General features: G+C 36.9%; 11 protein-coding genes and 1 non-coding gene across 21 annotated transcripts in view; 8 read left to right on the plus strand and 4 right to left on the minus strand.

Moving 5' to 3' along the window:
• The first annotated feature begins 8,470 nt into the window (after positions 1-8,470).
• Positions 8,471-10,966, plus strand: LOC106375481 (homeobox-leucine zipper protein HAT14). The gene is made up of 4 exons (XM_013815399.3): positions 8,471-8,904; positions 9,256-9,572; positions 9,678-9,757; positions 10,371-10,966. The coding sequence occupies exons 1-4, from the start codon at positions 8,583-8,585 to the stop codon at positions 10,669-10,671; spliced, it is 1,020 nt and encodes a 339-aa protein (XP_013670853.2). The 5' UTR covers positions 8,471-8,582; the 3' UTR covers positions 10,672-10,966.
• Positions 10,967-11,785: 819 nt separating this feature from the next.
• On the minus strand, positions 11,786-14,641 carry LOC106375480 (protein trichome birefringence). The gene is made up of 4 exons (XM_013815398.3): positions 13,386-14,641; positions 13,105-13,297; positions 12,829-13,022; positions 11,786-12,519 (listed from the first exon to the last, which is right to left on the minus strand). Exons 1-4 carry the CDS (start codon positions 14,429-14,431, stop codon positions 12,006-12,008), a joined length of 1,947 nt encoding a protein of 648 aa, XP_013670852.2. The 5' UTR covers positions 14,432-14,641; the 3' UTR covers positions 11,786-12,005.
• Positions 14,642-16,450: 1,809 nt separating this feature from the next.
• Positions 16,451-17,812, plus strand: LOC106375478 (thioredoxin-like 3-1, chloroplastic). Of its 2 annotated transcripts, none has more exons than XM_048767220.1 (5): positions 16,451-16,898; positions 17,121-17,195; positions 17,289-17,355; positions 17,443-17,511; positions 17,578-17,812. In XM_048767220.1, the coding sequence occupies exons 1-4, from the start codon at positions 16,594-16,596 to the stop codon at positions 17,488-17,490; spliced, it is 495 nt and encodes a 164-aa protein (XP_048623177.1). In that variant the 5' UTR covers positions 16,451-16,593; the 3' UTR covers positions 17,491-17,511; positions 17,578-17,812. The 2 variants fall into 2 exon arrangements, with proteins under 2 accessions (XP_048623177.1, XP_048623176.1); XM_048767219.1 differs by having other exon boundaries at positions 17,443-17,460.
• Positions 17,813-17,920: 108 nt separating this feature from the next.
• Positions 17,921-18,002, plus strand: TRNAS-GCU. The gene has a single exon. It is a non-coding gene; the product is annotated as a tRNA-Ser (tRNA).
• A 3-nt stretch (positions 18,003-18,005) lies between these two features.
• On the minus strand, positions 18,006-19,626 carry LOC106374259 (gamma-tubulin complex component 3-like). The gene is made up of 2 exons (XM_013814335.3): positions 18,861-19,626; positions 18,006-18,791 (listed from the first exon to the last, which is right to left on the minus strand). The coding sequence occupies exons 1-2, from the start codon at positions 19,052-19,054 to the stop codon at positions 18,677-18,679; spliced, it is 309 nt and encodes a 102-aa protein (XP_013669789.2). The 5' UTR covers positions 19,055-19,626; the 3' UTR covers positions 18,006-18,676.
• A 12-nt stretch (positions 19,627-19,638) lies between these two features.
• LOC106372865 (nucleolin 1-like) lies at positions 19,639-22,065 on the plus strand. The gene is made up of 5 exons (XM_048767221.1): positions 19,639-19,723; positions 19,828-19,886; positions 19,964-20,107; positions 20,182-21,611; positions 21,685-22,065. The coding sequence occupies exons 1-4, from the start codon at positions 19,703-19,705 to the stop codon at positions 20,309-20,311; spliced, it is 354 nt and encodes a 117-aa protein (XP_048623178.1). The 5' UTR covers positions 19,639-19,702; the 3' UTR covers positions 20,312-21,611; positions 21,685-22,065.
• A 453-nt stretch (positions 22,066-22,518) lies between these two features.
• On the plus strand, positions 22,519-23,746 carry LOC106372864 (nucleolin 2-like). The gene is made up of 6 exons (XM_013813130.3): positions 22,519-22,554; positions 22,638-22,696; positions 22,795-22,935; positions 23,018-23,140; positions 23,229-23,351; positions 23,425-23,746. Exons 1-6 carry the CDS (start codon positions 22,534-22,536, stop codon positions 23,612-23,614), a joined length of 657 nt encoding a protein of 218 aa, XP_013668584.1. The 5' UTR covers positions 22,519-22,533; the 3' UTR covers positions 23,615-23,746.
• Positions 23,747-28,303: 4,557 nt separating this feature from the next.
• LOC106375477 (nucleolin 2) lies at positions 28,304-30,001 on the plus strand. 2 transcript variants are annotated; one of them, XM_013815396.3, is made up of 7 exons: positions 28,304-28,462; positions 28,542-28,606; positions 28,703-28,846; positions 28,921-29,046; positions 29,371-29,490; positions 29,568-29,732; positions 29,811-30,001. In XM_013815396.3, the coding sequence occupies exons 1-7, from the start codon at positions 28,433-28,435 to the stop codon at positions 29,812-29,814; spliced, it is 654 nt and encodes a 217-aa protein (XP_013670850.1). In that variant the 5' UTR covers positions 28,304-28,432; the 3' UTR covers positions 29,815-30,001. The 2 variants fall into 2 exon arrangements, with proteins under 2 accessions (XP_013670850.1, XP_013670851.1); XM_013815397.3 differs by having other exon boundaries at positions 29,571-29,732.
• On the plus strand, positions 29,825-31,103 carry LOC125592786 (polygalacturonase inhibitor 1-like). Its single transcript, XM_048768198.1, has 3 exons — positions 29,825-29,886; positions 30,461-30,631; positions 30,854-31,103. The coding sequence occupies exons 1-3, from the start codon at positions 29,825-29,827 to the stop codon at positions 31,101-31,103; spliced, it is 483 nt and encodes a 160-aa protein (XP_048624155.1).
• Positions 31,104-32,020: 917 nt separating this feature from the next.
• LOC106375476 lies at positions 32,021-36,342 on the minus strand. 5 transcript variants are annotated; one of them, XR_007328160.1, is made up of 9 exons: positions 36,141-36,342; positions 35,848-36,047; positions 35,148-35,528; positions 34,616-35,083; positions 34,390-34,551; positions 34,192-34,291; positions 33,985-34,118; positions 33,806-33,905; positions 32,021-32,519 (listed from the first exon to the last, which is right to left on the minus strand). XR_007328160.1 is itself a non-coding variant. In XM_013815394.3 (8 exons), the coding sequence occupies exons 3-8, from the start codon at positions 35,517-35,519 to the stop codon at positions 33,879-33,881; spliced, it is 1,263 nt and encodes a 420-aa protein (XP_013670848.2). In that variant the 5' UTR covers positions 35,520-35,528; positions 35,848-36,047; positions 36,141-36,342; the 3' UTR covers positions 33,653-33,878. The 5 variants fall into 5 exon arrangements, 2 of the variants coding, with proteins under 2 accessions (XP_013670848.2, XP_013670849.2); XR_001275270.3 differs by having other exon boundaries at positions 32,021-33,326; XR_001275271.3 differs by lacking the exon at positions 32,021-32,519 and adding an exon at positions 33,653-33,698.
• A 19,865-nt stretch (positions 36,343-56,207) lies between these two features.
• On the plus strand, positions 56,208-64,908 carry LOC106375472 (ubiquitin C-terminal hydrolase 12-like). Of its 4 annotated transcripts, none has more exons than XM_013815386.2 (33): positions 56,241-56,395; positions 56,554-56,565; positions 56,671-56,740; positions 56,898-57,051; positions 57,143-57,300; positions 57,658-57,923; positions 58,019-58,237; positions 58,319-58,427; positions 58,520-58,635; positions 58,909-59,007; positions 59,121-59,230; positions 59,485-59,559; positions 59,652-59,730; positions 59,805-59,951; positions 60,028-60,108; positions 60,211-60,330; positions 60,574-60,696; positions 61,079-61,153; positions 61,275-61,363; positions 61,461-61,569; positions 61,655-61,723; positions 61,794-61,901; positions 62,241-62,296; positions 62,371-62,548; positions 62,644-62,745; positions 62,832-62,903; positions 63,165-63,230; positions 63,376-63,441; positions 63,671-63,754; positions 63,833-63,949; positions 64,065-64,139; positions 64,227-64,313; positions 64,413-64,908. In XM_013815386.2, exons 1-33 carry the CDS (start codon positions 56,366-56,368, stop codon positions 64,452-64,454), a joined length of 3,363 nt encoding a protein of 1,120 aa, XP_013670840.2. In that variant the 5' UTR covers positions 56,241-56,365; the 3' UTR covers positions 64,455-64,908. The 4 variants fall into 4 exon arrangements, with proteins under 4 accessions (XP_013670843.2, XP_013670844.2, XP_013670840.2 ...); XM_048767222.1 differs by having other exon boundaries at positions 56,245-56,395; positions 56,674-56,740; XM_013815389.3 differs by lacking the exon at positions 56,554-56,565 and having other exon boundaries at positions 56,208-56,395.
• The window catches only part of BNAC09G48970D, a 2,291-nt gene continuing 346 nt past the window's right edge, over positions 64,442-66,386 (minus strand). Inside the window, exons 2-8 of the mRNA XM_013815393.3 lie at positions 66,231-66,386; positions 66,059-66,155; positions 65,807-65,944; positions 65,667-65,725; positions 65,468-65,580; positions 65,176-65,281; positions 64,442-65,062 (exon numbers count right to left, since the gene is read on the minus strand). The exon at positions 66,231-66,386 is cut by the window's right edge and continues 45 nt beyond it. Coding sequence (XP_013670847.1) covers positions 64,968-65,062; positions 65,176-65,281; positions 65,468-65,580; positions 65,667-65,725; positions 65,807-65,944; positions 66,059-66,155; positions 66,231-66,386 — 764 coding nt within the window. The 3' untranslated portion in view covers positions 64,442-64,967. The remainder of the gene's footprint in view (positions 65,063-65,175; positions 65,282-65,467; positions 65,581-65,666; positions 65,726-65,806; positions 65,945-66,058; positions 66,156-66,230) is intronic.

The following is a 66,386-nucleotide window of genomic DNA, read 5'->3' on the forward strand; positions in this document are numbered from 1 at the left end:
TCCAGATCTACAATTAAATTAAGAAAACTATTCTCTCATTCTCTCTCTTACATTTTGAAATCTACATCTCTCTCATACTTTTTCTTTTTCTCATGTTCTTCGTTCCCCAGAAATAAACTCTCAATAATTCTCTCATTCTAACATGGTACAGAGCATTAAGCTCCTGAACCTCACAAAAGCTTCCGCAAATTTCTTTCTTTCTCAGATTATCTTCAAAATCTGTTGGATACATCATTTTATCCACTGGTCCAAAGGTCTTTCAAAAGAGAAGAACCTCACCAGAACTCAAGATTGAGGAGTACCCTATTCTTTGGAACTCAAGAAAGCTTCAGCCATATTAGGAAAAGCTTCATCAAAGTCCAGTTTATCTCAAAATCAGTAGGAACAATCTATTGTCCACTGGTCCATATCTCTCCATGAGAGAAAACTCCAACATGGTGTTGTTTCCAGAGTACAAGAAGGCTAAGGAACACATAAGAAGCGCAATATGCCAAGAAGAAGTGACTTGAATCAAGCCAAGAATGTAATCAAGGAGTTTGAGCATCCATCGATTCAAGGTCAAACCATGTATTCATTTGTCATTGGTGGTTCAAATGAAGAAGAAACATGGAGAAGTATTGATACTGCAGCCAACACTGATGGTCCAGCAACCGGAGTGACCTACATTCTCTTATCCAAGCCTTTATCTCATCCAAGAAGGCTGGTACACACTCTCTTGACCCTAAACCTATCATTATAGATTCAGGAACAAGCCATCACATGATTAGTGATAGGAACTTGATTAGTGATGTCCAGCCTGCCTCAGGGAATGTTCAAATAGCAAATGGTGATAAGATTAAGGTAGAAGGGATAGGGAACCTTAGGTTGTTTGATAGGGAATCTACTACCTTGTATATGCCTCAGTTTACATCAAACTTGCTATATGTGAGAAAGACTACTGTTGATCTGAGTTGTCAGGTTGTCTTCAGACCAGATGAGGTTGAATTTCAAGACTTAAAGACAGGCCAAGTGATTGGAAAGGGGCACGTTCACAATGAACTCTGTCATCTTCAAAAGACAGAGATATCTAGATCATCTACTTCTCAGTGTTTGGCTAGTACATCCAGCAAGGTTGATAGCACACTATGGCATGTTAGGTTGGGACATCCTCATACAAGAGCCCTAAACTTGATGCTTCCAGGTGTGGTCTTCAAGAATGATGATTGTGAAGCTTGCATATTGGGGAAGCATTGTAGAACAGTCTTCCCACAGTCTAGCACCATCTATGAAAGATGTTTTGACCTAGTTCACTCTGATGTATGGACTGCTCCATGTGTGTCCAGAGAGAACCACAAATACTTTGTCACATTCATTGATGAGAAATCCAAATACACTTGAGTGACAATGATTCTGTCTAAGGACAGGGTGTTGGATGCTTTCAAGATTTCCAGACCCATATCTGCAACCATTTCAATGCCAAGCTGAAAATCCTAAAGTCAGATAATGGTGGAGGGTATACAAGTTATGCATTCAAGCAATATCTTGCTCAACATGGGATTACTCACCAGACAAGTTGTCCTTACACTCCTCAACAGAATGGAGTTGCTGAGAGGAAGAACAAACATTTGATGGAGGTAGCAAGATCAATGATGTTCCACACGAATGTTCCAAAAAGATTCTGGAGTGATGCTGTGATGTCTGCTACTTATCTGATCAATAGAACTCCAACTAAAGTCCTCAACGACATGTCTCCTTTTGAGGTCCTAAACAAGACCAAACCATCTTTGGACCACTTGCGTGTGTTTGGATGCCTCTGTTTTGTGATGATACCTGGGGAGCTGAGGAACAAGCTTGATGCTAAAAGCTCAAAAGCTATGTTCATTGGTTACTCTCCAACTCATAAGGGGTATAAGTGCTATGATCCAGAGTCAAGAAGGGTTCTTGTCTCAAGGGATGTGAAGTTTGTAGAATCTAGAGGCTATTATGATGGAAAGAGTTGGGATGAGCTCAAATATTTTTCTCAATCAGCCTCAGATATAGCAAAAAACCTTAGGAGAGTAATGGAGAACCTGAGAATCAGTATGCCTTCTTTACCAAGGGTGGAACCTGTCCCTGAAAATGTACCATCTACTGCAGTTGATAGTGTTGAGAGCAATCATCCTGATCATGAGGGGGCAGTAAAAATGTTGAGCAGTCTACACAAGCTTAACCTGAAGAGAACTCAGTAGCTCATGATCAAGATGAGATGCCATCAGAATCAGATTTTGAGACTCAAGTAGAATCAGATGTTGAGACTCAAGTAGAGGCGTCAAGTGAAGGAAATGAAGCAGAACCTGAGCAGATACAACCTTTGAGAAAGAGTACAAGGATCAGGAAACCCTCACAGTGGATCAACACAAAAGTTTACTTCAATGCTGAAGCTGTAGCTCACCCAATAAGTGTTGTATGCTCCCTTGCTCAATATCCAAAAGATCATCGAGTCTTCATCAGTGAATTGGATCAGAAATATATTCCAAGAACATATGAAGAAGCTATGCAACACAAGGAGTGGAGAGAATCTGTTGGAGATGAGATGAGAGCCATGATCAAGAATGATACATGGTTTAAGATTGAACTTCCAAAAGGAAAGCAGGCAGTGACAAGCCGGCTTTTCTACACTATCAAGTATGGAGCCAATGGAAAACCAGAAAGAAAGAAGACAAGACTGGTTGCAAGGGGATATACTCAAGTATATGGTGAAGATTATCTAGACACTTTTGCACCAGAGGCCAAGCTTCACACTATAAGGATTCTCTTATCTCTTGATGTCAACCTTGAGTGGGATTTATGGCAGATGGATGAGAAGAATGTCTTTCTTCAAGGAGAATTAGAGGATGAAGTCTACATGAGACCACCTCCTGGTCTTGAGAACATGGTGAAGTCAGGAAATGTTCTCATATTAAAAAAGGCAATTTATGGCTTGAAGCAATCTCCAAGGGCTTGGTACCATAAGTTGAGCACCACCCTCAATGGAAGAGGCTTTGTAAAGTCAGAAGCTGATCACACCCTCTTCACATTAACTAGTAAGCAAGGTATTGTGGTCATCTTAGTCTATGTGGATGACATTATCATCACTGGTAGCAACAAGGAAGGTATTCTCTTAACTAAAACATTTCTTAAAAATGCCTTTGATATCAAAGATTTAGGAGAGTTGAAGTATTTTCTTGGGATTGAGATCTGCCGCTCTAAAGAGGGGTTATTCTTATCTCAAAGGAAGCAGACACTTGATATTTTAAATGAGGCAGGAAATCTTGGGAGTAAAAAGGTCAAGACTCCATTAGAAGAAGGATACAAGGTGCTGAGAGATGGGGAGTATGAGTCTACACCATTTGGAGATATCAAGAAGTATAGAAGAATGGTGGGCAAGCTCATTTATCTAACCATCACCAGACCAGATGTGTGCTTTGATGTGAATCAAGTGAGTCAACACATGGGAGCTCCTAAGGTGCATCATTGGAATATGGTGGAGAGGATCTTAAGGTACCTAAGAGAGGCGCCTGGCCAAGGAGTATGGATGGCATGTAACAAGAGTACTGAAGTTGTTGGGTATTGTGATGTTGATTGGGCTGGAGACAGAGTTGATAGGAGATCAACTACAGGCTACTGCAACTTCATTGGAGGAAACCTAGTCACATGGAAGAGCAAGAAGCAGATGGAGGTGTCTTGTTCAAGTGCTGAAGCAGAGTATAGAGCAATGAGGAAGCTTACTAGTGAGCTCATTTGGATCAGAAACTTACTAAAGGATCTGGGCATAGAGACAACAACACCAATCACAATGCACTGTGACAATCAGGCGGCCATACATATAGCATCAAACTCAGTGTTTCATGAGAGGACAAAACACATTGAAGTTGACTGTCACAAGGTGAGATAAGCTGTGGAGCAGAATATCATTTTACCTTGCTATACTAGAAGTGAAGACCAGTTAGCTGATATCTTCACCAAGGCAGCAAGCACTAAAGTTTGTGAGTTCATTCATCCAAAATTGGGACTCATAGACCTCTCATGTCACTGATATCTCTTTCATGAAGTGTTCTACTCTTTTTCCTTAACTTGGGTTTTCTCCCAAAGGGTTTTACCTAGTTGAGGTTTTAATGAGGGAATACTTCATGGCTTCCAAGCTTGACTTGTTCCATATGGTCAAGCTTGAGGGGGAGTGTTGACATGAAGCAGAAGTAAGCTGCAAGACTTGAGAAGTAAGCTGCAAGACTTGAGAAGTAAGCTGCAAGACTTGAGAAGAAAGCTGTCAGACTTGAGAAGTAAGTTGCCAGACTTGAGAATAAAGCTAGAGACTTATAAGGTTTTATAAGGATTTATAAGGCTTTATAAGGATTACTATACTGGAATATTTTATTGAAGAGAAGAAGAAGAGAGAACAAGATCGTTGAAGATATTTAAAAACAATGAATATTTTATTGTATTGTGTATTGAGATAACTTGCCTTTAAATACTTGTATCCAGATCTACAATTAAATTAAGGAAACTATTCTCTCTTTCTCTCTCTTACATTTTGAAATCTACATCTCTCTCATACTTTCTCTTTCTCTCATGTTCTTCATGTTCTTCGTTCCCCAGAAATAAACTTTCAATAATTCTCTCATTCTAACAGGTTTGAGGTTAACAAGTTGGCTACCACAAATTGGACGGAGTTCTTTGATTAGTGCGTTGGGTGTTGTGAGGTTACTCATTTGGTTTTAGGTTGAACTCATGGTCCATGACCTGAGGTTAATGTTTTTCAAAAAATGATTAATACTAACTTTACTCAGCAAAATAAGAATTGACTACTGTTTACATTAGTCGTTTATCGTATTTTTGTTAGTCGAATGAAATAGACTAGTAGTAAATTTTTAATAGCTAGAGGAACTAATGTTATTCGGCATAAAGCTCCAAGTCTTTTAACTGAGTTAGTTAATTATAATAGTTTCAACATTCGGTTAATAACTTTTTGACACTTAAAAACATGTTTATTGCAGGTCTTTTAGGTTGAGTCTCTTAGGATAATATAAGATACGGCCTCTTAGCTTTTAACTAAAAAAGCTAAGAGACGTCTCTTAAATAAGAAATATAAGAAACGTCTCTTAGCTTTTTTAGTTAAAAGTTAAGAGACCGTATATTATATTACGTTAAAAGACCCAATATAAGAGATATGCAGTAAACATGCTGTAAGTAAGTACGAAACTAACGTTTGCCCTCACGAGAAAGATGAACAACAGTAGAAAAGCATATCGGAAACTTAATTTTCAAGAAAGAAGAAGATGAGAAAAAGGGTCCAATAAAATGATTGCCTGTGTGGAGATTTGCCTCTTCACAAGCAAGACAAAAATGGACCCCATAGCTAGCCACCGGTTTATCGATTCATCACACAATCGCACTGTTGACCCCATCACTCCAGACACCATCATCCATCATTACTTCCTCAGGCGCGTCTTCACGTGACTCTCTCCCTCGTCAGCTCCACTGCTCACGTGCTTCTTGCATAATTTTATTTTTTGGACTAAAGCTTCTTGCATATCCGTTCGTTTGGTAAGTGGATATTCTTAGTAAATGTCAACAACAGTAACAGAGTAAATGTCAACAACAGTAACGTATCCACTGCTCACGTGCTTCTTGCATAATTTTATTTTTTGGACTAAAGCTTCTTGCATATCCGTTCGTTTGGTAAATGGATATTCTTAGTAAATGTCAACAACAGTAACAGAGTAAAAAAAAAGGAGCATGAATCTGATTCATCGAACCTTTTGATTTTTCTTTTCTTTTTGTTAGTCAAGTTAGGTTGGTTACAAAAAACTATTATATTGCAAAAGAAATGGGATTATATTAATATAATAGTGTTAAGGTCATGCTTTACATGCATGCATAAACAAAAATAGAAAAACATGTTCAGTATATATACGATGTAACGTATTCTTGTTTTATAATTAAGTTGGCACGGTTTATAGAGTATCCTTAAACTGATTTAGTCGTTACATAAATATACAAGCGATTAAATTCAATAAAAACTACTTTTTCTCTTTCAAAATAATGATGTTTTAGTTCATTACACAAGAATTAAGACATACACTTTTATCTTAAAAATATCATTAAAAATATAAACAAAAACTAATTCAACCAATCATCAAAAGAAATATAAAACATAATTGTCGTACAGTTTTCAATGACACTAAAATTAATATAAAAATATCAAAAATCATGTATTTTGAAACATCAAAAAACTCTTCAAAATATCATTTATTTTGGAACGGAATGAATATTTAATAAGTTGTACATAGGGAGAGGGACAGTCAAAGAAACATACATCTGTAAATTACAACACTGGGTGTCAAATTGTTTATGAATACACAACCACAAAACATAGGGTACCTCTAAAACACAAAGGAAATTCAAAATATGATGCATCGATAATCTAAAATGAAAGGAAGATAGAATCTTTCCATAATGAATTTAGTAGGGTAGAGAGGAGATATAATTGAGAGAAAGATTGAGATGCCACAAAAATACTTGACATGGTAATAATAATAACAATAATGCGAGTATGCATGCATGACTTCAATTATTATTGTAAGGAGCCTAAAAGCATGGCACCCAAAATCTTTTGGTGAGGATATCATCCGCGTCCCACGCGTGTGGGTCCTCTCACTCTCTATTCATGTTTAGCCATAACTCTACTTTCAAATCAAACTTTGTTAATAGTAAATTCTAACAAATAACAACAAGATACATGCGTAGAAGACTAAAAGGAATAATAGTATGGATTTTTTTCGCCATTGGTTAATCATGTTACGGAATAGTGAAGAGGAAACTTGTCGCTCTATAGTGAGATTTTAAAAAGTCAAAACTAGTTTATGTAGCAATAAGCGGCAGATATTGCTCCTTCAATTTTGTTTGTACAGTTACTAATCTGACAACTCCTAACAAGTATATGTATAGCTTAAAATAGTGCTGAAGTCGCATATTAGTCACGTTATGTTATAATGTTTGGGTGGTGATAGAACTCATGAGTTCTGTAAACAGAACAGTATATACAAACACGTGTATTTGTATTAGAAACAAAATTCGTACATATACGTTATCAGATATTGTTAAAATTCAAATATTAAATACTGACATTCTGACTCTCGTATATATGGTTGGTGAAATGAAGTTATTCGACTATTAATCCATGAATTATCAGTCAGACCCTACAATTTTTAGTAATTGATAACACAGTACTATTTTGAAACCAACTATCATGTCCATCACATGTTACCATTCATTTACATAATAATGAAGCTATTTAATGTCTAGAACTTTTCTTGAAAGCAACTTGCAAAAAAGTTTTTAAAGAAGTTACAAATAATGGGAATTGTATTCATGATGTTGGGTAAGAATACATTAATCAAGTTTTTCTAGGACCATCCGCTGTGGTGATAAGTTTTGAGCCCATAAAAATGTTTGGCCAAACTTTTTATAACGAGAAAAAAAAAAACAATTTTGGTCAAACTAAAAGGAAAGTTAATTTGATTGAGTGTTTTCGTGACCGTTTGATGGGTCATCGTTTTCACATTTTAATTCCTCTTATCATTATGTGTCATCGGTAATCATTATGTCTTGCTCGCCCTTTTATTAGGTAAATATGACGGTATTTTTTTCATGGAAACATTCCCTTCTATGTAGTTTTTTTTGTTTTAAACATTCCCTTCTATGTAGTTTTTACATGTTCAAACTTAATCATGAGTCCCTAATGCTGAGTTCTAATTTATAGCTCTGATTCTAGGAGTGAAGAAAATAAATCTGATTTGGATGCAATATTAACAGTAACTACGATGTCAACCGTCGTTATGATCTGTTTTTCACTTCCAATTATTATTTTTCTTGTTTTTCCTCAACAACTTCAGCTTTTCTTTTAAATCTCTTAAAAGTTACTAAAACCTAAATTCAAAAACGCCATCATTGACGTGTGACCAAGAATTACGCTGGCCGGTCAAACTAATTATGGTCTTCAATGATTTTCAACAAACAGTCTAATTCTTCAAGAAACTCAATAACATCTCAATGGTTTAGTATTAGTTCAACGGAATACCTAAGATCTGGTAAAAATACTAACAAGTAACTCTTTCAAAATTATCCTATATTACACTTCAATGACTGCATGCGCCAAATTTTAGCAAAAAAAAAAAAATTACTGCATCCGTAGTGAATATGTTAACATAAACACACAAGGCGCTAGTCTCGTATAAGAATGAGGTATATATTTATATGCATTCACGTGCGTATGGTATGTGAATCGGCAGTTGTCGGTCAATTTCCTAAACTCCATCTCAACCCCAAAATACCACATTACGTATGCATACATATTCATATCCAATATATTAAATGGAGGTGATTAAATTCAAAACTATATTCTTTGGTAAAAAGTAAACCATAAGATTGTTTTTTGTGCGAGGGGAAATATATAATATTATTTAATTAGATTGAACTTGTAAATAAATAAGTGGGGCTTCACTTCACTACATGAATCCATAAGGCCAAAGCAGATCTTCTAGTTCTCTCTTTCTCTCTCTCAAACTATATTCCCTTCGCAAGAGATGGAACTAGCCTTGTGTCTAGGTGACAATACTAACAAGTTCTCTTTTATGGAGAAGCCCTCGAAGACTAATAATAATCCCTCTGCCTCATCGACCTCAACTTCCGACAAGGATCTTGGGTTCAACATGGGTTTAAATGTACTTGGTTTTGGTGGCCACAGATCGTTGTCATCCTCTTCGTCTCCCTCGATGGAAGACGAGAAGGATAAGAACAAGAGGAAACTAGCGCCGAAAGCAATTGATTCTGATGGATTTAGGGTTTCGTCTTCCGTAGATCCGTCACTACAGCTTCAGCTTCACTTCCCTTGGCTCCCTGAGAATAGTAAGGGTTTTAGTTTATAAACTAAAAATTTGGCTTACATACTTTCCTTTCTTATACTAGTATTTATTAAGAATATGATTAATTATAGGTTAATACTGTCATATTTAATTATTATGATTAAGGTGTTGATGGGATGTTGAAATCATTTTCCAAATATGCTTTGACTGATTTGTGACAAGAAAGAAGACCTAGGTTCTGTAGAAAACAAACTCAGTTGTGGATGTTTAAAAATTACAAAATTATTCGGTTATATATTCCACATAACCTGATGATTAGCTTTGGTTTCAGCTTCAGTTCCATGTTTGTTTTTAAATATAATTTTCTTTTAATAAAGAGTTTCAAAATTTATAGGTCGGCAAGGAGGAAGGATCTCAGGGGCAGCTACGGTTCCTGAGGAGGAAGAGGAGGCAGCGCTTAGTATGTCAGTGTCCCCACCGGATAGTGTAACGTCGTCGTTTCGGTTAGACTTTGGGATTAAAAGTTATGGTTATGAGAGAAGAAATAATAAGAGAGATATCGAAAACGATGAGGTTGAGAGGTCTACTTCAAGAGCCAGCAACGAAGACAACGATGACGACAACGGAGCAACCAGGAAGAAACTAAGGCTCTCTAAGGACCAATCTGCTTTTCTTGAAGATAGCTTCAAAGAACACAGCACCCTTAATCCTGTTCGTTTTCCATAATTTTTAACATTCTTGAATTTCTTGAGATTTTTGTGTGTTTCAAATCAAATCTTACCCTTTTTACTGTTTATTTTATGTAAAACATTGCAGAAGCAAAAGATAGCGTTGGCAAAGCAGTTGAATCTTCGTCCTCGTCAGGTTGAAGTTTGGTTTCAAAACAGACGAGCCAGGTTAGCTTATGTCATTATAGCTTCATTTTTCTTTTTATGAAACAGCCTTTTTGTGATGATTAATTTCTGAAAAAAGGAATGAGGCCGACATGCATCACGAGTAATAATAACACATTGTCGCATGTCTATTCTTGTCAGTTTTCGTGCAAAAGTAGCATATCACTTCTGCTCATCATTTCCACAGATAATTGCTCATACTGACTTATTTACAAAAAAAAAACAAATCAAAACTCTTTCACAATTTAACCAAATGTCATCACTACTCTATTTATATTAATATACAAAATTGCTTATACTGACTTATTTATAAAAAGAAAACAAATCCTAACTCTTTCTCACAGTTTAACAAATATCATAACTACTTTTTTTATATAAATATACAAAAATGGTCTAACATACATCAAACTTATTTTATCACTAGGTGAGCTTTTGATCTTTCACAAAAGTTTTCTTGATTATGTTCTTAAAATTGGTATCTGTTCAAAGTTCCCTTAGAGTTGCTCATTTGCGTGAACCTTTTATATATACACAATATATCAAGAAGCAACATGAGTTTATATGTGACTTTGTCTGGATGCTTATTTATCCAGGGTTATGTTTATGTAATTGACAGGACAAAGCTGAAGCAAACGGAAGTGGACTGTGAATACCTAAAGAGATGCTGTGAGTCACTAACCGAAGAAAACCGGAGGCTTCAGAAAGAGGTTAAAGAATTGAGAGCCTTGAAGACTTCTTCTCCTTTCTGCATGCAACTTCCGGCCACCACTCTGACTATGTGCCCTTCTTGTGAACGCGTTGCCACCTCAGTATCACATCCCTCCTCGTCAGCTACACACAACATTGACTTGTCCAAGTCATCATTTCACAGTCCTTTGATTTCGGTTAAGCCTGGACCGGGAAAACAAGTTTCATGAAAGCGCGTGCGGAATAAATGGTCACAGTTTGAGGAAATGGCTGAGTGGTTTAAATTGGGTCTTCAACTGTGTATATATTAAGATTTATATTCCATAGTAGTTGAGACCGTCTCCTATTTTAAAAGACGTCTAGAAGAACGATAATCCGGTTAGTGTTTGGTTTTCTTTTGGATTTTTTTTTTTGGCATTGTTTTTGTTTGGGTAGGACCGGTTAAAACAGATGGAGGAAAAGGGTTTGGCATGTTTATTGAGTGAAAGACAAAAAAAACAAATTATATGGTTTGATCTTTTCATATTTTGCAAAGCTGTATAATTCTTTTTAAGCAAAATGGTGTCTCGTCCATAGAAAACTCACAAAGTGTGTCCTCCAACATCAAGACATAGTCAAGGCCGTTCTCAGATGTGAAGTACGGAATAGGTAAATTAAGTTGCATGTTGTAGTATTTCAGAGTTATTTTTACTCTCGGTTTGGAGAACTGATGAGTCAACTGAGCTTAGGGTTCGGGAAGTTGGCTTGAGCCTGAGCAATACAACTGGAAATGCCGAATGGTACTTATGGAGAATTAGCCAAGAGGAAAAAAAGCTCAAAGGTTCTTTGGGTGCTTTTTCAAGCTTTTTTCAATTTAAGCATCCATAATCTTAGTTTCTTCACAACATAAACGCATATAGTACATCTGCTTTTTCCCAATCTCTAAACCAAATAGTCACACGTCCTATTAATTCTTACATTAAAATAATTAAGCAGATAAGAGTAACGTGGAAAAATAACTGCACCAGGTTGGAACCGATCGCACTGAACTCATAAAAGTAAGTTGACCTAACGGACATTTTAAGACCTTCCTAGTAAAAAAAATCCAAACATCCCATGTGAACGTCGTTACCAAACCCGTTTGTCTTCAGCTCCTCCTCCTATATTTTATTTTCCCGAAACTGGACAAATCCTATAATCTAGTATAATTTAACTGTCGGTGGTCGACAATCTGTCACATCCGTAGACTATAGTTCCAACTTCCAAATGCAAATTCGTGCGTTTACATTACATCTTTTTCTTAAGACTAAAAACCTTAATCCAACAACAAAAAGAAGAAAAGTCGCAAACCATGCTCTACACAGATCATCAACAGCGATTAATATAAAAAATATTAATATGTAACTTCTCTTTGGAGGTATAAAGCATTTACAACAAAATAGTGGAAAATATATCCGAGAGTAAATCATATTTTTCATCTTTCTTTTTTACTCTACACATTCTATACTCAAACTAAAAACAATCAAACAGAAGAAACCAAAGTATTGAGAGATCAAACAAATGTTCTGAGATGGAAAAACACCTCTTAAGGATCCCGTCTTGCTTTGCCAAGCTGACTGAGTTTAACGAGCAGCTCAGCGTATAGTATCTCGTTCCAAGAGTCAGGAACTCCCGGGAGGCACCAGTGGCTACAGTCTTGGTACAGCAACGGCGTTTTCTTTTCTCTATCCGATAAGCTATGTTTCCTGTACACCGACGGGTGACCATCCTTCCTGTAGTCCGTTAATCTGGTGATGTTTAGATACGTGACGGGCGTTCTCATCCCTCGTAACACTCTCTCCAGCACCTTCATTTTAGACGGGTACGGTGTTAGGTACGTCTCGTTCTTGATCGGTTCCGTTTCGCTGTCGCATGCTCCTCCCGAGTTCCATTGCCCACCGCTGAAATGCGAAGCGGAGTAGCCTCGGAAGAAAACAAGAGACTTGTTAGGATTCACGTTCTTCTCAACCCATCGACCCCATGTGGTTAACGCTTTACGGAAAGCTTCAAGTACTGCGAGTTCGTGATACACATTGCTCCCTTCTTGATAATAATCCTCCCTTTTAAAACCAATAAACCAATACATCAGTCCTACAATAAATCGCTAGACGGTAACTAGACGCTCTATGTCTAGACCGATTTTTAGAACATTTGTCATACACAATGTTCAATAAATCGCTAAACGGTAACTAGACGCTCTATAAAAGACTAGCGCCTAAATTGCTAGACGGTAACTACTCGCTGTATAAAAGACTAGTGTCTAGACCGATTTTTAGTCGTAGACCGATTTTTCGAACATTGGTCCTACATTACACAACACAAAGATAGAGAAGTTCCCATTATAGATTAAGAGATGTTTTTTTAATTACCCTTTGGATGTTTTCTCATGAGTCCACCAATGTCCGGTATTAAAGACAATAATATCAGCTCCTTTGTACTGCTCTGAGGACTTCCCAACCAAATCAAGCCTTAGAGTCTCCTTCTTCGTTCCCTTCTTGTCAACAATCTCAGTTTCTTGAACCAAGAAGGGTGAAACAAAGAACTCCACCGTGCAATTATAATCCTATACAAACCGAAAAAAAAACAATGAACTAGTATTCTAACAAACTAAATTAGTTGGTTTAGACAGAACAAGAAGACTTTACTTGGAAGACAAAAGAGTACTCAGCCTCCCCACGAAAATGATGTCTCCCTCTAGCTTCATAGACTTTACTCTCATCTTTCACCGATCCTTTGAGTATACAAACCAAAGACTCCCACATGTTTCTATTCAAAGAATCACCCACGAACACTAGCCTTCTTCCTCTAAGCATCTCCAGCAATATACCTCCATTTAACCTTCAATTATTCATTCTATATAAATTTATTAATCTTATTATTAGAAATGAAAGTGTTGGTTTTTTAAAGATTCTTAAGACTGAAGTACCTTGGTAAACTACATTTCTTAGGCTTCCACTTGAGTTTCTGAAAGTCTTTGTCGGGTCTTCCGTTTGATATACAGTTGAACTGCTCGTCGATGAGCTTACACGAACCTGGTTTGTAAAGCGGATACGTTTCATCTCTGATCCATTCACCGTCGAAGAACTCACAGTTCTTTAGAGATTCGCTCCATTTCTCGATCTCTTGCTTCACTAAAGAAACTGAATCACCTTTGCTTGATGAACTGGAATTGGCTGTCAGATCTACCGACACGGGTGGAGCTGATGTCTGGTTTCGAACATCATCGGTGGCGGTTCGTGTCTGATTACTCGATCCTGTCGGAGACTTATCTGGAAGCAGAGGTTGAGAAGCTGGGTTGGTTCCGTTTACGACCGGAGATTCAAAGGTTGCGTTTTTAGCAGCCGGAGTTCGTTTTTCCGGCGCCGGTGCTTGTAAAGTATTGTTTTTGGCAACTGGGTTGGTTCTGTTTCCGACCGGAGATTCAAAGGTTGGGTTTTTAGCGATCGGAGTTCGATTTTCCGGCGCCGGTGCTTGTAAAGTACTGTTTTTGGCAACTGGGTTGGTTCCGTTTATGGTCGGAGATCCAAAGGTTGTGTTTTTAGCAACCGGAGTTCGATTTTCCGGCGCCGGTGATTGCAAAGTACTGTTTTTGGCGACGTCGGGGACAGGGACGGTGGTGTTAGAGGTGGCGTCGCTAGATCTATTGGTGGGGGTCGTTGAAGTGGCGTTGGGGATGATGTAGGAGAAGATCGAAGAGAAGTGAGATCCGTCTGATGAAGGAGCGGTGGTGGTGGAGGAGAAGGAAGAGAAGATGTTGGAGAACCAAGGGGAAGACGAGTTTGTAGAAGGGCTAAAGGCGAAGAAGAGAGTGACAGCGACGAAGGTGATTACGAAGGCGTAAGCGAAAGTTGAGGTTTTTCTCGGTTTCACGGCGGAGAAGAAGCTTTTGATTTCGGCTGCGACGGCGGTTGTTGTTGTAGTTGTTGATGTTCCGTTGTGAATCGGCGTATACTTGACGGCGTCTGACGCCATAGACGGAGAGGGGAGAGAGACAGTGATAAGTGGGGGAATGTGGAGGGAGTTCGTGGCGCGTGACGAGTGTTTTGGTGGTTCGGTAAGAGAAAATAATGCTGTTGTTTAGGGTTAGAGAGAGAAAGAAGTGCAGAGATGTGTGTACGAAACCAGAAGTGGAGATGACTTTTTTAGAAACAGGGGGAATCGTTAAGACGACACCGTTAAAAGGATGACTTAAAGTAGAGAGTTTTCATTTAAATGCCCCTTGTTTTGAAGTTAATTACGGGAACATCACTCTCAAAGCGCGTGTCGGTGGTTCCAGATTCGAATTTTTGTGTTACAGTATATGCTTGTATAGTTGTATATATAGATATCCATAGGGTTTTGGATCTGGATCCGAGTAATAAGCGTCGCACAGATCCGGGTGATAAGTTTCTTCCTTGATGGTTAACTAGTGTAATCTGTTCTTTAATGTTAAAGGTATAACATTCTAGTCAAACTTATATGAACTAGTCATTAAATAAAATAGGGAAAGAAAATCTACGAGGCAAATGATCAAAGTCAAAATCAAATACGATTGTACATTTTTAGCCATAAGTAGAATAAACAATTTGGTGGGCTTATAGATGATACACTTCTAGTTAAGAGGAATCCAGATAGAGGGCTTCCCTTGTTTATCTTGCCAAAACTGTAAATCTATGGAATGCAAGTTCATAAGGCCAATACGTTGTCGCATATTTCCCTTCATCAATTAAACATCCTACCCCATCAGTTAGATGTAGCAATATAACTGACTGAATTATCTCAAAGGTTTATTGACAGCAAATGGTTCCAACTATATTACCACTAATCTTATATTGATATTTATCTTTAAATATGTTATATGTTTAGAGATATGTGATCTATGCGTAATCTTTATAATAATGTTTTATCATTGTTGATCCAAGAGTGTTTCATACACGCACCCTCGATTGATTTCCCTTCCCGTCGGAGATGTGAAGATCCACGCCAGGCCCGCTTCTCTGGTTTCCTTACACCACACGGCATCAGTGTTACAGATAATGGTCGATGGTGATGAGATCTGTAGAGGTAGCTGAGGCGCTGTGTGATAGCTTGGTGGTTGAGTGGTTTGTGCTGATTCCCATTCTAGTAGAAGCGCAATAGCTTTGGAGATAACTTCCGGCGGTGTGATCTGTTTGTTTTCGAAAGTGTGGAGGTTTCTGTTGATCCAAAGTCCCCAACATATCCAGGGGAAGAGGATGTGTATTAAGCTATTAGTAGGTATTGAACTTTTTCGATGGAGATATATATTGTGACCCATGTTTATCTTTACAGTGTTGAAATGGTCGAGTTGAATGTCAGATATTGGCAGAACCCCAAATGAAAGTAGTCCGTGACTTTTTTTTTTTTTTTTTTTTTGCATGAGAGTCTGTGACTTGAGTCTTATTATTGAATCATGATTTCGTAGTTAATTAAGATGATGTGTTTAGTAAATCAAGAGGAAAGTGCTCGGAGGGATGGTGGTACCCTTGCGTTGCGTCTATAAAAGTCTTTAGCGCGTGGGACCGTTTCCTCCATCTACTGTATCGAGTCTCAACTGACCTTCTGCAATTTTTCTTCAAAACGCATTTTACCAGCTATTGGAGAATCTTTTAGCAATGACATCTTTTAATATTGTACTTATCTACCCTCAGAAAGTACTAGATAGAGTTATCTGTGTTTTGGATTCCATTAATGGATACGGCCATACGGAAAGCCGCCCCCCTGACTAAACCCTGAGAATGTATTTCTTTTCTCACCTTTTACACTTCATAATACATCATTTTTTTTATTCGAATAAAATTTTATTTTTTTGGGGTATAATATGTGCATGTCATTCACATATTAACATGGTTCTAATCCTTTTTAAAACGAGGCAATTAAATTTGTTTTATAAAGCTAAACTTACATGTGATTTCTCTAGTTTTTTTTAATTATTGAAGAGAGGGGGCCCCCACCGGCTACTTGCTCATCGGTGACACTTTTCCAACTCATCCAGCTTCTGGATAAGCCTCTCTCCATCTCCTCACATCTCTTCTCAAAACAAAAAAAAAATATCTTAAAATTATGTCATTTGAAAAGTTTAGAATATTTCATCAGATATCTCTTCCTTCGAAAAGATTAAAAGAACACACAAAAGAATGGCAGCGCTAGCATCAAACCCTCAGATGTTAACGAGACAAGGTCACAGTAGTTACAAGAAGGAACAATTCTGGAAGAAAGAGAGTTTGAGTTTGGAGAAGAAGTGTGGGTTTTGTTGTGTGAAGGTTTACAATTATGAAAAGCTTGGGAGGTCACAAGTAGAGAAAGAGTGGAGGTTAGAAGCCTTTTGGTCAAACGTATCACAGCCTGAGACTGTGGAGATGGTACCCATTAACGATGTTGATGAGCTTGAAGCTGTTCTCTCTGAGGCACGCAACCTCTCTCAGCCTATCATCATCGAATGGTAAACAACACACCAAAAATATATCTCTCTATAATCTTGGTTAGAGATGGAATCCATTATATAGTAAAAAAATTGGAACAATAGGTTATTTTCTTGTTACTTGTTAGATTACATTTTTGCTCGCTAGATCATTTTCCACCTTCATTTCACTGTTTTTTTTTTAACTTATCAATTTTCACAACTCAGTCACTAACCAGTCAAAGCCTCTATATATGTGAACAGGATGGCTTCTTGGTGTAGGAAATGTATTTACTTGAAGCCTAAGTTGGAGAAATTAGCAGCGGAATATAATAACCGGTAAGCTAATAACAAATTTACAATAATGTTACTGCAACAGTCTGAATCTTATGTTGAACTGAAATGAATATTACAACAACAACAAAAAAACAGAACAAAGTTTTACTACGTGGATGTGAACAAGGTGCCTCAAACCTTGGTCAAGCGTGGCAACATTTCTGTAAGAAAATTCTTAAAACAATCAAACATGATTAATCATTCTTTTTGTGAAATCTAAATCATTTTTCCATATTCATGTATAATGCAGAAAATGCCCACCATTCAGGTATGTTTTCTTGATAACAAATTGTTTTAACAGCAAGAAACGTTATGAATGGTAAATGAAAGTATTAATGATAATATTTATGTAACTAAGAGAGAATTGAGTGGGGGTTATATGCAGTTGTGGAAGGAAGGGGAGATGCAAGAGGAAGTGATAGGAGGTCACAAAGGATGGCTTGTTATTGAAGAAGTCAGAGAACTGATCAACAAATATGTTTGATTCTCTTTTTTTCTCTTCCTCATCTTTTCTGTTAATTTGTACAGTAACTTTTAAATTTTGCCTTTTTGATATCTGAGACATAGAGAATGGGGAGACAGAAAAGTAAAATTGATAAGCTTTGTTTTTACTTTTCAAACAATTTGTTGACAAATAGATGACATACATGAAAGTATACCTAGGTGAAGTACAAAAGTAAATAAGAAACTCATAAAATTAAGTGTGATCTGTTGCTTTTAACATAACTGTCGCTTTGGCCGAGTGGTTAAGGCGTGTGCCTGCTAAGTACATGGGGTTTCCCCGCGAGAGTTCGAATCTCTCAGGCGACGTATTTTCTCTTTTGTATTTTTTTTTTTGTGTGGTAAGCCACGCCTCCAACCTGTTGCTGTCTGATTGTCTCTGACTTGCCAAATGAACGCTGATGCTTTTCTAACAGAGATCAGTAGTACTTAAGTTCATGCCGTATGTGTGATTTCTTTTCATCAAATAAATCACAAATTCAAATCAGCGAAAGCTCAAATAGAGCTTACAGAAACTACATGGAGAAACCACAAAAAATAAACTAAAGCTGCAGATTATCAGACTGATGGCACACATTCATACACAAACCTTCCCCATTTTACCAACAAAGAATCTGTTTCCGAATCACAAACAATGAAACAAGCCATTCAAAACACAGAAGATCTATGAGACTGTCTCATAAATAAGAAACAGATTTTTCTATGCACCTAAATTCAAGAAAAGATCCTCTGCAAGCCCATGCTGCAGTCAGCGATTAGTCAAAGTAGAGCATGTCTTCTTCCCTTGCTATTGTGGAATATGCTTTTCAACTAAACTCGATACTCTTTCAACTTTCTTTTCCTTTCGCATGCAACCGGCTGTAGAACTCAGTGAAGACAAGCCGGAAGAAGAGGAACTTGAGATCTACAGTTTGTTGGAGCGGCAGTAAAGACAGGAACGAATCTAATGAGGTTGTGGATTCCTTTGCAATACTGTCCATATCTTAACTCATGCTTTGAAGAAATTCTCCAGCACGCTGTGTTATAGCCTTCCTACCTTCACTGATCCATGAACTTGACTCCTGCGTTTTGTTTCTTCCTCGTCCTGACTCTTTAGTTCTGCAGGCAATCATTGATATCACAGATCAGATTATGACCCTTAATATAGGTAAATATGTTCAAGTCTACCTTATTTGCATCTCGTAGATTCCTTCATACAAACGATCTGCATGACTCCTGAACCGTAATATAAGCTCAAAGAGAACAAAGAGTGATTTGCGGATGGTCTGCGACTGTTCTCCCAGAAGAGACTTCCCAACGATGGAGCTGAGGTACTTCTCATGTGCTGGCAAAAGATCATCCAAGTCTTTAGCAGCCTCCATCTCTTTTGAGAAGTTACACCACGACACCTCCAACACCTCAAAATTAATAAAAACTAAATATACTTATGCTTTATTTTTCATAAGTCTCTTCTCCTAATTAGTTTATTTAGGTAAACTAGGTTATGGCAAAAATAGAGTAATACATTGATATAGAGAGGTTACACATAATGAGAAAATCTGTTAAAATATCCAAAAATCAACCTTTTTGTCATCTTTATTAAAGCATTAATAAAGCCCATGATGCAAAAAAATTACAAAGAGGCTCAATAGGCCCAGATACAAATCAACCTTTATCGACAATAAAATACAAAGAAAGACCAAAAATTAGAAGTCCCACGACGTTTTTTTTTGGGTTCAAAAATCTCTAATCACCAATGCAATAAAACGTGGTATCAAAATCAAGTCGTATCCTTAAATAGAGTGGTACGATTTAGAGCAACGTGGGCTTAGTCCAGGCCCGATATAAATTTTAGGCTCAAGGGTTTGTTCGGAAAATATACTAAGCCCAAGGAGTATAAAGTAGTTAACGACAAACACAAAAGTAAAAAAAAAAACAATTATAATTACTTTCTTGGAAACCAAGAAAAAGCTCTAAGATATCGCCGCCTCTCGAAAACCTAACTAAGCTATCTTCTCAACTTGTCTCCAATGGAGGGATCCACGATCAAAGTAATATCCTTCTTACTCTTATAGCTTTCTTATTACTCTATCTTTTAACCTCTGTTTGTTTCTCTAAGGATGGTTTCTGATTAATTAGATCTTTTGTACCATAGGGGGTGAGTCTGCTGACATTGAACGAAAGTGATTCTAAGAAAACCAGACCAAGAAAACGGTAAAATAATTGATTGCCTTATGTCTGTTAGATTGTGTAGGTTCTTGTCACGTTGGTAATAATCTTGTCTCGTGCAGCGACATTGGGAGGATTCGCGTAATGGGATATAGCACTGAGCTTCCCGGTGATGATGTGGAAAGCTCGTTGAGAAAACATTTCTCTTCATGTGGAGAGATCACAGATGTTTGTGTGCTCGTACTCGATAATAATATTCTCAACAGGTTTGTGACTACTTCCTCCAGTAACTCAACTCAAGTTTTATATATCCTAACATTGGTTTTCTTTTGTTTCACAGTTTTGGATTTATTTATTTTCTGGGAGGACAAGGCACAGTTGACAAGGCGATGCAACTTAGTGGAACTGACGTTGGAGGATGGAATGTGATTGTTGAGCCTTATCCTTTTGGGGAAGATGCTGACTGGTAACACATATAGTTTTATTTTTGGTATTTTTTTTCTTTCAATAGCTGAGAGCCATGGTGAGCCATTGGCTTGAAAGGCGCCTTGTTTTTTTCTGGTTAAAAACACTACTTTGACCGAACCCTTCAAACGTCTTTGAACCCTATCACCTACTTTGACTACCATTTAAATATCTTTTAAAACATTTACGACTTTGATCCTTAAAGCTTTAGTTGTTGTTGGATTTGAACAATTGGATTTAGTTTTTCAAGTTCTTTGTATTGGTGTTTTGGATTTTATCAATGTATATATAGCTAACTATATATACTAGTGTGTATAAGACTAGTCATGCATTTCTAAGTTACAGCTCTGTATTACTAACCCACGTTTGATGCATCTTAATATAAAACGTAACTTTCAAGATGTGTTTGATTATATATTTATCCATATTATTGCAGGGACCCTATTGCCATTGTTCAAGGATATGACACTTGTCTTGGGAAAACTGATATCAAGAGAATGTTGTTTGATCACTTCTCTTCATGTGGACAGATCAAGGATATCAAGTTTCACAAGAGGTTTGTGCATTGCTTGCTTCATCCCTTTTATTGAAGCAAATGCCTAACTTGTCTTTGTTTTGATTGTTTACAGCAGCATTGGTGTAGCTTCTGTGTCTCTTTATGGAGAAGGTGCAGAAGACAAGGTGTAAGCTCAGAGATCTGGAGCTTGACATGCTGGTGCATTGACACAGAGAGAGTGTTGATTGACATGGTTCTTTGGAGTATGGCTTGGACATATTCAAAGATTGTTGAAGTTTGGCGTGTTGCTGTTGTGTTACACATGGACGATAATGCGTAACACATCGACGTGGACAGAAGAAACTAAGACGTGATGACGTGGAGAGTTCCCATTGGCTGATCTTGTTTGGACGTGATTTACAACTAGAAGATCTTCAGATCACAAATTGGAAGACTTGGTGATGCTGATTTTTAGGAAAAGAGATATTGCACAATTGAAAAGAATTGGTAGCAATATATAGGAAAGCTTAGACTTAGGATTAAGTCAAGCTTTCAACGTTATATTCTCACAGAAACACAAACAAGAGTTTTGGGGTTTCGGGAAGTGAGTGATTTGTAAACGTGATCAACAGGGGTTGGTTCAAGCAAAGGGTAGATTAAGAATTGGTCCGTGACAAGCCGCGTGTGGCGTTGTGTAATTCGGATTAGACAAGTCTTCGTAAAAGACTGTTTAAGTGATTCTTAATAAAGAGACAGTTGGTCTTTAATTCGTGTGCAGAGGTTACTGAGATTCGTGTTCACAAGAGGAGGTTAGTGCATGGCTTAATTCTTACTCCCTTTTAGGAGGACTTTGTCTTTGTTTTGATTTTTTTCTTTTTACAGCATTGGTGCAGCTGTTGTAGAGCTTTATGGAGAAGATGCTGAACAAAAGGTGATGGATCTTGATGGGAGCATCATGGTAGGCCGCAAAATAAGTGTTAAGCTTTATACTGCGCCGACTGTTTACAGTGTCCACCCTCGTCGTCGACGTAACCGTAATTATTATCCAGTTACATTGTGTTTTGATTCTTGATTCCTGCTTCCTCTTAACCAAGCCTAGGATGACTTCTCAAGAGTAGAAAAGCTCTCTGATCTACTGTGAGAAGGCAAAGACAAGCTCCATGTTGTTTGTATCTTTCTGAAATAAATGCAACCTTTTACTCTATTACTTTTATATGTTTTTTTCTGGATTTTAAAATAAACTATGATCATCATCTGCTTTCATTTGTAACTTTTTTAAGTAATGTACTAGAGAATTTTCCCGGGCTACGCCCGGGTTTTTCGGCCCGGGTTTTTTCGTCTATATTAAATAAATTTTGATATACTTTTTTGTTGAGTATTTAAATATAATATAATAAATTTTTATTTGCATTTGCCCAAAATTCCAGAATGAGTATTTTACGAAATTGAACCACTTATCTAATTTTGATGGGAGCCGTTGAAGGCTACAAAACATGAAATGCACTGTTGGGAAAGGAAGGCGGTTTTATTTCGTCTATCTCATTTTCTTTTCCAAAAATGTCTTAAATCTGATTCCATTTGTAAAATTAACTTATGGGCTTTTAATAAAAGCAAGTTGACAAAAAAAAAACAATTATAAACACCTTTCTTGGAAACCAAGACACCTAGAAGTGTAAAACTATCGCCGCCTCTCGAAAACCTGGCTAAGCGTATCTTCTTAACTTGTCTACAATGGAGAGATCCGCGATCAAAGTAATCTTCTTCTTACTCTTATCTTTTTTAACCTTTGTTTGTTTAGAGGGATGGTTTCTGATTAGTTTTTTTTTGTACCATAGGGGATGAGTCAGCTGACATTGAACGAAAGTGAGACCAAGAAAACCAGACCAAGAAAACGGTAAAAAAAATTGATCGCTTTGTGTCTGTAAAATTGTGCTGGTTCTTGTCACGTTTGTAATAATTGTCTTGTCCTCGTGTGCAATCAAATTATTTCAGCGACATAGGGAGGATTCGCGTGAGAGGATATAACACTGACCTTCCCCATGATGATGTAGTAAGCGCGTTGAGGAAACATTTCTCTTCGTGTGGAGAGATCACAGATGTTTATATCTTCGAAAAGACTGATGGTCTACACAGGTTTGCGGCTCTTTCCTCTAGTATTCCCACCTCAACTCCAGTTTATATATTGTTAAACTTTTGTTTTTTTATTGTTTCACAGTTTTGGTTTTATTTATTTTCTGGGAGAGGGCGCAGTGGACAAGGCCTTGCAACTTAGTGGAATTGACGTGGGAGGATGGACCGTTATTGCTGAGCCTTATCCGTTTACGGAACATGCAGGCTGGTAACACAGATAAAATAAATATTTTATCTTTGGTAATTCACTTTCTTTCAAGATGTGTTGACAAATATATTTATCCATATTATTGCAGCTACCCTGCTGTAGTTGTTCAAGGATACGACACTCTTCTTGATAACGCTGATATCGAGAAAATGTTGTTTGAACATTTCTCTTCGTGTGCAGAGGTTACTGAGATTCGTGTTCACAAGAGGAGGTTTGTGCATGGCTTAATTCTTACTCCCTTTTAGGAGGACTTTGTCTTTGTTTTGATTTTTTTCTTTTTACAGCATTGGTGCAGCTGTTGTAGAGCTTTATGGAGAAGATGCTGAACAAAAGGTGATGGATCTTGATGGGAGCATCATGGTAGGCTGCAAAATAAGTGTTACGCTTTATACTGCGCCGACTGTTTACAGTGTCCACCCTCGTCGTCGACGTAACCGTAATTATTATCCAGTTGCATTGTGTTTTGATTCTTGATTCCTGCTTCCTCTTAGCCAAGCCTAGGATGACTTCTCAAGAGTAGAAAAGCTCTCTGATCTACTGTGAGAAGGCAAAGACAAGCTCCATGTTGTTTGTATCTTTCTGAAATAAATGCAACCTTTTACTCTATTCTTTTATATGTTTTTTTCTGGATTTTAAAATAAACTATGATCATCATCTGCTTTCATTTGTAACTTTTTTAAGTAATGTACTAGAGAATTTTCCCGGACTACGCTCGGGTTTTTCGGCCCGGGTTTTTCGTCTATATTAAATAAATTTTGATATACTTTTTTGTTTGAGTATTTAAATATAATATAATAAATTTTTATTTGCATTTGCCCAAAATTCCAGACTGAGTATTTTACGAAATTGAACCACTTATCTAATTTTGATGGGAGCTGTTGAAGGCTACAAAACATGAAATGCACTGTTGGGAAAGGAAGGCGGTTTTATTTCCTCTGTCTCATTTTCTTTTCCAAAAATGTCTTAGTTTTATAACTTAGAAATCGTTTAGTTCACTAATAAACTAATATGAATAATGTTTAATTTTTGAAGTGTATTAGTTGAATTAGTTATTTAAGTAACTGAAATTGGTTTTTGTTACACTGAATTGATAAAATTTATTTAAAATTCTTCTTACTTTATTTTCTTTTATTATTTTAGAAAATAATAATATAGATATATGGAACTGACCTCAACCATCAAAATTGACTGGTCGTAGCTTGTGCGGACCTTTGATGATAGTCTATAGAATATGTTATGGCCAATTAGGCAGTAAGTAGAGATTCTAAACGTAATGAATATGATGAAACCCTAGCCGTAAACTGAAGAAAAGTAGTGATTCTCTCTCTCTCTCATACGCAAACTCCTTTGTTTTGCTTTACATATCAATAGGACAAAAAAATTACAATAACAATATATACATTCATCCTAAAAGATTTCAGTTGACCATTTCACATCTCCTGCAAAGTGCGAACACAGTAAAGATCAGCTCGTATGTTAGGCTACTTTATGTGAAATGGTTAGATGGATTTTATTGACAGAGGCAAATGCAGTTAACTTACTTGAGCCCAGGAAGAAGGTTAATGAAACATGAAAACTGAATAAGTATACAAAGACAACTGCAGTGAGAAGCAGTGGCACTGATGTTGAATAAACCTACGTACATATTGATAAAGGTTAAACCCTATATACAAAAGTGACTACTACTTAAGGGAATCTGCTCGCGAACTGAATATGCATTTGCCAGTTTCTTACCTTTACAATATTCTCTGCATATTGCATCACCATCGACACAACAATACCACTGCGAAACAAACATGGGAATAATGGTTTGTGTTAACTACACATAGATTTTCTTAAAGAAAAAAAAACATTTTTATATGAAAATGTCATGGTTTTATATGAAAACATTTTTAGGACATTCAGACAAAACTAAATCAAATGCTGCTTACCACCAATACTCTTGGCTGCATCTTTAAGACTCCCACCGAAGTACTGTCTAAGAACATCCAAAGTGATGGTTTTATCTGCCTTTGTACGCTTCTTCTCAGCCATACTATTAAAACCACCACTGGTGAAAGTGTTGCTTTCATTGATATTAGAATCTTTAGTGTAGTCATAACCTCTTTTCAAACCAAAACCATCAGTTGGCAGCTTGTCTCCTCCATCAAACACAAATCCAAGATTCTGAGGATTACTATGATGTAGCTCCGATGTGTTCTCTATCTTAGGCGTCACTACCTCCTCCCTTTCCACCACTTCACTCTCTTCTTCCAGCTCTTTATCCGTAACAGTCCTCAAGCTCCTAGGCACATGAGCCATAATGGTCGAAAGAGCGTTCAACATTTTCCTCTGCTCCTCCATATTATCACAGTCCTTAGGCAAAAAAAAACTCCAAGACGAAATCAGCATCCCCAGTGTGGATGCATCTCAGGCGTATCGCAACGGCGCCGTGCAGACCGAACATATTAGCGTGGTGAGAGTGAGGGTACTCTGACTTCTTGTAGTTAGAGACATCAGGTGAGAAGCAAGGACCGTTGGTCAAGAAGGCTTGTCCTCCAACGCCTTGGCCTTTCAGGAGGTGGTGCTCAGAGCAAGCTTCTTGGAACTCACGGACCGTTGGATCGCCGAGGTAGCAAGCGTCGTCTACATTTCTCTTCTGAATCATCAGAAGAAAATCTGTGTATTTGAAAGCTTTCCATTCTCTCCTACTCAATTACTATGCAAGTTGACAGAACAAAAAGCATTACTATGCATCAACATATTTAAAACGTCTGAGTATTTTCTTTCTTCTATATTCACCCAAACTTTGATCACCTTTGTTTTTACTCCCTTGTTGTTCCAGCTGGAGTTATCTCTCCTTTTGTGACCTCAAAACTTCCCATCTGTCATAGGAGAACAAATGTATTTCATTAACAAATGAAGAATCTAAGAAATATGTCAGTGGTTAACCATGATATAACAGTCAACACAAATGCATGCAACTACTAATCCAAGGAACGGGTCTGCGATAGACACCACAAAATTTGCAACATAGAATGCTATTACTCCTCTCTAGTCATAATTCAAAATGTATGACATGAATTTGAATTTATCTCTCACTGCAAGTGTACTCACCTGAGTCTTTGTAAATCCCTCCAACAAACTTCTACGATGTTGTTACACCTTCATACACTTTTTTTCTAAAACACCATTGGCTGATGTTGATTTTATAGAAGAATCTTTCATTATTATGGAAGAAGAAACTAACTTCAGATGGGGAAATACAACTTCAAAAATTGAGAACTTCATGCTTTCCAGATGTGAAAGTAGGAATATATATATATTTTCAGCAACCTTTAAGCAAGTGAAAATATTGGCAATAGATCGTGAGAATACATAACAACATTACTTGCTCAACTAACAGGATATAAAACAACAATATTAAGGCGAACCTGTGATAGTTTTATTATGTACTTCTCAGAATCTCTACAGTATGCAGATAAACCTACAGACTTAATTTAGAGTTATAAATCTCACAAATATAAATATATATACATTTATAGATCTCCTTTAGAAGAATAACCTATAAGATCTATTGGGGTTCCATCTTCTAGTGATATGAGCAACAAAAGCTCCCAAATCCAAGAGTAACTGCATCCTTTCTATGTGTCGCTTTAGAGCCGCCACATGAAGAGGTTTTATTCCTCCATCTGTTGCTCTGTTTTACCACCCCGTGAAGAACACTGCACACAATTCAAAAACATCTTCAGCTAATCATGTCATCTGAAGCCATAAGATATTTTGGAACTAATCAGTATGAGATATAAGTGTTATGAAGATAAGATAGATCAAGGAGAGGACGAAGACACGTAGTGGGGGGAGCGAGAGCGAATCACCGTTTAGTATGTCAAAACAAAGCATTGAAGACACGTAGTGGGAGGGGAGCGAGAGCGAATCAATAATTACGAAACCTTTACGCAGATCGTTTCAGACGGTGAAAAGAATCCCAAACAGCATCAGGCGCCGTCGCAGGTAGAAGAGAGACGACCTTCTTAGTTGTTAAAAAAAAAAGAGACGACCTTCTTCGTTTCTCTCGAACATACCAAGTCTAAAGCCCAATCCCATGCCAAACAATCAAGCCTATCACGTAATGTTTTTCATTTCGACAAAAGAAGCAATGACATGGTGAATTGGAGCTTTATGATAGGTTAATTTTTTAATCATACGTGGATAGCTCTAGGACTCAGGATATGCAACTTTTAGTATAGTATAAATAGATTTTATGCTTCGAGCGCTTTAAACTAAAAGCTCAATAATCAATTTAACACCAAATATACTTATGCTTTATTATTTCATAAACTTTACTAATGCTGAAAAAAATCACAAACTTTACTAATTCTGATATTATTTTCAATCAATTGGTTTATTTTTTTACTTTAGTTAAAAATTAAATATACTTATGCTTTATTATTTCATAAGTCTCTTTTCCTAATTAGTTTATTCAGGTAAACTAGGTTATGACAAAAAAAAATAGAATAATATAGAAAGATTACACAAAATATCCAAAAATCTGTTAAAAATATCCAAAAATCAACCTCTTTGTCATCTTTATTAAAGCATTAATAAAGTCAAGGATGCAAGAAATTTACAAAGAAGAGGCTCAATAGGCCCAGATACAAATCAACCTTTACCAACAATAAAATACAAAGAAAAAAACAAAAATTAGAAGTCCCGCGACATTTTTCTTTGGTTCAAAAATCTCTAATCAAATGCAATAAAACGTGGTGTCAAAATCAAGTCTATTCCTTAATTAGAGTGGTACGATTTAGGACAACGTGGGCTTAGTCCAGGCCCGATAGAAATTCAAGGTCCAAGCGTTTGTTCAGAAAATATACTAAGCCCCAAGAGTATAAAGTTAGTTAACGATAGACCCTTAGTAAACTATTAAACCATCTACACAAAACATTCCAAAGTTCCAGAGAATGTAGCACTAGGTTTTGGTCACCAGATAAACCCTTAGTATTTATTATTTTTAAAAACAATTTAGTATTTATCCAATTTCTCAAATCATCATCAATCAAAAAAAAAAAAAAATGGTCATCTTAGTCTAAGACTAACCTTATATGGGCTGGATTAGTCTAGGCCCGGAATAAATTTGATGCCCAGAAATATATAAAAGGTTGGATAATATCAAAATCCTATAAAAAAAATGTAAAATAGAAAAAAAATCAGTTATAAATACCTTTTCTACGGGACCGGATCCTAGATCCCAAAAAACCTGTGAAAGAGCGCCGCCTCTCGAAAACCTAAAACTAAACCGATCTTCTCAACATGTCTCCAACAGAGGGATCCGCGACAAAAGTAAGCTTCTGCCTATCCTTTTTAGCTTTCTTCTTAGCTGATCTAGATGGTTTCTGATTTAGATCTTCTTGTATGATAGGAGATGAGTCTGCTGACTTTGAACGAAAGGGACACTACTAAGAGAACCACCAGACCAAGAAAACGGTAAGAGTTCATTGGTTTGTTGTGTCTGTAAGGTTTGTTTTGTTAATTCTTTTATCACTTTAGTTATAATTTGTCGTGCAAATCTTATTATTGCAGCGACATTGGGAGAATTCGTGTAATGGGATATAGCATTGACCTTCCTCATGATGACGTGGTAAACGCGTTGAGAAAACATTTCTCTTCATGCGGAGAGATCACGGATGTTTGTGTCCACGTACTCACGGATAATCTTCTCGACAGGTTTGTGACTACTTCCTCCAGTAACTCAACTCAAGTTTTATATATGCTAACATTGGTTTTCTTTTGTTTCACAGTTTTGGTTTTATTTATTTTCTGGGAGGACAAGGCACAGTTGACAGGGCGATGCAACTTAGTGGAACTGACGTTGGAGGATGGAATGTCACTGTTAAGCCTTATCCTTTCCTGGAAGATGCAGACTGGTAAATACATTGACGACTTTGATCTTTAGAGTTTTAGTTGTTGTTGGATTTGAGTAATTGGATTTAGTTTTTCAAGTTCTTTGAATTGGTGTTTTGGATTTTATCAATGTGTATATAGCTAACTATATTAGTGTGTATAAAACTATTTGGTACAGCTGATTATATTAGTGTGTATAAGACTATTTGGGACAGCTGATTATACTAGTCAATTCATTTCTAAGTTACTCTATAGCTCTGTAGTACTAACCCACGTTTGAATGCATCTTAATATAAAACGTAGCTTTCAAGATGTGTTTGATCATATATTTATCCATATTATTGCAGGGACCCTGTTGCCATTGTTCAAGGATATGACACTTGTCTTGGGAAAACTGATATCAAGAGAATGTTGTTTGATCACTTCTCTTCATGTGGACAGATCAAGGATATCAAGTTTCAGAGGAGGTTTGTGCATTGCTTGCTTCATCCCTTTTATTGAAGCAAATGCCTACCTAACGTGTCTTTGTTTTGAGTGTTTACAGCAGCATTGGTTTAGCTTCTGTGTATCTTTATGGAGAAGGTGCAGAAGACAAGGTGCTTGATCTTGATGGGTCCTACATGGGAGGATGCAAAATACTTGTTAAGCTTATTCCCTCGAGTGGAATATACACTGTTCACCCTCGTAGTCGTCATCTTGGCTGGCCCAGGTACGTAATTTTGATTCATGTTTCCTCTTTATTGGTAAATGGTAACTAACAAAGTAAAACCTACCTTGTTTATTTTAGGTAACAAGGCTAGGATGACTTTGGAAGAAAAGCTCTCGGATCTACTGGGAGAAGAGACAATAAAGTCAAGCTCTATGTTATTAGTATTTGTGAATTAATGCAACGATCTACTCTAGTACTTTCTATGCTATTTTCTCTCTTCTGGATTTTAAACTAAAAGCTCAGTATTTATATTATCTTCGGTGTGATAATATTATCTCTGTTCAGTTTAAGCATCCAAAAGTCGATTTTAGAACTTGAAAACTTCTAGTAAAATGGAAAAAGTGCAGGCTCAAGAGTGTTTACTATTTGATTGAAAGCATCGTTACCCTACATTTTGAAATTCTTGTGCATAAACACGTACACATGCACAAGAGTTCATTACACACAATCATCCAATATTTTTGGATTGATTTCCAAACTAAAACTAACCAAAAGCCTTTAAAAACATAAACCAGACAGACATTGCATTCAGAAGCCAAACATTCCTAGGAGCTTAAAAACATAACTACATAATAAAGTTAAAAGAAACAACCACCTTCACAGAGCTAAGGACAAGTAAACCATCTACACAAACATTCAATAGTTCCAGAATGTAGCACTAAGTTTCCGAGAAATATCAGTTTAAACCTATACAAAAATATTGTATTAATTTTTTTTTGATAATCCAGGTATCCGGACTTTTCACTTAGTCCGACTATCCCACCGCGTCCAACCGGAACTGGCGAAGAAGGTTCTAGAGGCCAAACGGAAACCATGTTAAATCCGCTGTGGCCAAAGCTCGAACTCGTGATGGCGGGCAACTCAGTCGAGGTTCCTTTACCACCAGACTACGAGGTCCGGTTAATATTGTATTAATTGCTCGAAGTGATCAGCTAGCATCGCAAAAGCTAGAGGTTTCCACAAAGATTTATCCTCTGTTTGCACTTATTTGTACTAAAAGTCTGAAATAACCAAACTATAAGGTAATATTTCGGACCTCTTTCTCACGAAACAAGTTCATAGGCGATGCTTCGATGTTGTTTGAAGCCAATAAAAACAACATTTTCCATTGATTTGTCCAGGAACATGTTCCAGTTCGATCTCTCTAGAGTTGAGATACCTAAGACACTTGGTATCTTGGACTTGAACCACAATGGGATCATAGGGAGTATCCCGGTTCAGTGGACTGGAACTCCTCTCCAAATCTTCAATGTTAGCTACAACAGACTGTGTGGATGCATCCCCACTGGAGGGAAACTTCAGGAATTTGATTCTTATTCCTATTTTCATAATAAGTGTCTATGTGGTGCACCTCTTGATAGATGCAAGTGAAAGATTCAAGCAGCCAAGCTTATTACTATTCTACTTTACCAAATAATCCAATAAGTCTATGACAATTGTATGTTTTATGTGGATTGAATATTAAAAAAACAGCCAAACTTTGCTTTCATATATGATATATTTGTAATACAATTCAGTTTGAATCACAAACAGTCATGTTAGACTCATTTAAATGAAAATCAATCGCAAAGGTTCTTGTTATATCTATAGGTTATTGTAAATATCCATTATCCACTTTACGGCCAAAATTGTTGATCTTCCGTTTCCACATCAAATCATAACCATGTAATATGTATGATCACATTCACATGTCAATAATATTATATATTACTATAAACCGCTAGCCTAAGCCTGGAAGTAAAATTTGATCCGGTTTGTTACCCGTTTCAATTTGATTCAAAAAATTCTGTTATTTGTAATTGATGAGGCAAAATAAATATTATTTTACATATATTTATAATATTTTATTCACTAAACTAATTATGTAATTACTAAAATGTTTTAACATAAGTAAATTTTTATTTTTGTAATATAATATTATTATTTTATATATATTTGATCTTTTGATTTTTGATTTTAAATTTAACTCTATCCGATAAAATATGCATTTTACTGGATACACCGACACCATATATTTGAATAGTTACAGACTCGATCAAATCAAGTCAGAAAGTTATTGAGATGCATGACTCGATTGAATACTATATACGTTAGTCATTTTTATAGACTTACGAAAAAAGACAGCAGTCTCTATCTTTTAGTCTATTGAAATACGTTTTAGAAGTTATTTTCTTTTTGGTGCATCTCCTATTTGAAATCTAGTTTTACATTATATAAATTCTCATTTCGCAAATCCAACTATTGGTCGATACTGTTTTAAAATTGTATAATTTTAAAGGCGCTTCGTGTAAGATTATAAACCCAAACATTTCCATACATATGAATAATTTTTTAGATAAAATAATCAAAAATAGAAGCCATGGTTGAGAGAGTTGTAGTACTCAAGTGGCACATGTTGAATGCCAGCATGTTACCAGCCAACCATATTCAACACGGACATCTTAATCATCAACACGGACATCTTAATCACACGTATTGACTGACTATTAAGGTTTCTATCAAATCAAATATCTAATTTCTATAGTGTATATATCAACGTCACACTTTCAACAAAAATATTCAAAACAAAACACCATACAACATGGATCATAAGAGAAACACGCACTGCTTTTTTCTTTCTTGTTTTTCATCAGGTACCTCATCACCGCATCATCCAAAGATCTATGTAACCCAAACGACCTTAACACCCTCCTCAAGATCGAGAAATCCTTCAATTTCAACTTTATCATGCAGAACCATCTGCCTAGAAGGACATCCAGGTAGATGGTTCTAGGTAAATGTCCTTCTCTGTACATAGGCCTGGGCGTTCGGGTACCCGTGGGCATTCGGATCGGGTTTTTCGGATTTTTGGATTTTCGGGTTTACGCTTCTAGGTCCCATACTAAAATTTTATTAGTACGGGTCGGGTTCGGATAATAACACTTCGGGTTCGGTTCAAAATTGTATTGCATCATAAAACCCATAAAGTAATCATATATCGTACGGATTCGGGTTATATCGGTTCGGTTCAGATATAACCAAAGTAAAAAACAAAATTTTTGAAGTAAAACATAAAGAAAAACATCTAAATTAAATAAAAATTAATCTATCACATATAAAATTGATAAAATAACAATAAAATGTTAAATCAAGCATGAAAACAAACATCATTTGTAAACAATATGTATTGCCGTATAGAGAGTAGACTTTTTATTTCAATGAGCAAATTATAAAATACTTATTTATAACTAATTGTGTACTTAAAGAATTTATTAGAATTTTAATATTTATTATTATATATAATATTACCACAAATATTGAATTTAATAATTGGAATACTTATATATATTTCAAAATATTTATATTGACTATTAATTTCGGATTTTTCGGGTTACCCGTTCGGGTTCGGTTAATAACACTTCGGGTTCGGATATTTTTTGTACCACCCTACAAAACCCGTTCGGGTATTTTTACGTTTCGGGTCGGATAACGGGTCGGGGTTTTCGGTTCGGGTTCGGTTCGGATTTCGGGTTCCGGATTTTATGCCCAGGCCTATCTGTACATTTCAAAGTTCCATAATGTAGCACTAAGTTTCCGAGAAGTATCAGTTTAAACCTATAAAAAATATGTATTACTAGCTCGAAGTGATCAGCTCGCATCGCAAAAGGTAGAGGTTTCCACAAAGAATTATCCTATGTTTCCACCTATTTGTAATAAAAGTCTGAAATAACTAAAAACTAAGATAATATTTCGAACCATGTTTACATTTTGCAGACACATAAATAATTTTTGCTATGAGCTTCACTTCAAGAGGCCCAATTAATTACCTTCTTAAAACACTAGCTTTGGGCTGTTAATTTACGGTAAATACATAAAACTTTTGTAAAATTTTTGAAAGAGAAACATTCTTGAATCCGGACAGGATCTTGTTGAAAACGTAATAATCCAGCAAGTTCCATTGATTACGTTAATATGATTCAGGTACCACTAAAATTTAACCACAAACACTACCGTTATAGTGGGAAGACAACACAAAACAGTAAATAAAAGAGTTATTTTTGCATAGTAAACCATCTTCGTGACCAGAAAAGTACCACAACACAATGCATGAGGAAACAGATCTCTTTCTAACTGAGGGTCTCGAGGCATGCTAGAATTCTCTCATACTTAGTCATCATCATGATTGCAAACATTCTACAAAGAATAATAGATTCAGTTAGTTATTTTAACAAGTAAAAGGTACAATATAAAGTAAATCTTATACTAATAATACCTTGAAAGAGACGAACTCTGTTACCGTGTTAGGTTTGACCGCAAAACGTACGTAACCCCGATCCCCAATATCTATATCACCAAGACAGTCTTGACATTCAAGATACTGATCCCCATACCTGTCTATACCGTCACCTACAAAAGAAGACATTAAATACTTTTTAAAATGAAAATAAAAACATAAACGAAAAATATAATCAGTCTGAACCTGTAAGCAGCATGGTATGAAAATCTAGCTTGCAAGGTTTGCCCTTATCCTTAGCCAACTTGTAGGCTGCAAACTCATCTTCTGTAGGCTTGTATATGTCCTATAATATGAAAATTAACAACAGCATCAGAAGTAGGAATATGTAAATAACAGAAGGGATATAAGACGAGGTGAACAAAACAGGTAAGAGTTACTTACATCTAGTTTCTTGGATTTGGTTTTGTAGGATGGGAACATAGGCAAAGAGAACGTGAGCGGTCCTCCATCTAATTCAGCCAACATCTCCTCAACCATCCATTCTTCTGGGACCTCTTCTCCAGCAGTCATAACTTTTATTTGAGGAGCTTCGAAAACACGAATCTAAAATAAAAGATGCCATCAGTAAAAGAAAGCAGAACAATATAAGATGTATATTTAAACTTACAGGATCTTTAGTTGAACAAGAGTTATCGGACGCAGAGGGAGTTCCAGCAAGAGAGTAAGTAAGGGGACAATCAGTGTCAAGAATGAAACCATCTCGTTGCAATATCTTCACCAATGTTCCAAGCTCAAGGAGGGTGTAATCTCTACTGACCAACCCATAGTCAACCCCTTTGTTGAGTATATGTTGAATTGAGAGATGTTCCTCCTTCCCCAAATCTCCTCTCTTCTTAAAGAATGCTTCTGCTTGACGTGCCAAAGCTATTGCATAGCAGATGTCACGGATTTGCTTGAGTGAAGATGTTTGAAGCCGACTTGGATCGTTCACTCTCCATGAATTGTACTTCATAAGACCAATCCTGTCAAGAAGCAGCTTTCTGAAGGAGACATTCTTGCAAGCAAGGAAGTTCTCATCTCTGTGCAATGTCTTCAGCTCTTCATAGGAAGGCCAGTCACAAAGTTTATAAGCATCCTACAATAAAATCATTTCTCTTAGTAACCAATTTCAAAAATCAGATTATAACCTACTGAGTTACCTTCAAATTCATATGCAGATCATCAGCAACACTAAAGAGGACGGAATGGACGAACTTTGCCTCGTTGAATCGCTTCTCAAACGCCCACATCTCAGCCTTCGACAGCGGTGTTTCATCAAGGATGATTTGCCTCTCTTCAACACTCACATCAGCAACTCGAAATGCCTCCATCCTCTTCTCTGCAAGTACTCGAACTGGAGGTACTGTTGCAGACAAAACGACCTTGCAACTCTTCTTGTACTCAACAAGCCACACTACAGCTTCTCGCCCTTCAATTTTCTTGACTTTGCCCATTACAATATCACCTCTCGAAGGATACCTCGACTCATACATCCTGCTCTTCAGAAAAGGTTTCGTTTCTTCATCGGACATTGTTATCAGCTGAAAGACACAACAGTATACAAGAAACAAATCAATAATGGAATAAGAGATAAGCAAAACGTCGCGAAAGCTGAAGGAATCCTTGACATTCAAATTATATAAGATCGCAGAGAGCTAAACGATCAAATAGATACAGCAGAATCGATCTATTGAGGAAAAAGAGAAACACAAACGTCGAGTTCGAAATAGGAATTCTAGAGATCGAGTAACAGAGATCTAGGGTTTTCAAGTCTCGATTCGATTATGGAGCAATAGATTCAACAAAATCTAGCCAGGATAACAGATCGAAGATATCAGGAAGTTTTAAAGATGAGAATACCTTGATGGATCTGAGAGAGAGGATGATCAAGAGAACGGATCTTCGAGAAATCTCCGGATCGTCGCTCCAGTGAGGAAGAACGAGTGGCTTCTTTTAGACGTAAAGAATTTGTATGAACAATCCTCCGCGTTTTGATATGGGCTTTTCTTTTTTTCGTTCTTGATCTTTTCAAGCCCATCTGCGAACTGCAAATGAAATCCCTGCGGATGTTTAAAAGATATTAACAACAAATCGGAGAAGTCTCAAATTTTATCAGTGTGTAAAACAATTACATATTTAAATTGTTGTTTTACCATATTACATGAGATGGATGGTGAGGGCGGGGATTGTTAGTATTGGTCACCACCAGTGGATTTTGGACGCAGTATTTCAAAGTACAGAAGCAATCCATTGAAAGATCTGAAACTCAAACTAAAAGGAATGTTATAAACTGATGAAGGGGAAAAAGTTTTTAAGAGAAAAATAGAATATGGTAGACTTTTCCTTTAAGAAGATGGGTATATATAGGCCAAGAAATAAAAAATAAAAAATAAGAAATAAGAAATAATAAAGTGGTGCGTTATACGTTTCCCGAGTTTCACGCGCCTCTTTCCAAGAAATAGTCTTACTTTTAATATTATATATTTAATATTAATTACTAAAGATTAGGTCAGCAATAACTTTCCTAACAAAACAAAACAAGAGATATATGGTAAACTCCCTGTTCCGGAACGCGGTAGGCGCTAGTCCGGCGGTCGGATTGGACCTACCACCTAAAGAGAAAATCGGGGATTAATCGGAAATTATGCCGGGCGGAATTTTTAGATGGTTTACTATGTTATAAAACATGTTAATCTTTAATTGTGTATAACATTAATACATTTTCATGTTTAAGATTGTATAAAACACACAAATAGAATATATAAACTTAATATAGTGTAATTTTCATCAAAATTATGAATATAAATGATATTTATAAAATTTTAGATCAAATAAACAAATAAAAATATTACTAAAACTAAAAAAAAAATAAATTAAAAAAAAAATAAAAAAATAGATTAGGCGGCCGCCTAGGCGGAAAAAATCGGATATCCGATTTTTTAAACCGATTTGGCATAAATCGGGGCGGAAAAGTGACACGTAGCGCCTAGGCGGCCGATTTTTAGAACAGGGGGTAAACTTAACGCACGGGAATTAAGAGCATCTCTAATGTAAAACACCATTTTTTCTTCCAAAATGGAGTAAAATTGCTCCAATCCTACTCCATTTCCCACTCTATAATGGAGTGATGAACAAAAAAAAAATAGATTACTCCATTTATGGAGTAAACTTCATTATGGAGTGAGATATGAGGTTGGGTTGGAGCATTCTTTACTCCATAATCACTTTTACTCCATTTTAGAGAAAAAATGGAATAGAGATGGAGATGCCCAAGGCACGAATCTCGTGAAATGTAATGGTCTTTAAATATGTATTACTCCAAAAGCAGTAGTATCTTGGATGTCGGTATGATGTTCACTGGGTACTTGGAGAGGCATGTTATCAGCTGCTTGTGGCTTCATTGCATGGTCTGTAACAAAAGTCCATATTCGTATTTAATAATATTCCGGAAAATAAATATTTGCTTTCCACCGTTTGTGGCTCCAGTGCATGGTTATTGTTTCCATCTGTTTTAATTTAATGACGCACGAATCTCGTGAAATGTAATCGTTATTTGCTGTTTGTGGCTCCGGTGCATGGTCTGCAACAGAAAGACATATGTTAATTACATAATTCCTCCAACACAACCATCTCAACGTCGGCTATCTATCTCACTTCATTCTCACCGTTGTCGCCGCAGCTTCTTCTAACCCTAGCGCCGCCGATTCCTCTAAACCCTAGCGCCGCCGATTCCTCTAAACCCTAGCGCCGCCGCTTCCACTATTTCCGAACAAACCGTCGCCCTCGCCACCGTGGTCACCAACGTTCTCACCGCCGCTTCCTCTAAACACTAGCGCCGCCGCTTCTTCTAAACCCTAGCGCCGCCGCTTCTTCTCTGTAAACCTTAGCGCCGTTTCTCTGTAAACCCTAACGCCGCTAAGTCATCAATCTCGAGGAAAAGATGAACATAAAACGTTGTCTCTATCAATTTACTCATTCTCACCGTTTCACGTTTATTTTTTCAGATCTATAACCGCAATGACGAGTACTCCAACTCCTTCTGCGACTGGAAGACTTGTAAGTAATTTAAGTCGTCCGGCTTTGTCTTCCAACTGGATGACTTAGTAGATGACTTAAATATAAGTAATTATTTAATTAACATATGTTTCCAACAGAAAGACATATGCGCTAGGGTTATGTAATTAACATATGTCTTAGGAGGAATTATGTAAGGTTGTGACTCCATCGAAGAAGGCCAAAGAGATGGTTGTGTTGGAGGAGGAGGAGGAGGAGGAAGACAATCCAAGACCTCGGAAGAAAGCTCGTAAAGAGGCTCCTGAAGAGGCTAGAGAAGAGGCTAGAGAAGAGGCTAGAGGGGTGACCAGAGAGGAGTTGGAAATTATGTTCAAGGGCGTAGCTGAGGCTATGAAAAAAGGGTTTAATAAGTGCATGAGGGAGTTTAGGAAGTTGTCTGATAGATTGGAAGCTGTGGAGAAGAAGGTTGGTGTCACCAATCAGGCTACCCCTCCACCTCTAACCAATCAGGCTACCCCTCAAGATAAACAGCCTACCCCTCTTGCCAAAGAAACCGGGGGTAGAAACAAACAGGCTACCCCTCATGCCAAGGAAACCGTGGTTAGTAACCAGCCTCCTCCTCATCAAACCAAACAGCAGCCTCCTCCTCCTCAAAAGAAACAGCAGCAGCCTCCTCCTCTTCAAAAGAAACAGCCTCCTCCTCAAAAGAAACAGCCTCCTCAAATCAAATATGTTAGTATCAAATCCAGGGTTAACTAGTTGTCCAGACGACTGTAAAAGTTGTCTGGACGACTAGTTGACCCTGGACGACTTAAACGTAAGTTGTCTGGACGACTAGTTGACCACGGAAGACTTAATTTTAAGTCGTCCAGGGTCAACTAGTCGTCCAGACAACTTTTATTTAAGTCGTCCAGGGTCAACTAGTCGTCCAGACAACTTTTATTTAAGTCGTCCAGGGTTAACTTGTGTGCAACTTTTATTGCAGAGATGGTTGCCGGAGGATACAGCAACCGAGGCGAACTCGGTAAATAAAGCAGATGGTGTCACCTCCAAAGAGATTGTTGCTGTCACTTCCACCGATCACCAACCGAGCCTCGCTTCCACAGATCAACAACCGAGCCTCGCTTCCACCGAGCCAAGCGATCCAGTTTCACAACCGAGCCTGGTTGTATTGGACAAGCGTGCAAAGAGTAAACGAGCGAAGAAACCTGCTCCTACTGTGAGATCTCCTTATATGGCAGAGAAAAAAAAAGATAAAGTGGCAGCCTATAATCCATTTCCGCCAGTAAACAAAGAAAAGTTGAAGGAACTCGCTGATTGGTTGAAAACTGATCCGTAAGTGATTGCTTTACCCATAATAGCTTGATTTAGTCGTCCAAAACTGATTGCTTTTTTGTTTGCAGTCATTATTTAACTAAGATCGAGGACAAACCACGTACATCACCAACAAGGTGGTACCACTTCCTCCGGACAGCCAGAGGATGGCTGGAAGACTGCGTAAGTCTTCTGCACACGATTTAAGTCGTCTACAAAGTCGTCCAAGTAGACTACTTTCCAGACGACTTAAAGATAAATCGTCTGGAAAGTCGTCTACTTGGACGACCACGTAGACGACTTAAATATAAGTCGTCTTCGTCTGGTAACTTCTAACTTGTTATATTTAATATGCAGCATATAGATGCTTGGATTAATGTGCTAAGGCAGAGGTATCAGGAGAACCCACAAGCTTTCAGGAGCGAGCGAATGTGCTTCCTGGATCACAACTTTTCTCAGTCTTGGAGAGAGCAGTATCAGCTCTTCAAAACATCGGAACCTGATCACAAAGGTTTAGGAAGAGTTCTACCTGGTGGGGCGTCGTATTTTTATGACGGATCAATACCTTCATTTTGCCAATCAAACAAGAAGTGGGGGGAGGACATTGATGATATCTATGCGCCAGTGAACTTGGACGACAAGCATTGGGTTGCTATTTGGATATCGATCCCTAAGAGGCACATAGTCGTCTGGGACAGCATACCTTCATCTAGTGTACCAGACGCATGGGATGCGATAATGGAGCCTTTTCTCCAGATGGTCCCTTATCTGCTTGTTGAGTGCGCAGCCACCGACGAAATGCGGGTCAAATACGGGTTGGAGCCATACACATATGAGAGACCGCTGAAAGGTGTACCCACGGCCAACAATGGTGATTGTGGCGTGTACACTGTAAAGTACATTGAATGTCATGCGCTCGGGGGCTCCTTTGACCCTAAAGACTTTGCTAGGTGCAACGCGAAGAAAATGAGGGATAATATGGCGGTGGATATATGGAAGGAGCTTGTTGATCAGCATCTGAAAGAAAATGTGGATGTTGATAAGTTCGTGGGCATGTATGATTAGATTTGTATTTGAACATGATTTTTTAACATGATTTTTGTATTTGAACATGATTTTTGTATTTGAACATGATTTTTTAACATGATTTTTGTATTTGAACATGATATAAGTTGTCTGGAAGAAATAAGTCGTCTGGAAGGTTTTCCAACTGGACGACTTACAAATAAGTCGTCTGGAAGGTTTTCCAACTGGACGACTTACAAATAAGTCGTCTAGAAGGTTTGGACGACTTATTATAAGTCGTCTGGAAGGTTTTCCAACTGGAGGACTTACAAATAAGTCGTCTAGAAGGTTTGGACGACTTATTGTAAGTCGTCTGGAAGGTTTTCCAACTGGACGACTTACAAATAAGTCGTCTAGAAGGTTTGGACGACTTATTGTAAGTCGTCTGGAAGGTTTTCCAACTGGACGACTTACAAATAAGTCGTCTAGAAGGTTTGGACGACTTGAAGGGATAGTAGAAGGTAGTCTAAAAATAAAATACACTTGAAGGGATAGTTGAAGGTCGTCTAAAAATAAAATACACTGGACGACTTAGTAGAAGGTCGTCTAAAAATAAAATACACTAGACGACTTAGTAGAAGGTCGTCTAAAAATAAAATACACTGGACGACTAAAAATTTAGTCGTCTGGACGGGTAATCAAGACTGGACGACTTAAATTTAGGTCGTCTGGACAACTAGTCAACTGGTTGTGTACATTGTGGTTTCGTATGGCCAGTTTCCTTGCAGTTTGAGCATCTCCGTGCCCTGTGTTTCTTCCTGGGTTTGTGTCCTCTCATCCTAGATAGCTCCAACCAAGATTGCCATCTTGATTTCTTCGGTCTCCCCCGACCACGCTTTAGTTCTGGAGGAAAGCATTCTCGTTCCTCAATATGTTGTGACACGATAGGATATATATTCTCTGAGTATCCTGCATACAGATAATTCTTTGAGTACAGTGGACATACAAGTGTGGAGATATGCAAACCAGCATGTATTCCAGCAGCTATAGCATGAGAGCAAGGTATTTTCTCCACTCCATAGACACCACAATCACACTTTGCATGTTCCAAATCAACCACACAGTCCATTTTGCCACCTTTGACAAAGAAATGCCATCCATCAATTGGTTCGACCGTCATCGTACCCGCTATCTCTTCTCGAACAGCAAGCAAGTATTCAACACCCCCGCTATGTTCAGTTGTGAGACTCAAAGCATCTTGTCTCCTTTTCCAATACCATTTTCCTAACTTCTGCCTTATGAACTCCAGCAGGAACGTAATCGGAAATCCTCTTGCTCGCTTCAGTGCGGAATTAATAGATTCAGCAATGTTGCTTGTTTTTATGTTGAACCTGTTCCCCTTACAATAAACCCTTGACCATAGCCTGACGTCGGCTTTCTCCAAATACGTTGCAAGTTCCGGGTTTGCACTCCGTATCTCAGCCATGTACCGGTCAAAATCGTAAACCGTGTGAGCATAAGCAGCCCCTTTCACCAAGTACATGAGATGTTTCCCTTTAAACTTTTTGACAATGTTATCTTGAAGGTGATAATAACATATTCCTCGGGTTGCCCAAGGAAACACCTTATCACACGCACTTTTAATGGCCTTGTGCCGGTCGGAGACTATCACCAGAGGCTTGTCATGAGATATACAACTAGCCAATTTTGTGAAAAACCATTCCCAAGAAGGTATATCTTCCTCATCCACGATCCCAAAAGCCAATGGGAATATCTGAAAATTGCCATCTTGTGCGGCTGCAACTAACATAGTTCCTCCATACTTTCCACTTAGGTGAGTTCCATCCACCACAATGACCCTTCTCTGATACTTAAAACCTTTGATAGAAGCTCCAAAAGAGAGAAATAGATACTTAAATCTTTTCATAGAATCAAGTTCTATCGCCGTGATAGAATCAGGATTTGCAATGGAGATTTGCTCGAGATATGATGCCAGACGCGAATACCCTTCTTCTGCTGATCCTCTCACCAATCTTTGTGCATATAACAGTGCTCTGTATGAAGTGGTGTAATCAAGCGCCATGCCAAACATGTTCCTCATTGCATCAGTGATATGCTGCGGAGTTATCCCATCAATGATTCCAACACGATCAATGAAAAGACTACCTACATACTTCGGAGTACAGTGTCTCCGCTGAGCGATTCGGTCTCCCGCTGAGCATAAATGTTTTTCCACATACTTTGTTACCCAAAACGTGTTTGTCCCATGTTTGACACTCGCTCTGACCTTCCATCCACAATAGCTAACCGGACATGTTGCCACAACGAGAGTTTTCGTTGATTTGTATAATCTGAAAGAAAACTTACCCCTCACTGCTGCCAACCGCAGCTCTGAAAGCAGTGCACCCTTGCTAACAAAACTCTGGTTGACATAGATACTGGTACCATTCGATTTTCCTCCTTCAATAGCATTTGTCTTAGCATAAGTCTTTTGGATTTCTTCAAAACAAATATTATCATCATCTTCCTCGTCCTCATCTGGAACCTTTCCATAAAGACTGTAATCCCCACCATTCTGATCCGTTTCACCAACAATAGAATTATCAGCATCCTCCTCCCCATTTTCCTCCTCCTCATTATCACCAACATCTTCAAAACATTCATCAGCTTCATCATCATCACCAACATCTTCTTCCCATTCACCAGCTTCATCATCATCACCAACATCTTCTTCCCATTCACCAGCTTCATCATTATCACCAACATCTTTTTCCCATTCACCAGCTTCATCAATATCCCTTTTCTCTGAAACCATTTCGACCTTGCTGCGGCTTGATACACAAAGACATACTCTATGGGTTTTGAGTATCTCCAGCAAGTTTCGAACTTGTCTATCACTTGTAACATGAATGGGAAGACTGCCTGGAGCCATCATCATTTCTGCTGGTAATGAGTAGCTAATCTCCACACTCACTGTTCTCATGTCCAGGTTATAATCTTCTTGAGCCATTGCAACAAGTTCAGCATGTGTTGAATCTTCATTCAATAAAAACAATCTTGCTCCTTTGAGATCATCAACCACAAAATCCCAACGGAAATCTCTCAACAACCATTCTCCATACACTGCATGTAACTGAAAAATCATCTACAAATATTCAAAATAAAACACATTAGTAAACATAGAGAAAATGAAGAAGTTCAATAAACATTGCCGCAGACGACTTAGCATTAAGTCGTCCAGAAGACTTAAAGGTAAGTCGTCTAAAGAGGTCACTTTTGCAATTGAAAATTAAAAGGGACGACTTAATTCTAAGTCGTCCGGCTTTGTTTGTTAAAAAAAAAACTTCAGACGACTTATATATAAGTCGTCTACGAGAAACGGGCTAGTTTTGCATTTGACCGAATCGTGTCAGATCTTTGACTATTTCTGGACGACTTATAATTCAGTCGTCTCTAGGAAAGTTAAAATTTCAATATTTTATGAAAACTTGACGACTTACGTGTAAGTCGTCCTAGGTTAGTTTTGTAATTGAAAAATAAAACTTGAAATTTAACTTTCTCCAGACGACTTAGATGAAAGTCGTCCAGCTAAACGACTTAATTTAAGGTCGTCCGGGATAAGCAAGGTTTGACCAGAAAATTGGGAAAAATTCTGGACGACTTCGCTTTCCCCGGACGACTTTAAATTAAGTCTTCTGGAGGGACGACTTTATATTAAGTCATCTGGTTAAAGTTAAATTATGAAGTTTTATTTTTCAATTACAAAACTAACCTAGGACGACTTACACGTAAGTCGTCAAGTTTTCATAAAATATTGAAATTTTAACTTTCCCAGAGACGACTGAATTATAAGTCGTCCAGAAATAGTCAAAGATCTGACACGATTCGGTCAAATGCAAAACTAGCCCGTTTCTCGTAGACGACGTATATATAAGTCGTCTGGAGTGTTTTTTTTTAACAAACAAAGCTGGACGACTTAATTTAAGTCGTCCGTTTGACCAGAAGACTCATCAGTAAGTCTTCTACATACAGATGACTTACTAGTAAGTCTTCTACGCGAACAGATCTTGAAAAAAAATTCAAATTCGTACCTTAAACTAGGTGAGATGACTTTGTTTGCACACAAGGTCTTCTCCAACCACCCAGAACCTCAAACGAAAGCAACCGTAAGTCAAAACGAAAGAAATATGGCTCTGTCAACCATAGCCCATATTTTGAATCAAAAGCTTGAGTTTTTTGGATGAATATAGAGAGAAAGTGAAAGAAATGTTGTTTTTAGTTCATAACAATTGAAACAGAGAGAGTGTAAAGAGATTTACGTGCATTAAAGGGCAATAAAAGCTCCAAACAGTTCGTACAAGGTTGTTGCCACTATTCATTGCAGTGGCAATATTGTAAATACTTGAAGAAGATGAGGTTGAGACAGTAAAGAAACCATTTTTGAAAAAAAAAAAAAAAAAATGTTAATGGCATTTTCGTAGATAAAATGCAGGTGTGGGGTTAAAATCTCAAAAAAAAAAGGAGTCAAAAGAAAAGGTTAGTTTTCTGTTTGACTCCAAGTTTTGAGTCACTTTTGCAAAAAGCCCTTAATAATATTCAAGAAATTGCTTTTTGTTTTTGCTTTCCACCGTTTGTGGCTCCGGTGCATGGTCTGCAACAGAAGTTAATATTCGAATTTAATAATATTCAGGAAATTGTTTTTTGTTTTTGCTTTCCACCGTTTGTGGCTCCGCTGCATGGTCTGCAACAGAAGTTAATATTCGAATTTAATAATATTCAGGAAATTGCTTTTTGTTTTTGCTTTCCACCGTTTGTGGCTCTTGTGTAATATGGTTCTTGTGTAATATTTTTTCTATCTATTCAGATTTAATAAACCTTATTTAGATGAAATTTGATAACGTGTAATATATTCTTGATTTTAGAGAAAGAAAACTTTTTTTTTTCCGTCTGATATTTTATTAAAAGGCAAAAGCCCAGAACCAAACAAAAGCCCAAAAACGGGCAAACAAAAGAATTAACATTTGGGATTCCAGCCCAACCGACTATGAAACTTGGGCCATAAAAGTACACGCAAAGCCCAAAATCTAAACACCCAACACTAACATCACGCGATCCACGTGTAGATAAAAGAGTGTGGGAAGACCACGTGTCTGGACCTCAACTGCGAGGGGAACACGCGTTACCGTACCCTATACACGTCATCGCCGCGTCATCACCGCATCATCTCCGGAACAACTCGCCGCCGATCCACCGGACACACCGGAAACAGGACGTCGAAGAGAAGAAGCCGTCGAGATGACTCTGGCAGTAAACAAGCCACAACTCCAAGTCTTTTGTCGCAGTAATACCATAAGTCGGTGAGCATCAATCGACCCTAGTCGAGAGCAAACCGTAGCAGTCGAAACACCACAAACGCCAAAAGATGGAGTCAAGAGTTCTTCGCTTTAATGATTGAAGAAAGCCCAAAGATGCATCAACCTTACCCGAGGGAGGAAGAAGCAATCAATTGTGGACACCGGAAGTTGATTGGAACAAAACCCAAGGAAGCGAAGAAAAAACTGAAGCCGTGAAAACCCCGGAGAAACGCCGACGTCATCACCGAAGAAGGTGAGATTCGGAGCCAGAAGCCAACGACTACACCGGAGCTGTTGGTGCATCATCGGAGGCAAAAGCCGATCAATCGACTCTGAAGAAGACATCGTTGTCAGAACTGGTACCCGATCCACGGGAGATCTAAGCCGGTGAACGGAACCGGCGAGCAAGTTTCACCTCTCCTCTTTCTCTGTGAAAGATAAAGATAGGGAACAAAGAGAAGAGAGATAAACTTTAGAGAAAGAAAACTTAACACAAATGCAAGGCAATATAATATTATTAAATTTAAAATATCAAAAATTATTAATATATACGAATATGCACAAACCAGTCGCGTTCGCAGACAAAACTGCTCTACGTGGTGGACCCTTTATTATTAATATTCGATTTCTTGTTTACTTGCATTTTTTTTGTGGACACACTGGTCTATATTTCTTTTTTCCAATTTCTTTATAAGAGCACTTTTATCGCCGTATATAACAAAGGTTTTAAGGGCCAAGAGCTTTATAAGAGCACTTTTATCGCGACAAGAGCTTTTGTGGACACACTGGTCTATATTTCTTTTTTCCAATTTCTCTATGGGGTTTTTCATCTTGCTGAGTTTGACTCGCCTCTTATAGGCTTTATCCTTCTATGTTTCATAATGCTTTCTACTTTTGTTGTACCGTCGAGCATGTCTCCGGAATCATCTGCTTCAGTTGTAAACGTTCTTGCTCTTTGAGCTCTTTAATATAAGTCTCGTGTTACAAAAAAAAAACAAAGGTTTTAAGGTATGTGTAAAAATGCTGTTTGTTTTTGGTAAATAACTTAGTAAAAATAATTTAGTAAAAATAGCAAAATAGGAGATGTCTTTGGTTTGTTTTTAATGCTGTTTTTGAATCTCACTGGCACGTAGCAGTCTGCAATTAATTCATTTTTTTAGAAAAACAAAATAAGAAACCTAATGCGATAATGGTGCTCTGAGCCTTTTACATTTTTTTCATTATAATAATGTGACCTTTGGAGGCATGAACCGGCTATTTTCGCCAACCCATAGTTCGAGATCTCAATAACTTGGTGACAGGTGACAGCTAATACTCCACCGATGGATTGAATATTTAAATCACTAATACTTTCTAAATTTTAAAACATTTTCATTTAAACTATAACACAATTTAGAACTCAAATAATTACTCGCTACAATTTTCCCTAAACTTCCAAAAGCAATTAGTATATCAAAGAACCAATCCAGAACCACGACATTCTGCCTCTTGGAGAACACAAAATAAAAAGGGCATTTATGCATATGTTAAACTCGTTCCTGAATTAGAGCAAGTGTCTAGGATGTATAAATAGCCTTTCATTACCCAACAAATCTTTTTGACAATCTACTTGTAAACATTTGTTAAATACTTGATATTATCTGTTAACTTAGCTATTAATTCAGTCAAGTGTGAACCAAAATAATTTAAATAATTTATTCTAATGGGCTAAAAGCCTAAAACAGGGGGTCAAACAGAGTAGTTGTGATAGCTGAAGATGGTAAAGAGAATAATAAGGGGATAGTCTAGTTTGACATTTTCACAAATTTAATAAACTAGAAAATGTAATGGTAGACAGAAAGTATTAATATTGTTTCTCAATTCTCAAATTTTATTTCATCATATCCTTTATCCTAATATAGTTCTTAAATTTTTTAATTTTTGTAACATTTATAGTTCTTAAAATATTCCACGAAATTTAAACTGTGTCTAAATCACTCATTTACAATTTTCTATTAATTTTTGTAACGTCTGATATTTACAATTCTTGCCTCTCATCTACTAAACTGGAAAAATGTTTTTGGTTGTTTGGGTGGTGAAACCCATCGTCACTTCCTTAAAATAAAATAAAAGAATCGACAGAGAGGTCATGCATGTCGAATGCAGCATCATCTATGGTCCATCTCTCCATCATTCGAGTGACAAAGATTCCTCCTTTGAGAGTCTCTCAAAATCTTGATATCAACACATATGTTCTACTTGAGTCCTGAGTGTGTGATCACCACTTCACTACTTTAGAATATCGGTAATCTTCAATCCGCGACGACATTGAGGTGATTTTATATGGGAAGTGTTCCCGATATCTGAATCCTACGTAACAAATCTACTCTTATTTATCAAACCAATAATGGTCTAATAGTCAAAGCCTTATCATATTACCATGATCATCTATTGCATTGGCAAGAAAGCTTTTAGGTTTTGGTTTAATAAACCTAAACCATAACCTAGTTAAGGAAGAGTCTTCAATGCAACGTAAAAGTTTCTTGTTCTTGCAGAAGTAACCGAATACTACACGTTTGATCATCTCCGACGTAGAGTCATGCCGTCGTGCAAAATCAATTTGTTTCGTCTATAACTTGAGAACGAAGCAATCCTTTTGGATGTTTTCTTTCTCGACAACAAATTATTTTTCTTTTAAAAAAACAACAAATTATGTCCATGTCCCATGAAGAGACTTGATGATATTGTTAGAGGATCCAACCCCTGATTGTGTTTTCAGATAACAATCGCCATTAACTAAACTACATTCATTCTTATCATCAGCACTTCTAACCTCTTTCGAGTTTATTTATTTATTGATGTTTTCAGTATTTCTTCAGCTGTTCATATATTATATTTTCTTATCTTCTTAGTACATTTGAACCTTCATTTTAATCCCACGTGGAAAATTCAAGAAAGCCGAAGCTAGCTGGAAAAAATTGAGGTGTAAACAACTGTTGTTTCATAACTAGTGCATGCATGATATGAACCTCACATCGGTAGTGGAGATTGGTTTCTCTTTTGCCCATATAAATACTGTTTACTCTATGATTAAGATCCACATTGACTAGTTAGAAATTGGGTTGTCTCGCATGAAACCAATGGACGCTCCAACTAGTTTAATAAATTCTGGATAAATAAGTTTATAATCTACCAACGATGCAGTAGCTTTGTTACTTAAGTTGATCAACATTGTGTTTCAGGTTCAGAGATACAAAATAAAGTTTACCGTACACACACCACGTAATTTTTTTTTTGTTAGGACCTAACTCTACCTTAAAAGGGTTACACAGCAATGTTTCTGATATAACTTTAAGGAAAAATGTAGTTTTTTTGCTAAGTTACACAATTACTCAATATGTTAAAAAAAACACAATATTACTCAACTAGTGTGACTGCTGTGTGAGCAGCATAACAAATGATCCAACATATGAGACTAGAAAAAAAGAATTAATTTAACAATTATCTAGAGCTGATAAGCGGCACCCTTGATTGAAAGATAATAAAAGGGAAGCAAAGAGAGGTGTCCACGTCCATTTATTCGGCAAGTGATCTAACATTGTCAAGCATTTTATATAACATTTTCTTAACATATTTGAAGAGTTGCAAAGTTACCTTTTTCAAACAGAGATGACCTGAAGTGGGACCTTGGTATCTCGAATTCAGGAACTTGAAGAAGAGCTGAGATTGAGAGAAGTGACTACTCTTGAGATGTCAATATACTCTGTATTTCCAGAGCATGGGAGCTCAGAACACGAGCTGCACAGGCCTGCACGAGACCTTTCTAGACTCAACACACTAGCTAGGAAAAAATTTGAGCGAAAACAAGTTAATCTCAGTAACCAAAAACATTGCATCTAGTCTCTTCTTGGTGTTAAAGTCCTGTGGAGGCCCATGTACCGAGGTAAGCAAAATAAACGTTTATCCTTCTTGTATGTATGTTTCTATATGGATCTGGTAAAACTTCTTATGTAGCTTTGTTCTCAGGTTAACTTGCTGAGGATGCACTTCAACAACTCTGTCATGTTCAAGCAGAGAGATGTGGTTGTTTGCATGTCTTAACAAGTATGGTACATTACTTTTACCTTCTCTTCTAACACTGAAATGGTGCTGGTTTGTTCTACTGAAATAAATTGACATGTTCTGTCTAACTAAAGGTTATGGAGCAATGCATAGCAAGACTTAATGTGGCTATGTTCAATGTTTTTTTCTTCGTGAGTCAGCTCATCAGATACCAACTGATCCCGACTCTGATCCCATTTGTGACCCAAGAGTTTTGCTAATACCAGCAGGGAGCTTGGAATCTGGAGTAAAACTAAAAAACACGGCATTCACATAAACCATTCGTAAGTTGTACATTACACAAGACATGAGTCATGTTTGCTAGCTTAACATAAAGTTTATGCAGGTTCTTCTTCAGTCCTTCAGTGATTATATACGAAAAATGTTATGGTTTCCATGATTCAAAACATAGTATACAACAACAACAACAACGAAGAGGTAGAAACATCAACATCTCCTCCTTACTACACAATCATCATAGGGGTTGAGGAAAAAGGACATTACATCAGAAATGTAATTTTACCTGCTGTCAAGACCGTCATCGGGGTTGAAGAAAAGAACATTACATCAGAAACAACAACCTAGATTCTTTGTTAGCCTTTAATTTTACCGTACATTCAGAAAATCTGCAACACTTCATACAATACAATTCGTAACTAACTAATCCATACAACAAAACATATAAGAATCCATTGAAAATATAACTACGAAGTTTGCAGATTATCGAATTGATGTTGTAGGTTCTCAATAGAAGTTAAGTAACAAAATAATTCATTTCATCAAAACAAAAACATTAATGCAATTGGAGCAGTCAAATAAAAGAAAAAATCTATATGGAACTCAATGTTATCACAACGCCATCATGCTTGTCAACCGCCTGAGGGAATTACCAATTCTTATATTCTCTTCTCTTCTCGATCAAAATCCTTATCGTGATCGTACCAGTTCTACACATTCGTTTCAATAAATTATGAGGAATGGAATCTATGCAGTAAAAAGGAATAATTGACCAAGTACCTTGAAGAGTACACACTCAGCAACTGTGATAGGTTCAACAGCAAACCTAAGAAAACCTATATCTCCATTTTTGATATCACCTAGGCTATCCTGGAATTCCAGGTAGTGTTTCTCTTTCCTATCAACTCCATCACCTAGAATGAAATGAACACAATGGTAAATATTTCTACAAGAAAGTAAAAAAAAAATAATAATAGGAAAATGTGACAGTATAAACATGTTAAAAGCATCGTATGAAGATCTAATTCACATCCACTATCCTTTTCAAAAGCTAATTTCTCATCCGCAGTGGACTCAAAAATCAACCACAAAGTTAATAAATATCAGCAAAAGAATCAGAACAAATCACAAAATAAGAAGGTACAAAGTATTACATCTTTCTTGACGGATTTGTATGAAGGGAACATGAAAACAAAACATGTGAGTGGTCCATCCTCAAGCGCATCCAAAATTTTCTCGTGCATGCATGTCTGCTCGTTCAACATCTATACCTGCTGTCAAGACCGTCATTTGCGGCTTTATCAATTTGGGACGATCCTGAAAAAACATTATTTGTGTAACCGTTATGTATTACATATGTACAGGAACCTTCAACATGATAACAAGACTCGTATATCCTGTATTTCAATTTAGGCATCTCATCTTCAGACATCGTTTTCTCCTGGAATAATAAGAACATGAAACATGCAATATTGTAGAGAACTAAATGCACATGCTTGGACTTGTTGAATTCCCGTCCACAACCTCAAATATCCTTTGTGAGAGAAGAATTCTCATCAAGAAAAATGTCACCAGGTTTCTTAGTCACTTCTATAACTATGTGTGTAACCGATATGTACTAAATACGTACAGTTTACATAGAATCCAAGAATCAAAAACTAATAATGACAAATAACTAACAAGCCACTAATCAAAATTGGTCGATAAAATAAAAGTATATGTCTAGCCTAGCGGCCGATCATAAAAATATTTTAAAAAGATTTTTGTTATCTGGAAATACAGTTTTTTTCATATTTGTTGAGATGATTTATTACTAAAAAATATTTCTAGTAGACTGTTTATTTCTTTTTTTTCATAACCGGATTTCTGTTGTGAAGTTTGTAACTCTAAATCATAACCAAACATCATAATAGAAAATACAAAATTATGGCATTATACATGAATAAGACAATAACTACTTAGTTTTAGTGTATATATCAGTATTAATAAAAGATAAAGATGTGTAACTTTTCATAACGATGCAAGGTATTATTGTTTAGAATGATGTATGCAACAAGAAAAGTGACCAATTACACACTGTTTATCATTAAAGTCTAACACTTGTATAAAGTTTGGATCAACTATTTCAAATCTGAATCTCTCTTCCATGTTTCAGCCTTTTAGTTTCATTTCAATGAATGCATGATATACAAGGTCATTGGTAGCAAATGATTACGGAAAAAAAAATTCAATAGAAATCTATGAAATCAGCTCCCAAAGTATATTGTCAAATCAAACACCCTCTTTTTATTGTCCAAAGCAAATTAATCAGTAATCAGCTTTCAGTAAATGGATTAGTTTTAAAAAAAGTAAATGTATTAGTTACATGCTTCAAATCTTCCATAAAAGTATAATTACAAGTTCTTCCAGAATTGTATGCACAAGATTAATTACGTAATACTCCTTTGTTATTAATGTTTTATCTTTAATTACTACATTTTAAAGCATTGGTGCATCTGTTGTAGAGCTTTATGGAAAAGGTGCTAAAGAAAATGTGCAGGATCTTGATGGGAGCAACATGGTAGGACGCAAAATAAGTGTTAAGCTTTATACTGTGCCAACTGTTTACAGTGTCCACCCTCGTCCTCGACGAAACCGTAATTGTTATCCAGTTACATTGTGTTTTGATTCTTGATTCCTTCTTCCTCTTAACTAACATTGTTTTTTTATTTTAGGCATCAAGGCTAACAAGGCTAGGGTGACTTCTCAAAAGTAGAAAAGCTCTCTGATCTACTGTGAGAAGGCAAAGACAAGCTCCATGTTGTTTGTATCTTTTGTGAAATAAATGTAATATTTTACTCTATTACTTTTATATGCTTTTTTTTTTGTTTCTGGATTTTAAATAGTAAACTCTAATGCTTTCGTTGTAACTATTTTAAGTAGTGTGTTTTATGCTTCGAGCTTTAACTAGAAGCTCGATAATCATTATCAGCAGCTACCTAATTTGAACTTTGCATCTTTCCATTTTGCTTTTTTCTCGTCCTCAGTTCTACATGCATTTTGGTTCCTTCTGATATGGAGGGAATATGTTCTAAGTATACTTTTGAGAGGAAATATTCATAAAAACTATCCAAATTATCAATATGTTTAAACTTGAAACTGGAGAGCAATATCTAAGGTCAGCATGTCTGATTGTCAATAGTTGGACAATGTCTTTTGGTCAAGAACTTGGGCAGATCCATTTGTCAGGTTTATCTTCCTCCTTACCTGCTTCACTATGTCAACTACTCTCCAGATGCTCCTTCTGCTCTTTGCCCTGTTATAAACTCTAGTAGTACAACTCCAATTTGATTTCTTTTAAAGAAGGACTAGGTTTACAAATTAGGACCTTAGAGATGTTTTAAGAGAGTCAATGAGATGGAGAAAAGATGAGCACGAAATTGAAATCAAATGAAAAAATCTAATTTCATTTATTAGACAGAGAACCCAAATACTTTGTTGGAATTTAATCTTTATGTACATTCAGAAAATCTGCAACATTGAGAAATATTAAATCAGTAGATACTCTCACACACTTCATAGGCTACAATCCATTTTTTATTGAATTGATCTTCCATAAAACACAACATATAAGAAAACATTGTGATTATTGTATGTCTTCACTCACCACATCGGTGAAACAAATCAATTTGTCAATCCCGTAGTTGTTGTTGTATCAATATCACTTTCCGAAGATGTTGCATGTTCTCATTCGCACAATCAAATATGAAACTTCAAAGTTTGCCGATCTTTTAATATTCACATGTTTAGTGCCAACCTGAATTGATCATTATGAGGACCGACCTGTTTGAACTTGCATCTTGCCCTTTGCTTTTTTATTGTCTTGTCTTGATTCCCCTGGTCTGCAAACACTATTGGCTCCCTGATATGGATGAACATGTTTAAGTGTTTTTTATTATGCAACTTTCTTTATACAAACTATGTAGAATCATAGAACTCCGTAACAAAATAGTCCATTTCATTCAGAAATGTGAGGGCATTTGGAGCAGCCAATAAAAGCATAGACTATATTTGCAATTGCCAATGAAAGTAAAAACAAAACCAAAGCCATGGTAATTATGAGCATTAAGATTGTCAACGGCTAATGAACGTCTTCTCTTCTCAATCATCAAAATCTTCATCGTGATTGTAATAATGCTACACATATTTGATTCAATATGTGTATCTACTAAATCTTTGTCGTGCAATTGTCAAGCTCTTGAAGCATGCTAGCTACCAAATCTTCTCTTCTTAGCCATCGCGATTGTAGTAATTCTACAAATATTAATTGATTCAATAAATTACTTGGACAAAGAAAAGTTGCAATAATGAAAATAAATATAGTAATGATACTATGAAGAAACCACACTTGGTTACATTGGTAGGTTGAACAACAAATCGTATGAAACCACGATCTCCAACATCGACATCACCTAAGGAATTCTGAAATTCAAGGAAATAATAGGCAAAACAACTATACAAAACTCTAGGTCAATCCGTTTTGCATACTGAAATTCCAAGCCCAACTATGAAACGGTAACTGATCTATGAATGGAAAAATTGTAAAAGAAAAAATGATAGAGGTACATGTGAGATTGGGAGCTTGAGAGATCGAAAGATATGTTGATTTGGGGTTTCAAAGTCATATCAATCTGCAATATAGATGTACAGTTCTACATAAAATCCAAATATCAAAAATAAAATAAAATTATGACAGTAACTAGTAAGCTACTAATCCAACTTGGTCGACAAAACAGATGTGTATGTTGGTGCGTCTAGCTTAACAGCGGATCATACAATATTTTTAATTTAAAACCTATTTATTTAAAAATGTAGTATTTTGAATAATTTTTGAGATAATTTATCAATCGTAAATATTCATATTATATTTATTATTGTTTCTCCGAAACCAAATTTATATTTGTAAGATTTGTATCATGTTTTTCTCTCAAACATAATTTTGGACCACAATGAACAACATTAAAGATCAATCTTTTGTATATAGAATGAGTAACATTTTAGATTCCATTATGCTAAACATTGACAAAGGAAAACTATATTTTCACCCTGATACAAGTTGATTTTAAATTTTTAGGAATTCATGTAAGTCTATTTTCATAAAAATATCATAGTTTTGTATATTAAATAAATATTTTTTACGAAATATAAATTTACATGCAGAGTAGAGTACGTTTTCTAGCATCAGCGCCAATGAATTTTTCCATCACTCCCGGCTGCAAACTGATTATGGCCGCCACCAACGAGTTCGATCTACGATTTTTTTTGTATCATTTGCCACATGATGAACCGTCCCTTATGAAACTCATATGAAGTTTTCACTCTGGCTAAGGCAGTGATGTCATTCACTGGGAAATATACCAAAAATCATTTACAGCTTATAAAATGTAACCGTCGTCAAGTATAAAATACATCTATTGCAAGGGTTCTCTATTAAAATTGTGTGAGATACTCACTTGGGAACTCTTGCATTTGCTCTAATGTCAAGTTAATAGTTTTCACCGTGTATAATATATAATGCATATCTAACACGTTTGATCTAATCAATACAAAAATATTTCAGATGCAAACAGGAGAATATACAAAAACATCATAAGCTAATCTAATTTAATGATACCCAAATTCAAAATTTTTCCAAGGCCCGATTTACAGAAGAGATAAGAATTTGATATTTGATTTATTGTCTAAAGTTTTAAAATCCACAAACATTACTAGTTCTAATATTATTTATAATCAGTTGATCTTTTCGGTAATTTAGTCAAATTATTTTTTTTGTTAAAAATTAAACTTCCTTATGTTTTATTATTTCATAACTAATTTTTCCCAATTAGTTTATTCAGTAAACTAGGTTATGGCAAAAATAAAATACAAAAATTATAGAGATAAAAGAATACTTATGGAGAATATACAACACATAATGAGAAAAATCTTATAGAATAATCCCAAAATAAAAAAAAAATCAACCTTTATCAACAAAGAAAACAACACAGAGAGTGAGAGACCAAAAATTAGAAGTCCTCAGGTGAAATATAATCGGACTAATCATCCAAGCAGCCACGTCGAGAGTTTTGTATGACAGCAGCAGCATCCTAAGGCTTTTACGTGTCACTTTCTCACTGGTCTGTCGCGTTAGAAAGGACCCAACCTCGGAGAAAATATATATAAATCTGAGTACGGAGGGAGCTTCGCGAAATTACAATATTACCCCTTAAATTATCGAAGCCCAGCGAAAGAGTAAGAGCGATTGTATAATCTCTCTCTCGAGTCACTTTGGCGTCTCTTTGATTTTTTCACCGTTCGTCGGTCTCTCGATCCCACCGTCAATCCTTCTCCGGCCAATGACTATACTGACTCCGCCTCCCGGTGATGTAATCTCCGATTCATCACTCTCTCTCTGTTTCTGCTTAATTTGATGTTTCCCGTCGTGGCTTCGTTATGCATCTGCTCTGAATCTGCTTCTGATTGTTTGGTTAGCTGATCCCTTAGGGTTTGATTTGAATTTGAAGCGATTGAATCGTCGTTGCAGGTGGTGCGACTGGTGTGTTAGTTTAGTGATTGTAGTTTCTATTTTTGTTGTTCTGATCACCGTACGGCGAGATTGGGGGAGAAGTCTTATTCATGGAGGTTTGTTCATGTTTCGCAGCAGCAGGAGGATGAGGAGATGCTTGTGCCGCATTCAGATTTGGTTGACGGCACTGCTCAGCCCATGGAGGGTAGGACTTTTTTAGGCTTGATTCAATTTGATTCGCTGATGATATTTCTCGTATTCTTTGATCTTTGATGTGATGAAATGGATGATATATAGCTTCTAGGGTTTTGTGATTCTTCCTGGTGCTTATATATTCCACCAACTGTTTGATGCATTTGTAGTTTCGGAAACTGAGGCTGCTGTGAGTACTGTGGAGAACCAGCAGCCAGCTGAGGATCCTCCTACTCTGAAATTCACGTGGACTGTCCCAAACTTTTCTAGGCAGAACACCAGGAAGCATTACTCTGAAGTATTTGTCGTTGGAGGATACAAATGGTAATTAGTATACAACCTAGTTGCACTGTAATTTCTTGTTTGTCCAATATGCATTTTGATTGGTCGACACCATTTGGATTTGCTTGTGCAGGCGCATATTAATTTTCCCGAAAGGGAACAATGTCGACCATTTGTCCATGTACTTAGATGTTGCTGATGCTGCGACTTTGCCTTACGGCTGGAGCCGATACTCTCAGTTCAGTCTGGCTGTGGTCAATCAAATCCACACCAGATATACCATTAGAAAAGGTACCTTTAAATTTTAGTAATGATGCATATATAAACTCTGAGTCCTGAGTTCATGCATGAGCATATAATGTCTATGGACATGAAAGTTATGATTTACGAAAGTTCCAATGCTGGGATACAAGAAGGGGATCACTTTGTTCATATGTGAATATAATCATGTTATTGCTATCTTAAGCTTTAAGTGAACGCCAAGAGTGAAAAAATGTATTCATACCTTGCACCCTTTTCCGTTTCTTCTCCATTAGGCTGAAATATTTTTCCTGGTTTCTGGCGAACTTAGAATTGTCATAATGTAGCTGTAAGTGACCCTTGGTGATACAAATTTCATTGACTTCATGTTTCCTATATGTGGTACAGAAACGCAACATCAATTCAATGCAAGAGAAAGCGATTGGGGATTTACATCATTCATGCCTCTCAGCGAACTTTATGATCCTAGTAGAGGCTATTTAGTGAATGATACTGTTTACGTTGAAGCTGAAGTCGCTGTACGTAAGGTTCTTGATTACTGGTCATACGACTCTAAGAAAGAGACTGGTTTTGTTGGTCTCAAGAACCAAGGTGCAACTTGTTACATGAATTCTCTCCTACAGACACTATACCACATACCTTACTTCAGAAAGGTTAGATATATTCGTGTTTTTTTTTCCAGTATAAATCCTACGGGTTCTCTCTGAATTCCAAACCAAGACAACTGAATCTTGCATGTTTCTTGTAGGCTGTATACCATATGCCGACAACTGAGAACGACGCGCCCACAGCAAGTATACCTTTGGCTCTCCAAAGTTTGTTTTACAAGCTCCAGTATAACGACACTAGTGTTGCTACTAAAGAGCTGACAAAGTCGTTTGGTTGGGATACATATGATTCTTTCATGCAACATGATGTCCAAGAACTCAATCGAGTTCTCAGCGAAAAACTTGAGGACAAGATGAAGGTAATCTTTTTTGCTGCTGTTATGCCATGATTTCCTCCTCAGATGGTGTTTCTTGTCTCGAGCCTTTTCTTTTCTCTACAGGGAACTGTTGTGGAGGGAACAATACAACAGCTATTTGAGGGTCACCATATGAATTACATTGAGTGCATAAATGTAGATTACAAATCTACACGGAAAGAATCATTTTATGGTATAGTATATACAACTGCACTTTATTGTCTTATTATACCAAACCAACGTTTTCGTCGATTTATCATGTTCTTATCTCTTATCTTATGGCAGACCTTCAGCTGGATGTTAAAGGCTGCAAGGATGTTTATGCTTCTTTTGACAAATATGTTGAAGTTGAACGCCTTGAAGGAGACAACAAATATCATGCAGAAGAACATGGTTTACAGGTTGGTTATCCTCACTCTTTCTATTTCATTGTACTTGGTGGGGATGGTCGAGTCATTTGAAGCGGGCTTATTTGGGTCCTAGCAATTCTTTTATACTTTATAATGCGAGAGTTATACAGACAACCTAAACTAAGCGTTCTTTGGGAACCTTTTTTTACTGGTATCGTCTTCCAAGTCGAGTTAATTACCACCGACCAACTATAATTATTACAAGGGTAATCCTTACTCCTTACCTAGTCTTATTCTGGAGGAACCACATGTATATTGTTTCAGGATGCAAAAAAAGGCGTTCTTTTCATCGACTTTCCACCGGTTCTTCAGCTCCAGCTCAAGAGGTTTGAATATGACTTCATGAGGGACACCATGGTGAAGGTTAGTATTTGAAGTTGCATGTGCCTAGAAAGTTATATGGTTGTGACCATGAGTCGTACTTTCTCATTTTGTGGTGCCCTGATTTGTGAATGCTGATGTAGCTTTTTTGATAGATAAATGATCGGTATGAATTCCCTCTTGAACTGGATCTTGATAGAGAGAATGGAAAGTATTTATCCCCTGATGCTGACAAGAGTGTCCGCAACCTTTACACGCTTCACAGGTATTTCCTATATCTTTCGATCTGCTCGTAGTAGATCCACTTCAAAATTAGATTCGCTATAAATTGGAGTGATGATTATATAATGGTAATTTTGTTGAACGATTTAGTTTTCGTTTGATCATCTGCTTGGTCTTCGTGAGGAATATGCTTTATGTTACTTATTTTAGCCTGCACATGCACAGTTAATTAACATTTTATGATAGTAGCAAAGGTTTTCATTTTCATTTGACCTGCTATCTCTTATTTATCTTCAGTGTGTTAGTTCATAGTGGAGGAGTACATGGTGGGCACTATTACGCTTTTATAAGGCCGACGCTCTCTGATCAATGGTATGCAGATACTATTATAACACATTTAGTCTGTGCATTCCTCTTAGACTTATGTCTCTTCTCATGAAAATTTTTAAGCTTCTACTTTTCAGGTATAAATTTGATGATGAACGAGTAACTAAAGAAGATTTGAAAAGGGCATTGGAGGAGCAATATGGTGGTGAAGAAGAGGTTGCATTTTCTTGCTACATTTTATGTGATTTAAAAAGGGCATTGCCAAATTCTTTTTTTTCGTGTCTTTTCAGCTACCACAAACTAATCCTGGTTTCAATAACCCTCCTTTCAAATTCACAAAGTACTCGAATGCATACATGCTTGTATATATCCGGGAAAGTGACAAAGACAAAATTATCTGCAACGTTGATGAGAAAGACATTGCTGAACATTTAAGGGTAAAGTATTTTCAGGCATTTTCCCAGTAATGTGTGCGTCTTGGTTTAACCTAATCGGTTCATTGCATTTTGACAGATAAGGCTGAAGAAAGAACAGGAAGAAAAGGAAGAAAAAAGAAAATACAAGGCACAAGCTCACCTATTTACCATAATTAAGGTTTGTTATTCCTATATAGTTGGGCATGATCATATTTCTTAGCTGTTTTAGAGTGTAGTTATGGCACTGGTTTTACTAAAACATCTTTGTTTACATGGAAAGGTTGCAAGGGATCAAGACCTTAAGGAACAAATTGGGAAAGATATATATTTTGATCTTGTCGATCATGACAAAGTTCGTAGTTTCCGGATTCAGAAACAGACACCATTTCAACAATTTAAGGTATCAGCCGGGGAATTTTTCATTTTTATTTTTCACTTTTATTTTTCAAAAAGGAAAGAAACTACTCTATTGAAGAAATGGTTTATGTGAAAGCAGTCTTCTGGTAACTTGATTCCACCTTAAAGAAGAACAGTTGATCTGGATTTTGTGAGAATTTTCAGATTGCTGCTAGCTAGATAGTTCTTTATGCAACTGTAATTTAAAGATTTGCCATGTTTGACCACCAATCTTATGCTGATATAGGAGGAAGTGGCCAAAGAATTTGGTGTACCTGTTCAGCTACAGAGGTTCTGGATTTGGGCAAAGCGACAAAACCATACCTATCGTCCCAATCGCCCCCTTACTCCTCAGGAGGAATTGCAACCGGTAGTGTTATCTTTCTATATGCTATTTATGCGTGTAGTTTTTCTTTCTTTTTTACCTGGACATTTGAGTTTATGCGAAGTAATACTCCAACTATCATAGTATCTGATCATCCGCTAGCTTTTTGTTACTATGTTATAGTCTTTACATCTAATTATCTGATTTTTTGGGTTCCAAGTGTCTCTACTACTGCTGTCTTAAACCTGTTATTCGTCAGTATTTCAGAATTTCCTAGCACAGGTTTCTCTGTTTGCTTTGAAATGAAATTGCTTGGTTGTATGCTGGAAACTATATTTTTTTTAACGTAGAATTATGAGTCCCTTGCTTGATAAAATTTATGCGCATCATGTATGAATGTGTTTTATGTGGAAAATGGGATTTGTAGGTTGGACAAATAAGAGAAGCATCTAACAAGGCAAACACTGCAGAACTTAAGCTGTTTTTGGAAGTAGAGTTACTGGTAAGAACTCCTGGTTGCAAAGTTAATTGTTGAAGCCTTTATTATTGAAGGAAAAACAGAAGCTAATTGATCAACAGGGAAGATGAGCTAATATTTTCGTACTTATTCTTGGATAAATTAGGTTGAACGTCCTATTCCTCCTCCTGACAAATCAAAAGAAGATATTCTTCTTTTCTTTAAGCTTTATGACCCCGAGAAGCAAGAGTTAAGGTAATATTATTTTCCACAAATTCTTTATTCGCTCGGACTTTTATGTAAAATGGTCTACCACAGCTTTCGTTTGTAATTTTTTTTCTTGTGCTACCAGGTATGTTGGTAGACTGATGGTGAAAAGTTCCAGTAAGCCTATGGATATAACTGGAAAACTGAATGAAATGGCTGGCTTTGCTCCTGGTGAAGAAATAGAACTATTTGAGGTTTGCTGCTGATGGTTGTGGTGCTTATCCTTATTTGCATCACTCTTCTGTTATTGAACTAACGGTTTTTGGGACTTATTTACAGGAAATCAAGTTTGAGCCATGTGTAATGTGCGAACACCTGGATAAGAAAACTTCATTCAAACTATGTCAAGTAATTATTCACCCTTATCAACAGAAATCAGTCTATGTCTCTTTTTTGACATTGGGTTTCTTGCTTTCAGATCGAAGATGGAGATATCATTTGCTTTCAGAAACCTTTTGGTAACAAGGATACTGAGTGCCGCTACCCAGCTGTGCCTTCATTTCTTGAATATGTCCAGAATCGACAGGTATAATTTGACTAAGCACGGATTTTTAAAGTCAAGCTTGGTAGAGTTAGGCTAAGTAATCTCTCAAATGAAAAGCTTTCTTTCTAGTGGCAAATACGTGTCGAGTGATTTAGGCTGGTCTGGTAAAGTGGTTTTATGCAGCAGCTCTGAAATTCACTCGTCCTATTATATTGTACCCCAAGTTCCTTATATGTTAATCGAATCAGAGCAAAAATTATGCTGATATAGTGATATCCACCAAGTCTTTTTACTTTGCTGGTATGCCAGCATTCCTTATTCTGGGGCTTTCGTGTCTACTGTTTGGTTGGCCATTAACTGTTGCGGTTTGTGCTATTGTAGCTGGTCCGATTTCGTGCTCTGGAAAAACCTAAAGAAGATGAATTTGTTTTGGAGTTGTAAGTACCTCTGTTGTGAACGAATTTGTTTGAGGCGATTCGATGAGGAAATCATAACTTTTTTAATTTCTTAGGTCAAAGTTGCACACTTATGACGATGTCGTGGAAAGAGTGGCCGAGAAGCTTGGTCTTGACGATCCATCCAAGCTTAGGCTTACATCTCACAATTGCTATTCCCAGCAACCCAAGCCTCAGCCTATCAAATACCGTGGGGTAGACCATTTGTCAGATATGTTAGTTCACTACAATCAGGTAAACGTGAAGTTCAGCTAAGTTTATTATTTCTTCTTACTAAAGATTTGCATGTTTGCTTATTGAAATTTTTTTTTTTTCATTTTCTTTTTCAGACGTCTGATATTTTGTATTATGAAGTTCTGGACATTCCTCTTCCAGAATTGCAAGGTCTTAAAACCTTAAAAGTTGCTTTCCATCATGCCACGAAGGAAGAGGTATGTGTAGATTGTTATTTGTGATTCATATTCGTTTCTTTTGTATATAGGGATTAATTTTCATGGCTCTTAACCTCACTATACAGGTGGTAATCCACAATATCAGACTACCTAAACAAAGTACAGTCGGAGATGTTATCAATGAACTTAAAACAAAGGTAAAATTGCTGGTTTACTGACGTAGGTGTGTTCTTTTTTTAATTTGCTCTCTGGCTTGTATATATATCATTGCGAGATGTTCTTTTAAATGAATATCCACTGAAATTGATGGCATCGGATTATAGATTGCTAATATTGCTGACCTCCATGTTTGTTGCTGAGTAAAAGAGTCGTTTTTCAGGCTTTGGATTTTAATGATTTCTCCACACAGTTACAAATTCGATGTTATGGGAGCTAATTTAAGATTATGTCTGATACAGGTGGAGCTTTCGCATCCAGATGCAGAACTGAGAATACTTGAGGTGTTTTACCACAAGATCTACAAGGTAACAAGCGGCTTCTTATTTTTTACAGTGTAGTCAACAATTTCATGATCCTGAGGATGACTTCTCAACTATATCTTCTAATGAAATTCTTATAACCCTCTAAAGCGCAACGAACATTAATTCAAGGTGCTGGTATGCCTTGCAGATTTTCCCATTAACTGAAAGAATTGAGAATATAAACGACCAGTACTGGACTTTGCGAGCTGAGGAGGTAATTACTAGTCTGCGACCTTCTATTTACTTTAGTTGTACCTTCAAATTTTTTTTAGGAAGTCTTAGTAGTTGCTGTTCATCAATTATTTATGATTATTTCAGTCTACTCGTAGCTTTGTTTCCATGTGATCTAAAAATGAAATTTGGGTTTCAACGTCAGATATTAACCTTAAGAGATTGGATAGTTATTTCGTGGATATGCCGACTTATGTCTTTCTAAATCGCAGATTCCTGAAGAAGAGAAAAATATTGGTCCAAATGATCGCTTAATTCTAGTGTACCACTTTGCTAAGGAGACTGGACAAAATCAGGTGATAATCAGCTTTCAAGTTTTTGTTGTTTAACTGTGGCAAAGTTTCTTATCAGTATCATGTTTGTTTGTTCCTCAGGTAGTGCAAAACTTCGGGGAGCCGTTCTTCTTGGTAATCCATGAAGGTGAAACTCTTGAAGAAATCAAGAACCGTATCCAAAAGAAGCTTCATGTATCTGATGAGGACTTTGCCAAGGTATGCACGACTGAGTAATCATCAAAGCTATATAAAGAACCGAAGGTGTTATAGATATGTCTGTAATGATGGTGGAACTGCTACAATTCGTATATTTTCATTCATTTATGTACAGTGGAAGTTTGCGTTTATGTCAATGGGGCGTCCGGAGTACTTGCAGGACTCGGATGTTGTTTACAATCGCTTTCAGGTGTTTACTTCTTCTCCTCTAGTTTTTTTTCTATGGGATTGCTAATAATATCGGAGATCTAACTTGACTTTGAAAATGGGTAAACAGAGAAGGGATGTCTACGGTGCCTTTGAGCAGTACCTTGGGTTGGAGCACACTGATACCAGTCCTAAGAGGGCTTACTCTGCAAACCAGGTAACCATTTTTCTTGATAAGTTGATTCTTTTGCCAAAGAAGGTGTAGTAACTAAAGTCTGTCTTGTGTTAACTAATTTTGTTTGCTTTGTCCATATAGAACCGACACACTTATGAGAAGCCGGTGAAAATATACAATTAGCCGGAAAGACAAAAGAAAACACAAATGTCGTCAAGACATTGTGGCAGCAACGTTGGACCAAGCCAGGCATCGAATAAGAGGGAGGAAAGACCGAGTGTGAGGTGTGGATGATGACCGACCGTAGTAGGATGTTGTAGAGAATTTGGTCTGAATAGGGTGCTGGGTTGCGCGCATTGATAGTGTTTTTTTCTTCTATTTGTCCTTATTTCTTTCTTTCTTTCCTCTGCTTCAATACTTTGTGTAATGTAATATGGAATGTGAGAGAGAGAGAGACCATTGGCACCTCATGCAATTTTTATTTTCGAACAAGAAGAACATGGAAGCCTGTCGCTTGGATTCGGGAGTGCGGTTTGGCTTTCAGAGTTTATATAGAATACCGAAACATTTGTAATTTTAAAGGACATTTTTGACTACTGATACACAAATCAATAGATAAAAGCTGCTTCGATCTGAAGATCTTTCTAAAAGACAAAGAACTCCTATATGAAATATCAAACTGTGTTGATGATAGCACTATGCAACTCTGTAGGATACAACACCCTCCGTTGTCTCAACCACTAATCTCTTCATCCGTGTCAGTAGTAACGTGTACGCTTTCTCCTTGTGCCCTGCAAATACAAAACCCCATCATCATTGTCTATGCAATTCAACAAGTCTTTTCGTTTTTGAATCTGAAGATATATATAAACTGAAGATAAGATCAAGTTCTATCGGCACGTACCAAGGCCTAGAGTTGGCAGTTCATCTGCACGGAAGTAGTAAGACCCGTTTGTTTCTTTCTTGTTACAAAGGACTGCGTTGAATTTCTCCACGGCACTGAGCAGATCCTATCAACATAAGCAGGCATAATTAACAATATTTGGAGTTACATTTTAAAAGAAGCTATAAAAGCTTGTTTCATTATACTACAGACAGACAAAACATTCATCAATCTTTTGGGCATAATATACAGAGTATCCAGACTTGAGACTGAACTGTAATTTTTGAAAAGTAAAGAGGGAAAATCTCTGTACCTCCCATGATGCTAAAGCTTTCATGAAAGAAGGAAGACTTTCATATTCATCTTTTATCAATGTTATAGTCGGCCTTGAAGTCCTACCCATCTCTACTGCCCCAACCTCATCTTCTGCATACCAACAAAAGACTAACATCATACACAGGAGACAAATAACAACTCTATTACACTAGTTAAAGGCTTTTAAAAAAAATAACCATTGGAAAGCTCTGACGTCTTTGGAACAGGTAGAGCACTAGTCTCAACTGGTTTTCCCCTAAAACATCAAAGGAAAGCTTGGTTATATACGAGTGAGAACAAACACATACATAAATGTCGTAAAGGCATCAAAACGTACTTCACAGATTCTTCCAGAGACGTGTAAGGATCCTTCACAGCAGACGAGACAAACCTCGCTGCCTTACTTTCCGAAGCTAAAGTTGCAAGACAAGCATCCGAAAGCCCAAGGCTCTTGAAATTTGGAGAATCATCTAGACTAAGAAAACAAACATTAAGGAAAAAATAAATACATTCCAACACAAAGATTTTGATTCAGTGTCTGGTTGATAACATCAGAGTCTACTATGCAAAAAAAAAAAAAAAAGGATACAGATCATCCTCGTCTAATCTTTTCAGGACTGAAGGTTGCAATGAAGGAGACTCCAAATCATCATCCGAATCCTCAGACTCTTCATCGATCTCAACTCCTAGGTTCCAGAAAAATCTCACCTTTAAAATCTAAAAAGGGAGGAGAAGAGAAGAAGAAAGTTTACAAGAGTTACCAGCAACGTAGCCGAAGTCAGCGAGACGTTCCTGGAGATTCAGAACCTCCTCTTGGTTACTCTTATAGATCTGATTGCAATGACCCAAAAGCTCCTCGAAGGAGACAGTTCCGAAAGACATTGACTCAAGGAAGTTCAGCTCGGAGCCAGCTGTCG

This window comes from Brassica napus, chromosome C9 (genome assembly GCF_020379485.1).
Source record: "Brassica napus cultivar Da-Ae chromosome C9, Da-Ae, whole genome shotgun sequence".
NCBI lineage: Eukaryota > Viridiplantae > Streptophyta > Magnoliopsida > Brassicales > Brassicaceae > Brassica > Brassica napus.

Bases quoted from the DNA above. Each gene is read 5' to 3' on its own strand.
- LOC106375480 (XM_013815398.3), bottom strand. From the start codon at position 14,431: ATGGCGTCAGACGCCGTCAAGTATACGCCGATTCACAACGGAACATCA. The intron at 13,298-13,385 runs GTACTTCAGTCT...GAATAATTGAAG, and splicing joins AAGAAATGTAGTTTACCAAG to GTTAAATGGAGGTATATTGC. The intron at 13,023-13,104 runs GTAAAGTCTTCT...CGGTTTGTATAG, and splicing joins AGTACTCTTTTGTCTTCCAA to GATTATAATTGCACGGTGGA.
- LOC106375481 (XM_013815399.3), top strand. From the start codon at position 8,583: ATGGAACTAGCCTTGTGTCTAGGTGACAATACTAACAAGTTCTCTTTT. The intron at 9,573-9,677 runs GTTCGTTTTCCA...AAAACATTGCAG, and splicing joins AACACAGCACCCTTAATCCT to AAGCAAAAGATAGCGTTGGC. The intron at 9,758-10,370 runs GTTAGCTTATGT...TGTAATTGACAG, and splicing joins TTTCAAAACAGACGAGCCAG to GACAAAGCTGAAGCAAACGG.
- LOC106375476 (XM_013815394.3), bottom strand. From the start codon at position 35,519: ATGTCCGATGAAGAAACGAAACCTTTTCTGAAGAGCAGGATGTATGAG. The intron at 35,084-35,147 runs GTAACTCAGTAG...ATTTTATTGTAG, and splicing joins ATCTGCATATGAATTTGAAG to GATGCTTATAAACTTTGTGA. The intron at 33,906-33,984 runs GTATTATTAGTA...TATTCTTTGTAG, and splicing joins CAGAGTTCGTCTCTTTCAAG to AATGTTTGCAATCATGATGA.
- LOC106375472 (XM_013815386.2), top strand. From the start codon at position 56,366: ATGACTATACTGACTCCGCCTCCCGGTGAT. The intron at 61,724-61,793 runs GTAATTATTCAC...TCTTGCTTTCAG, and splicing joins CTTCATTCAAACTATGTCAA to ATCGAAGATGGAGATATCAT. The intron at 63,950-64,064 runs GTATGCACGACT...ATTTATGTACAG, and splicing joins CTGATGAGGACTTTGCCAAG to TGGAAGTTTGCGTTTATGTC.
- LOC106372864 (XM_013813130.3), top strand. From the start codon at position 22,534: ATGGAGAGATCCGCGATCAAA. The intron at 22,555-22,637 runs GTAATCTTCTTC...TTTGTACCATAG, and splicing joins TGGAGAGATCCGCGATCAAA to GGGATGAGTCAGCTGACATT. The intron at 22,936-23,017 runs GTTTGCGGCTCT...ATTGTTTCACAG, and splicing joins AAGACTGATGGTCTACACAG to TTTTGGTTTTATTTATTTTC.
- LOC106374259 (XM_013814335.3), bottom strand. From the start codon at position 19,054: ATGGAGGCTGCTAAAGACTTGGATGATCTTTTGCCAGCACATGAGAAG. The intron at 18,792-18,860 runs GTAGACTTGAAC...GATTGCCTGCAG, and splicing joins ATCTACGAGATGCAAATAAG to AACTAAAGAGTCAGGACGAG.
- LOC106372865 (XM_048767221.1), top strand. From the start codon at position 19,703: ATGGAGGGATCCACGATCAAA. The intron at 19,724-19,827 runs GTAATATCCTTC...TTTGTACCATAG, and splicing joins TGGAGGGATCCACGATCAAA to GGGGTGAGTCTGCTGACATT. The intron at 19,887-19,963 runs GTAAAATAATTG...TGTCTCGTGCAG, and splicing joins AAAACCAGACCAAGAAAACG to CGACATTGGGAGGATTCGCG.
- LOC125592786 (XM_048768198.1), top strand. From the start codon at position 29,825: ATGACTTTGGAAGAAAAGCTCTCGGATCTACTGGGAGAAGAGACAATA. The intron at 29,887-30,460 runs GTTATTAGTATT...TTGATAATCCAG, and splicing joins ACAATAAAGTCAAGCTCTAT to GTATCCGGACTTTTCACTTA. The intron at 30,632-30,853 runs GTTAATATTGTA...TGATTTGTCCAG, and splicing joins CCACCAGACTACGAGGTCCG to GAACATGTTCCAGTTCGATC.
- LOC106375477 (XM_013815396.3), top strand. From the start codon at position 28,433: ATGTCTCCAACAGAGGGATCCGCGACAAAA. The intron at 28,463-28,541 runs GTAAGCTTCTGC...CTTGTATGATAG, and splicing joins CAGAGGGATCCGCGACAAAA to GAGATGAGTCTGCTGACTTT. The intron at 28,607-28,702 runs GTAAGAGTTCAT...TTATTATTGCAG, and splicing joins ACCACCAGACCAAGAAAACG to CGACATTGGGAGAATTCGTG.
- LOC106375478 (XM_048767219.1), top strand. From the start codon at position 16,594: ATGGCAGCGCTAGCATCAAACCCTCAGATGTTAACGAGACAAGGTCAC. The intron at 16,899-17,120 runs GTAAACAACACA...ATATGTGAACAG, and splicing joins CAGCCTATCATCATCGAATG to GATGGCTTCTTGGTGTAGGA. The intron at 17,196-17,288 runs GTAAGCTAATAA...ACAAAAAAACAG, and splicing joins GCAGCGGAATATAATAACCG to AACAAAGTTTTACTACGTGG.